The sequence below is a fragment of the Lactuca sativa genome, chromosome 5, assembly GCF_002870075.4.
Source record: "Lactuca sativa cultivar Salinas chromosome 5, Lsat_Salinas_v11, whole genome shotgun sequence".
NCBI classification, from domain to species: Eukaryota; Viridiplantae; Streptophyta; class Magnoliopsida; order Asterales; family Asteraceae; genus Lactuca; species Lactuca sativa.
This window is the reverse complement of record NC_056627.2, coordinates 88,928,750-89,000,838: the sequence shown is the minus strand read 5'-3', so window position 1 is coordinate 89,000,838 and position 72,089 is coordinate 88,928,750. Positions and strand designations below refer to the sequence as shown.

The window sequence follows — 72,089 nt, the reverse complement described above, 5'->3', positions numbered from 1 at the left end:
GTTTATGGTGGGAATGGAAGTAGGGATTGTTTGAGTGGGTGAAGGAATGGGTGAGTTATGGATTTCCATATCTGGGGTAGGAGATCGGGTTGGGGTGTTGCCTCTTGGAGGGGTTTCGCCTCTTTGAGAGTCGTCCGAGTCCGAACTCTCGCCTTCAGAGTCACTCGAAGAAGAGGGAATAACAAGCTTGCGCTTTGGTTGAGTCTTCCTCCTCTTCGGCTGTGGGGACTGAGCAGCTTTTGTCTGTTTCCTCTTCTTAGGAGAAGGACCCTTAGGAGCTTTGGTCGCTTGCTTCCCTTTGTCCGCCTTTTTGCCCCTGGGCACCGGTTTGTCAGCATCATGTATGGACTTTAGCATTTCCGGTGTAAGTTCCCTAGGACCAGATGCCTTGAACTCTTTGATCGTCCGGATGATCCTGCTGTCGGATGGGACGTCGCCATACATTGTCTCCGGAATAGAGCCAATGAAAGAGAACCTGGATGCATCAGAAACGATTATCTTGGTGGTATGAAAAGTACCGACCGAAGACATCACTGCACCAGCAGCAGTGGGTATATCCAACTTATCCATTGCCCATTTGGTGATAAGAATCCAGAACCGGGCAAACGACACCTCAGAATGTCGAGATGAAGAAGAAAGGCTCTGGATGAGTTGTTGCCAGAGGACCAACCCAAAGTCTAGGTTGACTCCGTTGTAAACTGCGTACATAATCGACAAGAACAGTCGACTAGCACCATCAAATCCTGAGCTCCGTTCAGACAAGCCCTTGAAGAGAACTGTGAGCATGCCGTTCCACTGCGGCGGCAAGCAGGACTTCTTGAACTTTGCGACAGAGACGAGCGCCTCCGTGTACCCCATGTTGTAGAACATGTTGTAAAGATGCCCAATCGGAATCGTCTCCGGATTAATTCTCGATGGGTCAGCAGCCAAACCAAGCAAAGTACCAAATCGCTGTCGAGAAATAGAGGTCTTGTGATCAGCAACCTCGAAGAACACCCGCTCGACTGCTTTGTCGTAATAGGCAGTCGCATACACCTGCGAGAGAACCACCATTGGCACAGACTCAATCCTGGAGAGAGCTGGAGCTATTTGGGAGTACTTCAGGCACTCGATGATCGGCGACATGTAAGAGTCGTACGCCAGGGGGTTTAGGTCGATCACCAAGCATTGTTGTGGACGAATAGGAAGGATTTGTGAGGTAGCATGGACGGAAGATGATTCTGCCATTGTTGAAGGTAGGAAGAAGAAGATGAACAGTGAAGCTTTTTCGAGTTTTGGCTCTCTTGTAAATTTTGAAGCAGTAAAGAGGTAAATCGTGGTGAAGATAGCCTTTTATAGTGGGTGAAAGGAGAGAGAAAAATCGTTTCAAATCTTCTATGGAAATACGAAAAGGTTTCCTGAATGACAGATGCGTGACAGTTGAGGCGTGCGATGATCACATAGGAGAGAGAGTGTCAGATTCCTAGGATCACGCCGCCCAACAAGCGCCGTTTCAGAAGAAAACCGTTTCAAATCCTCACGCGCCTTTAAATGCCAGAGAGGAGTCGCTTGAAATTCGCACACGCGTCCACTTTGTAAGTAAAAGAGTGGACGTTTCAAATTCACACGCGCCTCTTTTTACCACCGGTTGAAATTCAATCCTTTTATTTCCCGCCTGAGTCAGCAACCCTTCGTCTTATCTTTTTGAATCGCATCTTTTGAATAAATGGCCCACGTGGATGATTGTTGACCACGTCTTAATAATTAATCACCAATGCAATAAATCAGCCTGAAATTAATTAGTAACGGATTTTTGGAAAATCAAAGATTTTCGTGCTAAGAGTGTAAAAAGAAAAGAAATAAAGCAACTCTTTTTAGGAATGACTGTGATGTCAATAATGACACGAAACAAATGATCCCGGGCACGAATCTCTTCCTTCAAGGTCAAGAGAGACCTTAAAGTGTTAATGTGGATTCCCGTTGAATAACGATCAAACACCTATTAATAAATGTTGAAAGGCTTCTTTTAATTAGGCTACTTAAGGGTGGCTTTCGCTTTGATTCAACAATTCTAATCTTGAAATAAGAAAGAAAGTGAATAAAGTACTTGTGAGACCAGTGTAGTCTGTTGAACAAGTAGGTGGGAATAAATATTAAATTGGCTTGGAAAATATAAAATCTCAAAAAAAATAAAAACTAGATCCCAAGGGAAGAAATGTTATGGTGTTTAACAATTTCATAGGAATCACACAAAATAAAATTTGAGATTTCATGAAGGTACATCCGTCAATTCTTTGGTGAAAACTTGAGCAAATTAATTGATCACCGTCAATTCAGATTTGGCGTTGAATTTTGGGTTTCACTCAGCTCGTAGTGACACGAAACTAAGATCATAAACACAGATGTTGTGTACCCACAAACCTCAGTGGGAATTTCTGAGAGTCTCAAGGGTTACGTTGATGAAATGAATGTAATGGAGAAATGTAATGGAGATGGTGTAAGAAATTAAAGTACCTCTGCTGCGAAAAGAAGGACCAAGCAGAAAACTCTTAACTCATGTGAGAAGAGAGTGAGGTAGCTCACGATTAGAATAAATGTGGTAGCCTTATTGGGAAGACAAGGTTTGTTTATACCAGGTCATGAAGGCTATTATTCAAAATCTTATGAGGCTTGGGACACATACAGCAGCATGCTTCTAGGGACACTTAAGTAATCCAACAATTATACACCCATAAACGAACGAACACACAAAAAAAAATAAAAGAGTAAAATATTTTTGGAGTTTTTTTTTTTTTTTTAGATATATTAAAAAAAATGAAAAATAATAAAAAAAAATATGTAAGAAAAAAAAAATAAGACTAAGAAAGAGTAAAAAAAACTTTGGAAAAAATTTGAAAAACCGAACCCGAACGTTCAGTTGGTTTCGGTTGGGAAAAATTTTGAAAAACCGAACCCGAGCGTTCGGTTGGTTTCGGTTCCAGAAAATTTTGAATAACCGAACCCGAGCGTTCGGTTGGTTTCGGTTCCAGAAAATTTTGAAAAACCGAACCCGAGCGTTCGGTTGGTTTCGGTTCCAGAAAATTTTGAAAAACCGAACCCGAACCTTCGGTAGGTTTCGGTTTTGGAAAATTTTAAGAAATCGAACACGAACCTTCGGTAGGTTTCGGTTTTGGAAAATTTTAAGAAACCGAACCTGAACCTTCGGTAGGTTTCGGTTTTGGAAAATTTTAAGAAACCAAGGAATTTAGACATTCAATTAGAAAATACTTTTAACAATAAGATAAACAGCTTTGTACAATAAAAATACAATCAAGAAAACTACCTTTGTGGTGATGAGCAAGTCAGATTATTTAACCGAACCTGAGCGTTCGGTCAATTTCGCTTCTTACGTCTGAGGTTGAGAGGTAGTGTGAGGTACTGACTCTGATTCCATCATACCTAGCCCTTGCAGTATTCTGTTGAATGATGCTTCAGGAAGAGCTTTGGTAAAGACGTCAACCAGTTGATCAGTGGTTCTTACGAAGTGAACTTCGACGTTTCCATCTTCCACGTGATCTTTGATGAAGTGATACCTCAGTGCTATGTGTTTGGTTTTAGAGTGTTGCACTGGGTTATGACAGATCCTAATTGCACTTTCTGAGTCACAATATAGTGGGATCTTCTTCATATTGAGTCCATAGTCTCGAAGTTGACTCTGGATCCAAATCACTTGAGAGGTGCAGGATGCAGCGACTATGTATTCCGCTTCGGCAGTAGACAACGACATGCACGTTTGTTTCTTGGATTGCCAGCTGACCAACTTCCCGTCAAGGAATTGACAGCCACCAGTGGTGCTTTTTCTGTCGAGTCCACATCCTCCAAGGTCAGCATCTGAATAGGCTTGAACGAAGAAGCCTGAGTTGGAAGGATACCATAGACCTAAGGAGGTGGTTCGCTTGAGATAGCGTAAAATGTTCTTCACTGCAAGCATGTGAGGTTCGCGTGGGTTTGCCTGAAATCGAGCACAATAACACACAGAAAACATGATGTCAGGCCTGCTAGCAGTAAGATACATTAGTAAGCCTATCATTTGACGATAGAGCGTGATATCAACAGCCGGTTTGTCTAGGGATGGAGTTAGCTTGGTGTTGAATGCCATTGGGACTTTGACTTTGGAGTCTCCCATCATACCAAACTTTGCTATGAGAGTCTTCGTGTAAGCTTCCTGATTGATAAAGATGCCTTCGGTTCCCTGTCTAATATTTAAACCAAGGAAAAAGTTAATAGGACCCATTGAGCTCATTTCAAATTTAGTCTCCATCAGCTTTCTGAATTCAGCTGTTAGGTTGGGATTCGTTGAGCCAAAGATGATGTCATCGACATAAATTTGAACTATCATAAGGTGGTTACCTTCCTTTTTGCGAAAGAAGGTTGGGTCAACCGAACCTTGTTTGAATTTAGACATCTTTAAGAATTTAGTTAGCGTTTCATACCAGGATCTCGGAGCTTGTTTGAGGCCATACACAGCTTTATCCAGAATATAGCAATGATTTGGATACTTTTCGTTCACGAACCCAGGAGGTTGCTCCACATACACGGTTTCTTCGAGTTCTCCATTAAGAAATGCACACTTGACGTCCATTTGGAAAACTTCAAAGTTTTTGTGGGCAGCATAAGCAAGAAATATTCTTACAGATTCCAGCCTAGCTACAGGAGCGAAAGTCTCTTCATAATCAATCCCTTCCTCCTGACAGTATCCCTTTACTACCAGACGAGCTTTGTTCCTTATTACATTCCCTTCCTTGTCCATTTTATTCCTAAAGACCCATTTGAGACCAACAACCGAGGCATCTGGAGGAGTTGGAATGAGGCGCCAGACTTTGTTCCTTTCAAATTCATTCAGTTCGTCTTGCATTGCTTGAACCCAATCCGAGTGATCAAGGGCAGTGTTAACTGTCTTCGGTTCAACTTTTGATACGAATCAGTTAAACATACAAAACTCAACCTTTGAAAATAAGGATGTCTGTTTTGCCTTCAGTTGTGATCGGGTCAGAACCTTTTCAGAGACATCACCAACCACTTGAGAGATAGCATGATCTCTGGTCCATTTGGTAAGAGGAGGATAATTTGGATCAAAGGTTGGGTCTAGTTCAGCATTGATCATTTCTTCTGGCTCGGACTGGCTATCGTAGTCAAGCGTCATATCATCATGCTCCCCCTCGATTGATGAGCTTTGAGAAACTTGAGGTTCAGAGGTTTCTTGTGATGCTGGACTTGCAGGCGTTGATGCACCTTCGGTTGGAGAAGCACTTTCGGTTGGAGAAGCACTTTCGGTTGGAGAAGCACTTTCGGTTGCAGTTGTAGAGCTTGGCTCCCCCTCGACATGTGAGCTTGGCTCCCCCTCGACTGAAGCATCGTTGGATGGAGGTTCATCAGAAGTCGATCCTCCTTCATTCATTCTCCTTGTAGCTTCTTCGACAATTTGATTCATGTGGTCAACCTTGTTGTCTGCTGCACCTGCTTCTGAGAGAGAAGCTTTCTCTGGTTTGTCAAAGAGCTCCAGAAATTTCATGTATAGATTAGCGATCGAGACTGTGACTTGGCCAGTTTGAGGAAAAATTTCCCCAGCTGTGTCTTCTTTGGCCTGTAGCTTTTTGACATAGCTATTGTCAAAAGTCACGTAATAGGTCTCTTCAATTTTTCTCGAACGCTTGTTCAGGACTCTGTATGCTTTGGATGTGAGAGAGTAGCCCAGAAAGATTCCCTCGTCGGCTTTGACATCGAACTTGTTGCGGTGTTCTTTAGAGTTAAAGATGAAACACCGTGAGTCGAATACATGGAAAAATTTCACATTGGGCTTTCTGTTGTTTAGTATCTCATAAGGTGTGAGCGTGAATCGCTTGTTGAGATAAGACCTGTTCTGTGTAAAACAAGCAACAGAAATAGCATCAGCCCAAAAATAAAGAGGTAAGGAAGCGAAACTTAGCATAGTTCGGGCAGCTTCACACAAAGATCGGTTTCGTCTTTCGACAATTCCGTTCTGTTGAGGTGTGTAGGGAGCTGAGAAGTTGTGACTTATTCCCTTTTTTGCTAGAAATTCTTCAAATTCCCTGTTCTTGAATTCCAGACCATTGTCGCTCCTGATGTTGCGAACGACCTTCTTGAGCTGTACTTCAATCTGTTTGATGAACACTTTCAGCTTATGAGTCGCTTCAGATTTGAGCTTTAGAAAGAACACCCATGTAAATCGCGAAAAGTCATCAACAATAACAAGAATATACTTGCTACCACCGATGCTTTCGATAGATGAAGGACCACACAAATCAATATGAAGTAATTCGAGTGGTTCAACAACTTTTGTGTTAATTACAGATGGATGACTTTGACGACTCTGCTTCCCCATTTCGCATGCAGCACACTATCAAACTTGAGCAATGGAAGACCCCTAACATGACCTCCAGTGACAAGTCGGTTGATATCTTTAAAGTTGAGATGAGAGAGTCTTCGGTGCCACAACCAGCTTTCGTCAGATTGAGCTTTTGATAACAAGCATATAGTTGGGTTTCCTTTGATGGGTTTAAGGTTTAGAGGAAACATTTCACCCTTTCACTCCGACTTGAGAATTACTTTCTTTGTCTTTTTCTCAATAATTTCAGAACCTTCATCATCGAATGAGACTTTGAGACCTGTACCTCCAACAAGCTGAGATACACTGATGAGGTTGTGTTGGAGTCCTTCCACATAAGCCACCTTCCTTACAGTAAAATCACCATTAGTTATCATTCCGTATCCCTTTATGGTGCCGAAAGAATTGTTTCCAAACTTGACATTGCCACCATTTGAAAGAGATCTGTATTCCCTGAGCTCCTCTTTCCTCCCTGTCATGTGACATGAGCAGCCACTATCGATGTACCATTCTTCGTCAAACTGCTCGTCACTTATAACCTGCAAAAATTAAGCAGATTTAGGAACCCAAAGTTTCTTGGGTCCACGTGAGCTTTTCATGGGAACAGGAACAGTAAGAGAGATGTCAACAAGATATGTTCGTTTTATAAGTGTTGTTTCATCTTTCTTTTTAATGGTAAAAACTTTTATTTTATTAGGATTGGGTGCGGTCGGTTTAGACTCTGGTGTGGATGTAGAAACCTTCTTTTTGCCCTTTTGTTCAGCCGATGAATGAGATTTTTGAGAATGAACAGAATGAGCTTTAGAGCAAAATGGAGATGAATTGGCGGAAGTAGAAGAATTAGATGAACTAGAAGGAGTGGGTTTCGATTGAGAGGACTTCTTGGCTGGAGACTCTAGGTGACCCTTTTGCTTTTGATCATTGGAGGGACTGACCTTAGAGTTTTGATCTCTTTTGACTTCAGAACCGAACCTTTGCTTTCGATTGGAATCGTTCTTTGAACCGAACCTTTGCTTTCGGTTGAAGTCATTCTCAGAACCGAACCTTTGCTTTCGGTTGTTGTGGCTCTCAGGCTTTCCGACAGGATTGTTTTCATACTTCAGATTCTTGTCTTGATGTGAGAAGTATGCATTCTGGGATTGCCATAATTGCCTCCTTTCAGAGAGATTCTTCCTGTATCTTTGGTTCCTTTCACGTTTCTTATTCCTCATCTGCTTCGGTTGATGATGAATATTAGCTTTCATTTTCGGTTTCTCCTTGGCTGGTTCATTTTGAACTGTAGGAGTTTCACTTTGAACTGAGGAAGTAGAGGGAACGTCTTCTTTTGCTGAACTTTCATTCTCCTGAGGAATGTCTTTCGTACCACTGGTGCTTGGCTCATCGAAATTATCTAGCTTGTTCAAGGGTTCAGGTATGTATCTACCTTTACTCATCCAAGAGGTTCTTTCTGATAAGCCTACCGTTTCGTTTGCATTATCTATTGGAGCTGACCAGAAGTACTCATCACAGCCATCAGCATTGTCTTTGTTTACAATAGCTGTGAGTTCAGCCGTCTGATGTTCGGTTACTCCAGTGACCTTGTATACTTGATTTGGAGTGGTCCTGACCTTTTGATACACAACTGCTTTCTCTGCTAAGATCGGGGACTTTTGTTGGGACAATCGAGAAAACTCCACTGAATTTTCAGAAATTAGATTCTTGTGGTTTTCAGGTTCGCTTTTTACAAATTCTGAGCAGTCAACCGTGTCCTCTACAGAAATTTCACTCATGTTGTCGTCCATGTTATGCTCAGATGCATTTTCAACATCAATTTTGTTTTCTGAGCTTACGTTGGCGTTTTTTGTATGGTTTCGGTTCTCAGTTTAAGTCTATCATATTCATCCAAAAGGTTTTTAAGCATGTCCTTGTGGTCCTTGGATTTAATGAAGGACTCAATTTTGTCCAGTCCATACATGTAGGTCGGATTGACATCGTCAGATGATATCACACTCTCACAGTTATAAGCTTCTGCATCAATTTCATCCTCCTTAAACTCAAGGAAGGGCAAAATCATGCGATGGATCTTTTGGCCTATTTCACAGTCCAAGTGAAGCTGAGTAATATTAGAATAAAGACGTTTTGCAATTAAACAAAAAACATTCCGCTGTTTTAACAACCTTAAATTGTCTCTTTGTAAATAAATGTTTTCGTCTTTAATTTTAACTAATTTAGACTCCTTCAACTCGATCCACATGCGCCGCTCCTCACTCTTCGAAGACACCCTGCTTAATTGATCAGTTAGGTTAGAATTGGTGACTCGAGTTTGAGTTAAGCTACTATCTAGATGAGAAATTCTTGTATTAACATTTTTTAGTTCTTTCTCATATGAGGATTGTGGTACTTTAAATGAAATGAAAACCGATTGTACCTTCTTTATCAGTTCATCAAGCTCATTGAACTGCTGGCTGAGTGGTTTGGCCGTAAAGCACATGTCCTCCTGCCCCTTCGGTTCATTGCTTCCACCATCAGTGTTGTATCCCCTCATCTGAGATACATCAGACACCATGAAGCATCTTCCTCCACTGCTCTCCTCCTTTGCCACATAAGCCTTTCCATGAGTAGGCTTCCTCACTTCATCGTCTTCTGAGTCGGTAGACCAAACTTCCACGCTACCGAACTCGTCATCAGCAACCGAACCCTGCACAATAAGAGCATTCATGGAAGGGTTAGCGGTAGACTTCTTCTTTCTCATCTCATCGAGCCTTTTCTGCAGCACAGCTTCCTCATCCTTTTCATCATCCTTTTCAGCCATCTTTTTAAGGACACAATCTTTAGCATAGTGGTTTTTCCCACCACAGTAGTAACAGCTTACTCCAGAATCACCATCCACCTTCGGTTCCTTCTTGGGCTCTTCAACCTTCGGTTCATTGTTAACTTTTTCTGAACTATAACTCCCCTGCCAGTTTCGGTTTTTATTGCTGGGGAATCTCTTCTTTATGAACCTCTTGGGGTTAGACACCATCATAGCATAATCCTCAGACGTGAGGTCATACTCCTCCAAGTTAAGGTCTTCATCCTCCATCACAGCTTTACTTTTTGACAGGAGGGCCAGCGAACCAAGGCTTGAAACAACGTTCTTCTCCTGTAGTACAATCTTCTCCTGGGACTTGAGAATACCCACCAGTTTCGCCAAAGAATATGATTTAAACTGCTCATGGGCTTTGACTGTAGACACCACTGCTCTCCATTCAGACCTCAGACCATTTAAGAACGTAACCTTCTGCTCGATAAGCCTCCTTTCGATGTCATGTTTGATCATCCTGCTGAGAAGATGATTGAAGCGATCGAACGTCTGGGTCACTATTTCTTCGGCTCCTTGCCTGAATTCTCCAAACTCGGATAAGAGCAATGTTTGGATAGAATGTTCAAGATCCTCGTCTGTAGAGTACAGTTCACGAAGTCTATCCCAAACTTCCTTTGCCGTCGTGCATGAGCTGACCAACCTGAAGGTGTCGGACTGAAGGGCGAATCTTATCAATCTTAACGCCTTGATATTGCACTGGAATTTATCCTTTTCATCTTGTGCAATATCTTTAACATCCTTCAGCAGATCATTGTACTCCTTTTGAGTTTTGATAATCCTGGACGTTGCAGAATGAGAAAAAGGTCCATTAATGATAGCTTCCCATATGAGGTATCCATTATCCTCAGATCCTATCACGTAGTCTTCGAAGTGATGCGCCCAGACTTCATAGTCATGGGTATATAGGATTGGAATCTTCATGGTTGAACCGATGCTGTTGGAAATATTGATATGATTTGATTGCGACTCATCCATTATGATCGAAAAACCTGTTCAAAGATCAGACTTGTAATAAAGCAGATTAGGGCAAAACAATAAATATCAAGATACGTCAATAATGAGATGACGGCTCAATAAATATCGGTAGTTGCGGAAAAACCCTAATTGAAATCTCTTCACAGAAAAGATGTGTATCGATTACACAGCCTCCTGCTCTGATACCAATTGATGAGATTAAAACTTTTAATCTATGAAGATCGATTAGATCTTAAACAGGTAAGTAAATATAAAACAGCAATAACACGAAAATAAGAACAAGGCAAGAGTGAATCAAACGTGTCGAATGATTAAAACAAAATCCTCAGAAGAGCTCGATTAAGAACATCAACTGTAGAGGATTGGTAGGTTTACAAGAAGGATCAAAGAAATCTGTAAATTCTATCGTTATGCTCTAGATCAATCCTTAATCGTTAACCTAATATGCATGCAAGCATATACTTATATAATAAACATAATGGGCTCTCGGTTGGACAGGCCCAAACCGGAATACAAATTAAATAAACAAATAGCCGAGCCCAAAGACGCAACCCTTGAACAAATCTTCAACCCAACAATATGGATGATTGGTCAACATGGTATTGGCTTATGGTGTCCATAGGTGACATATGGATGATGTATGGGTCATTGGTCTACATGGTAGTGGATTATGGTGTCCATGGATGACATATGGGTCATTGGTCAACATGGTAGTGACTTATTGTGTCCATGGATTACATATGGTTCTCGTATGGGTCATTAGTGAACATGTTATTGGCTTATGGTGTCCATGGATGACATATGGATGATGTATGGGTCATTGGTCAACATGGTATTGGCTTATGGTGTCCATGGATGACATATGGATGACGTATGGGTCATTAGTCAATATGGTAGTGGCTTATGGTGTCCATGTATGATATATGGGTCATTGGTCAACATGGTATTGGCTTATGGTGTCCATGGATGACATATGGACAACGTATGGGTCACTGGTCAACATGGTAGTGGCTTACGGTGTCCATGGATGACATATGGATGACATATGAGTCATTGGTCAACATGGTAGTGGGTTATGGTGTCCATGGATGACATTTGGGCCATTGGTCAACATAGTAGTGGCTTATGGTGTCCATGGATGACATATAGATGACGTAATGGTCATTGGTCAACATGGTAGTGGCTTATGGTGTCCACGGATGACATATGGATGACGTATGGGCCATTGGTCAACATGGTAATGGCTTATGGTGTCCATGGATGACATATGGATGATTGGTCAACATGGTATTGGCTTATGGTGTCCATGGATGACATATCGATGACGTATGGGTCATTGGTCAATATGGTAGTGGCTTATGGTCTCCATGGATGACATATGGATGACGTATGGGTCATTGGTCAACAAGGTATTGGCTTATGGTGTCCATGGATGACATATGGATGACGTATGGGTCATTAGTCAACAGGGTAGTGGATTATGGTGTCCATGGATGATATATGGATGACGTATCGGTCAATTGTCAACATGGTAGTGGCTTATGGTGTCCAGGGATGACATATGGATGACGTATGGGTTATTGGTCAACATGATAGTGGCTTATGGTTTCCATGGATAACATATGGATGACGTATGGGTCTTTGGTCAACATGGTAGTGGCTTTTGGTGCCCATGGATGACATATGGATCACGAATGGGTCATTGGTCAAAATGGTATTGGCGTATGGTGTCCATGGATGACATGTGGATGACATATGGGTCATTGGTCAACATGGTAGTGGCTTATGGTGTCCATTGATGACATATGGATGATGTATGGGTCATTGGTCAACATAGTAGTGGCTTATGGTGTCCATGGATGGCATATGGATGACATATGGGTCATTAGTCAACATGGTAGTGGCTTATGGTGTCCATGCATGACATATGGATGACGTATGGGTCATTGGTCAACACGGTATTGGCTTATGGTGTCCATGGATGACATATACAGGGGCGGACGTAGGAATTAGTAATAGGGGTTGCACAATTTTTTTCCCGTCACACATAATATAAAACATTAAGAAAAAAATTCCGGTCAAACATAATATAAAACATCTATTCATCTAATACAATTTTTTTCTGGTTAAACATAATATAACAACGATATACTAGAATTTAAATTTTTCCTCTTCGTACAGACATCTTTTGAAACCGCTCCATTACTTTTTCATTCTCAACTTTCGCAAGTGCTTCGGTCTCGACATTACACAGCAATGCGTCGTTCAAAAATTCATCGCCAATTTTGTTACGCAAGTCGGTCTTCAAGAGCTTCATCTTTGAAAAACATCTTTCCACACTTGCGGTCACTACAGGTAGTATCAAAGCCAACTTTAATAGCTTATAAACCAAAGGATAAGGTCGATGCTTCCCCGTACTAACCATCAAACGAGAAAGGTCATAAATTCCTTTCAAACTAGCAAAGCGCTCATCTTTTATGCAAGAGTGATAAAATATCTCAAGTTGTCCTTCAAGGTCTATCATATCTGAATCATCAAAGTCATACTTGTATAACTTACCCAACTTCAATAACTTTGATTTGTCAAATTGTGCAAATGAATCACAAGGGCTCAAAGCACCCATTTATTCTAATAATTGGGTGCTTGTTTCACTAAATCGATCCCGATATTCTGTAAGTTGCATATATACCACCGTGTTGAAGATTTCAACTTCAAAATGAAACCTATTCGTCTTTGAAGTCCTACGGTTTCTTGCACCAATATACAACTCTTCCATCCAAAGTATCAATTTCGTGTGTTTCACAAAAAGAGGATACTTTTGGCAAAATGCTAGCAAACCCTATGTTTCTAAAAGATTGCAATGCCTCGATTATCCCTCTAACCATCGAAGCCGCTTCTAAAATGTCTAGATCTTTTCTTTGAAGTTGCTTTGACAATGTACCCATGAGGTGTAAAATGTCATACATCATATGTAAGTAAAACACGAACTCATATGATTTAAAATATGCTAAGATTCCAGATGCTTGTTGACGGTTTGCCAATGACCCTCCCTCCTCTTTCACAAAATCTAAAACTACAAGAACATCTGCAAATAACTTCATCAAACTTGTGAGTGTGTTGAAATGTGAACCCCATCTTGTTTCTCCCGCTCGAACAAGTGTAGTCTCTTGATTTAACCCTCTTCCGGTTTCAAGTTCACCACTACACAATCCTTTTTGCATCCTTTCTCTTGCTTGCTCTCGTAGTAAGTCTTTTCTTTTACACGATGCACAAACTACATTAACCACCAACGAAATTTGCTCAAAAAAGTCACTAATACCATCATGCTTCTTTGCTACAGCCACAACTACTAATTGAAGTTGGTGTGCAAAGCAATGTACATAAAAAGTCGTGTCATTTTCTTGTAATATCAAAGCTTTCAAACCATTGAATTCCCCTCGCATATTGCTAGCCCCATCATAACCTTGTCCTCTTATCTATTAAAATTTAAAACAATTAATATATATATAAATTAAATTGAAATAACAAAAAAGTAAAGACTAAATTACCTGACTAAAACTCAACTTATTACTTGTAAGTACTTCATTTATGGCGTTTTTGAGTGTCAAAGAAGATGTATCCTTCACGTGCACTAGACCTATGAATCTTTCTTTCACAAAGCCAAGAGTATCGACATAACGTAAAACAATAGCCATTTGTTCCTTTTTTGAAACATCACTAGATTCATCAACTAGTAAAGCAAAAACATCTTGACCAATCTCTTCACGAATACTCAAAAGTACTTCTTGTGCAAAACATTGCACAAGTTCTTTTTGAATTTTAGGGGAAATTAGTTGATTGTTTTTTGGAGCATTTTCTAAAGTATTGTTGAAAATATCTTCACTAGTCTCTCGAATGGCTTTTAACACTTTAATGTATAGCCCTCTATTTTCCGAGTTAACCGACTCGTCATGACCACGAAACGGTAAACCGGTTTTCAATAAAATTCTAAAAACAATCATAGAAACACGTAATCGAGCTTTATATTTATGATTCTCTGCTTCGGTTTGCATCCTCAAGACTACAATGATAGCTTTTTTTTCCTTCATTAAAAACTAACACTTTTCTTTTGCTTTGTTGTGAAAACTATCAATACCACCCACATGAGTCCGAAATGCATCTTTTTTATTCCAAGTATCAAAACCTTGAGAAACAAATGCATCTCTCCCTCCTTTTTGTCCCATGAGGTCCCCACACAAATAACAATATAAACAATATGCACTATCCTTTTTCACACTATATTCCAACCAATCAAAGTCATCAAACCATGAAGGAGCGAATCTTCTAAATCTATCACCTATTATTTTTAAGGAAACTTATGTGCCCTTACTTGACACGGTCCTTGAATTAAATATGCTCTTCTTACATCATCTCTTATATTTGGTTTGTAACTTGTAATCAATGGCCTATCCGCCGGGTCCTTTGGAAGATCCTTCAAGTCAACATTATCATTAGGTTGGTTAGAGCATTGTGTTTGTGGAGTTGCATTAGAAACCGAAGGGAGTGATTGATTGGTGATTGGTGTTTGTGGAGTTGCATTAGGATTAGAAACGAAAGGCATTGATTGATTGGTGATTGGTATTTAGCAACATTCTTCACCACTTTCTTTAAGATTAGGTCTTCGTCTTTTGGTAAAGAAAACCACTTAGTTTAACCTATAAAAACATAACAATGACTTCAATAAAACAACTTGCTTTCACCTAATCAAACAATAAATTCAATAAAAACATAACAATTACACCTAATTAAACAATGACTTCAATAAAACAAGTTGGTTTCACCTAATCAAACAATAAATTAAATAAAACATATCAATTTCACCTAATCAAACAATCAATTCAATAAAACAAGTTGTTTTCACCTAATCAAACAATAAATTCAATAAAACATATCAATTTCACCTAATCAAACAATCAATTCAATAAAAAACATAGCAATATAACCTAAGCAAACAATATAACTTCAACAAAACAAATCAATTTCACCCAAGTCGATCACTAACTTCAAAAACACATATCAATTTCAAATATCTTAATGAATTGGTAATTGGTAAAACTTACTTGCTTCATTATGAAATCGATCAAGACATCAAGTATTGTGAATTGTGATCGATCCTTTTATGAAATCGATCAAGCCTCAGCCCTCAAGGTCGATTGATCGATTGAATTTTGGAGGCAAAGGTCGATAGTCGTGCCTACTGCCTCGTGCGTCACCCCTGTCCCTGTGTAACCTTCGATCGTGTTTTTTTTTTCTTTCAACCGATGGATTAATTACAAGCAATTAGGATTATTGGGCTATCTTTTTTACAAGCAATTAGCCCAATTGCTAATTTATCAAATTAAGTTTCATTTGGGTTTTAGGGCTTTAGACAATTGGACTAACTACAATTGAATAAAACATTTGGCTCGTTATTATTTTTTTTCGTTTGGTAATTCCCGAAAGAGTGAAAATATTTTTTTATGTAGTTGCACAATTTTTTTAGTAGTTGCACGATTTTTTTTACGTAGTGGCACAATAGGTAAAAATTAAAAAAAAAAATTATACTTCGTGCGCGGAAGCTAGGTGTTGTCGGTGCCACACCGGGCACCTAGCTAGGACCGCCCGTGGACATATAGATGACGTATGGGTCATTGGTCAACATGGTAATGGCTTATGGTGTCCATGGATGACATATGGATGATTGGTCAACATGGTATTGGCTTATGGTGTCTATGGATGACATATGGATGACGTATGGGTGATTGGTCAACATGGTAATGGCTTATGGTGTCCATGAATGAGAAATGGATGATTTGACAACATGGTATTTGCTTATGGTTTCCATGGATGACATATGGGCCATTGGTCAACATGGTAATGGCTTATGGTTTATATGGATGACATATGGGCTGCAATATTAATGAACATAATATTATGGTTTTTCAATTAGATGAAACGTAAGTAAATTTAGTTTTACTCGCAAACGCGTCTATTTTCCTACCCGAAGTCGCAGGTTCGAATCCTACTTATGTCAAAAGATTTAATTAAATTTGTCTCTCTGAATTTAATCAATAATTGTATTTAACTTCATCTTTTTAAATTTATAATCTCAATTTGTTTACAAAAATGCCCGTAGGTATTGACAAAAATACCCTAACCATTTATGTAGTAACCTTTGTACGTTAAAGGGTAATTATGTCAATTCATAGTCTAAACACTTAGGCGCCATAATTTGTAGTCAGACTTATCTCGTCGTTTCAGTTTATCGGCGAATGATCATCTACATTCCATTCCCAACAATGAAAATTTCGGCACTTTGATAGATAAACCCTAAAATCATTGTTGTTATATAACATGAATCACACTCGACGTAGTTCAACATAATGGCATCGAGTTGTTCATCAGAAAGAATGCAAACAAGACAACAAGGAACAAAAATTACTGGTTTGTCGTCGCACTTGATCGAAAAAATAGTAACTATGGTTGTAGAAACTTCACCAATCAATGATTTTAAGAGACAGTTAGTGTAAGTATGATGTGCATTACTTATATTATACTTATATACATGCTTAATTTACTGTTTAATAGATTACTTTTGTTGATTTGTGAACTATAGTTGCAAATTATTTAGGGATTCTGTAACATCAGACGCATTATATAAAATCATAGACACAAATCGATTAAGGTTTTGTCGATTTAGTATTCAACAGTATGAAGTCATAATCAAATGCAGAAAGTTGAACAACCCACGCATACCCTTCAACGATGCAATGATACTCTTTTTTAAGCAATCAGATAATTGTGAATTCAATTAGTTTGCTATATTTGTATTTTTAAAATTGTATGATTACTTATTGTTGGTCAGGCGAAGTATTTTATGATAGGGGAAGAAATAGCAGGTAAACAGTTGCTTCAAGATGCAGCTGATCAAGGGTAGTTGGATGCGATCTTCGTTCTGGGAATGACGTTGATGGCCGAAGGCATTGAAAAGAAGCAAGAAGCTCTAATCATGTTAAATAATGCCTACATTAATACTAGAAGAAGTTGGAATCTAAGGCATACCTTTAACAAGGTTCAAAACCACTTGGTAAGGAGATCAAAGCAGATAAAATTCCATAGGTTACATAGAAGTTGTGCAAAGCATCATTCTATGAGTAGTTATGAAACAACTTTTATGTATCAGTACAAATGGTTGTTGAACTGTGAATATGTTTGTGGGATGCATGTTTTGTTAAGTTTGCTAGGATGTTTGACATTAGTTTCAAGTAGTTATATATATGATTGTTGTTTGATTCACACAATTAATGATGCATATTGTATGTTTATTTTGGTGTAATGGGAATATATACTTATAGCTTTATTAAATGTGTATATATATACATATATATATATATGTGTGTGTGTGTGTGTGTGTGTGTTAGTTTTGATATGTATGTTAATTTTGTCTTTTCCATTTTACTAACCAAAAGTTTATTGTGACCTAGTTGGATAGATTTTAAGGGCACTTTGGTCTATTTGCAATCTCTAAAGTGAAGGCACCATTTTTGCTATGGAAATAAAAAAAAATGTTTAATCAAGTCGTTATTAAGGAAAAAACTATATATATATAGAATTTATATTTTAAGTAGATCAATATCTATATTTATTATGAATGTTATTTAAATTTATAATTACCCGTATACTATATGGGTTGTAACCTGATATTGACTAATATCGACCCAATAATACGACCTAGTATCCATCCAGCACATTGAAATCAAGGGTTTTCGAAGGTACCCTAATCGATATACACTTTGTTTGAATATGTGATCTGCAAGTGTCGATCTCAATTAAACCATTCTACTAATATTCTATGCCTTTATCCAATAATAAAAGTTGTTAAACCATTCAAATTAGAAAACTTTGAAGATATGTTCAGCATTCGGTCATTAGCTTTGTGAAATGAGTCGTTGTTAAGGTACCTTTGTGATGTTTGTATGGTAGCTATATATACACTTCAAATGTCATATATGAATTCAAATCAACATTAATGAACATACAATTAACATTGTGTTATTTAAATTTATACTTTACAGATTTAATACAATGAACAATCCAAGTAGAAAATGGATGTATGAAAGAAAAGATAGTAGTAGATGTATATCGCTTGTTTTTGTACAAGGAGTGAAAAAATTTATAGATTTTGCTACCAGCCAACATAGGTTCATGGACAAAGATAAAATCAAATGCCCATTCATAAAATGTCGTAACATACTATATATAAAAGTTGATACTGTTAAGCATCATTTGTACAAGTTTGGTTTTGTTGAGGAATGTTGGTGTTGGGATAAACATGATGAAACATCAATTGATGATGACAATATGTTATTAGGGGTGGATGATTCAAACACAAATTTTAGTGAAGGTGAATGTTCTCATAGAGAAATGGTCATAGATGCAATGGCTCCTAATTTCAATAATAGTGATCCTGAAGAGAAGCCAAATGCACTAGATAAAAAAATTCTTTGATATGCTAGATGCAGCCGATAAAGAATTATGGCCTGGATGTAAAAAAGTGACACAACTATCTGATGTAGCTAGACTATTGAATATAAAATCAGGGTATCGCATACCTGAACAAAGTTATGACGCTATCTGCCAGCTGATAAATGATGTGTTACCGGAGGAGAATAATATGGTAGGTATTTATACGAGAGCAAAAAGTTAATACAAGCACTAGGTTTGCCTATGGAGATGATTGACTATTGCAAGTCTGGATGTATGATATATTGGAGGCAAGACAAAGATCTTTATCGGTACAAATTCTGTAATGCAGATAGGTACAACGGTCAAAAAATTTGGCAAGATGTTCTCGCATATCATTCAAGAAAATGCATTGCTTTCCTTTGACTCCAAGGTTGAAGAGACTGTATGCTTCACAAGCCACAACAGCTTCCATGCGATGGCACTCCGAGAATCATGGACATGATGTTGTAGTAATGTGTCATCCATCTGATTCAGAAGCATGGAAGCACTTTGACAAAAGTCATCCTTCATTTGCAGCAGAAGTACGTAATGTAAGATTAGGCCTCAGTACAGATGGGTTTGCACCACATGGAGAATTTGGAAAACAATATTCATCTTGGCCTATTATTATAACACCTTATAGCTTGCCACCTTCTATGTGCATGAAAGAGCCTTACAGGTTTTTTACCGCACTTGTGCCAGGATCGTCAAACCCTAAGCATAAAATAGATGTATTTTAGCAACCAGTTGTTGCAGAGTTGGAGCAATTATTGGAAGAAGGTGTAGTAACATATGATATATCTTTAAAACAAAATTTCCACCTAAGAGCAGCTTTGATGTGGACAATAAGTGATTTTCCAGCATATGTCATGTTGTCCGGATGGTCTACAGCGGGTAAGCTAGCATGTCCTCATTGTGGGAAACATACACAAGCTTTCAGACTAAAGAGTGGTAATAAGATGTCATGTTTTGACTGCCATAGAAGATTTCTACAGGTAAATCACCCATATAGAAAGGATAAAAATAAGTTCAAGAAGAATCGTGAAGTGATAGAAGGTCCTCCTCCAAGTAAGAATGGTGAACAAACTTTAAGGGAGATTGAACAATTAGGTTTGGTAAAAGTGAATGAACTTAATGCTGATGATGTAAACAAAAGATGTGGTGATCATGGTTGGAAAAATAAAAGCATATTTTGGGATTTACCATATTGGAAAACAAACCTCATTAGACATAATTTTGATGTTATGCATATTGTGAAAAATGTATTTGAAAACTTTTTTTACACTATAATGGATGTCAAAGGGAAGACGAAGGACAATGTAGCAGCCAGAAGATATCTGAAGCTCTATTGTAGGAAGAGAAAAGGAGTCGAAGATAACGAAAGAGCATACTACACTCTGGACAAGAATAAAAAGAAATCCATATGCCAATGGGTGGAGAAATTGCGTTTCCCCGATGGTTATGTTTCTAATTTGGGGAGGTGTGTTGATTTAACAGGGTGTAGACTGTTCGGAATGAAAAGCCATGATTGTCATGTTTTTATGAAAAGATTGATGCCAATTGCATTTCGTGAGATGTTGCCAAAACAAGTGTGGGAAGCATTAAAAGAGTTGAGTATTTTCTTCAAAACATTAACAGCAACATCTATCACAACAAAATACATGGAAAGGATTAAAACCGAGATCCCAATAGTACTATGTAAATTAGAGACCATCTTTGTCCTTGGTATTTTTAACTCCATGGAACATTTACCAATACATTTGTCATACGAAGTGAAGATAGTCGGTCCTATCCAATATCGGTGGATGTATCCTTTTGAAAGGTTTGTATGGTACATCATAATGTATGTTGCTATTTTTGTAAACTGATTTAAATAATCTTCACTATAGGTATCTAAATCAGTTGAAAAAAGATGAGAAAAATAAAGCTCGAGTGGAAGGGTCCGTTGTTAACGCGTACTTGCTACAGAAGCATCTATATTTTGCTCTCATTATTTTGAGACTGGTGTCCCCACACGTAATAAAAAGTTGCCTCGAAATGATGATGGAGGAGGAGATGAGCAAGTGGATGCTAACAACAACATGTTATATATATTTTCATATCATGGGCGTCATTATGGAAGATTCACGAATAGAATGATGTTTAATAAGGAAGTGCATGTTGCCTAAACTTACATACTCCTTAACGAAGATAAGATCAAGCATTACATCAGGTACGTAACATAGGCATCACTTTTAATTATAATAATCACTTGTTGAGTAATTCTTATGAATTAATAACATTAACATGCATGATTTTAATTATTACATTTATAGTAACTTCAAAATGTTATTCAACTAGCGATATAGAATATTTAAAGAAAATTTGAATGAACTTATGGGGGATATGGATGAACAGGTCCTTGCAGCTGAAGTTGAATGAACTTCTGGGGGATATGGATGAACAGGTCCTTGCAGCTGAAGTTGAGAAGAACTTTGCAGTATGGTTTCAAAACTATGTGGGTTTTAATTTTATATTTTTTAAAATTTATTATTTTTTGTTATGGTTATAATTAACTATAATCAAATGTTTTACCATTTTCATATAGGCACGTAAGATCCCGATAAACAACAAGTATATATCTGACCATTCCAAAATGTCATTCAAAAAAGTGAAACTATATAGTGTATACTTTGTCAATGGTTACAAGTTTCACACAGAAGCTCATGGTCTGAACAAATCAACAACCAATAGCGGAATCTGTGTTAGTAGCCAAGGAGGTGATTATTATGGTAAGGTAGATGAAATTTTAGAAATCGAGTACCCTGGTTACCCAATTAAAACCACGGTTTTGTTTAAATGTCATTGGTATGATCCAACACCTAACATAGGAGTTAAGGTTCACAAACAATATAACTTGGTCGAGATAAACGTCAAAAGAAAATACAACAAGTTCGAGCCATTTGTTTTAGCCATTCAATCCACTCAAGTTTGTTACATTCCTTACCCAAGTTCGAAAACAAACAACTCGGACTAGTGGTTTGTATTTAAAGTGAAACCTCGTGGTTGGACCGATGAAAATCATCCTCGGAAAGACGTTGCTTTCCAAGAAGATGAAGTTGAATCAAATGAAATCATTATACCCAGTGAAGCCGATACAGAATATTCTGATGATCACGAAATGTCAAGAAACGGTTCAGATAATGAAAATAATATTGATGAAGAATGTGAAATTCATGAGGACGACAATGATGGTATTCCTGACAGTGAGGGTAGTTATCAGTATAGTACATCGAGCAATGAAGAAGAAGAGGATAAAGAAGAAGAGGAGGAAGAAGATAATGGATAGATATTTTTGGGTTTAATGTTTTTATAAGATGAAGTTAATTTGTAATTTTGTTTAATATCAATACGTAAATGTAAACTAGGAAGAAAGCCCGGGCTTCGCCCCTGGATATTTTTTTGTGTTTTTTATGTCGAAATCTAAAACTATTGACTGTAAAGACCAATAGTATCAAAGTGGCTAAAGAAATGTGGAAAAAACCTAAATGTTTTTCGTGTATATTTTGTCAAATGTATAATTTTTTACAATAAGGAATAAAATTGTCAAAGTTGCTAAAAAATTGTGGCAAAAATCTAAAGTTTTTTTTATGTTTTTTTTTACCAAAATGTAAAAGTATTGTTTCCAAGGGCCAAAGTGTCAAAGTTACCAAAAAATGTGGCAAAAATCTTAATGCCCAAAAAGTTCCTATTGCTAACTCTGTTATGCTTTTATATATATATATATATATATATATATATATATATATATATATATATATATATATATATATATATATATATATATATATATATATATATATATATATATATATATATATATATATATATATATATATATATATATATATATATATATATATATATATTATTTTTGTCTTTTCCATTTCAACAATCAAAATTACCATTCCATTTAAACAATCAAAATTTCACTGTTACCTATAAAAGGTTATAATATTTGAATAATGTGTTTTGACACAAATACCCTTAGTATTCATATATTTGGAATGATTTCAAGGGCACTTTGGTCTTTTTGCACTCTAAAGCATTAAGGCGCCATCATACCTCTAACATCACACCAGCGTTATCAGTTCTACAACCATTCAGAACGTCTCAACTTTTCCAGACGATAAATATCCATACAAGCACTAAAACCCCCCAAATCGTCGTGGGGTAATCATACTTAAAAATCGATTTTCTCCGATAATAAACACTCTTGTAATCCTCGCGACCAGATCATCATAAAGTAAGTTTTTTTTCCATAGCTGTTACACTGTTTTTCATAGTTACGCTTATTTTTTAAAAAGAAATTGAAATCAACTACTCCAATGTCTATTTTGTAAGTAGAATGTCGAATACTAGAAGTCGTCGTTCGTTAGATGATCTCCCATTAGAGATTTTGAGTCGGATATTTGTAGTATTAGGGTCAGAATCTGCGAAAGACATCGTCTTTACAAGGCTTTGGTAATTCTCAATAAACATCAACTAATGAATGTATATTTGAGGAAATACAACTTTATTTATTTGTTATTTATTGTGTATTTAAATTTTTGAAGTTCAAAAAAGATGTATGAAGCGGGGGGTGATCCTCAAGTGTTCAGAACAGCATGCATTGACATGATTAAACGAATGGGTCCCAAAAATCAGAATGCTAATTCATTTATATGCACATGTGCATTGCATAATAACATTGAAGCCATGTTCAGATAAGGAATTCTATGTGTATTTTCATTAATTATATGTAATTTATACCATTTATTAATGTTTTTTGTCATTGATATTATATATTGATATTGTTATTCTGTCAACAGGATGAGTGTTTTTATTATGGCAATTTTGATTTAGGATTGTGTTTGTTGAGACAAGCAGTAAATGAAGATCATCTTGAGGCAATTTATTTGCTTGCAATGATCTACATTTCAAGAGGGCCTCATCAATGTGATGAAGGTATGTATATATGGTATATATATGTATATTAAATTATGTATATAGTTAATTAAGGCATGTTTGTAGTTTGTGGTTAGTGTTTAGTTGTGTTATGTTGTATATTATTTATTGTTGTATTGAAAAGGATACATTGGATTAATTGATGCATATGTTAATCTGTAGGTTTACAATTACTTGATGCCGATTTTGGCTGGGCAGTTCCGGATGATGGGGAGTACACGGGTGTTGTTGATAGTGCCAAAGTGTTGTTGCGGGTTGTTGATGTTGTTCATAGACTTACAATGAACAACATCACATTCCAATGTGAAGACCTACGTCATTCTGTTAAAGGTGCATTTGTAATAGGACATGAAGAGGATGAGGATCGACAAAGATATTGCATGGTTTGTCGTTGGTATGTAGAGTATGGTAGGTTTTGTATATTTCTTAAAAATAGTAATGGTTGATAATAGCTAGATTAGACATTGATTATTAGTGTTCTTATTGTATTGTATATGAAGTTGTATAGTACTACTATAATTTTATTTTTGTTATTTGTTTAAATCATTCTGTTAAAAGGCATTTTAGTCATTTTTGCTTGCTATGTTGCTTGAGTAGGATGAAGTATACGTAAAACCCATGTTATTTTTGTGATAAAGTATAGTTAACATAATTAAAAATAAGTTTGTAATGAATTCGTTATTAAGGAAAATAATCTACATAGATTATATACTTTAACATACCCGGTGAATGTAATTAAAAATAAGTTTGTAATGAATTTGTTGTTAATTATTCATTATATACTATGTTTTCAAGAAACTATACACAACTTGATTAGCACAACTGGCTTAACCGCGCCCTTTTCTAGCATAAGCTTAAGTTCGAGTCCGCATGCCAGCAATATCAACTTTATAATTCATTTTTTCATTATTTAGCCATTAGTTTATGACACATATTATCAATTCAAAAACATTTCATTCAAACAATATCTTACAAATTCCATTGATCATAATAATTATCCATCCATAGTATAAGAAGATTAATTAAGCATGCAACATCCCAACAAATATCATCACAAATTAGCTACGCGTTTTGTTCCATAGCAAAACAAGCAAACGAAATCATATTCCATAGCAGAATTCCCTAGCAAATACCTACGAATGGTACTGATGGAACATCAGCCTCCAGCGAGTCTTCTGGTCTTCTGCTACAGCAGAGATCTGACATCACAATCAGAGAGACACATTAGAGCCGCCCCAGGGACTGTGCCCCGGGAGCGGGCTCCGACGGTCAAGTTAGATCAGCTAGAATATCTGAGATGGTCCTCCATAGCTGGAGAGAAACATCTTGGTGCTGGTGGTGGCTGGCGGTGGCGGGTAGCGGCTGAGCCACCCGGCCGGAGTATAGTGGCGGCTGAGCCATGGGGAAGTCTAGTGGTGGCTGGACCACTTGGGGGAGAGTCTAGGGAAAATTCCCTCTCCATGGAGGAGATACTATTCATTATATAGGGGACAATTAGGTCAGGCCTTGGGCCAAGCCCCATTCAGGCCCAACTAGCAAGGAGTTGGGCAAGGCCGCCCGGAGGCACCAGACGGGGCTGACGGACGCGCCCCAGGCAGGGCTGGCGGGCGTGCACAGGAGAGGATGGCAAGGGAGTGCCAGGCGAGGGAGAGTCCCCAGCAAGGCTAGCGAGGGAGTCCCCAGCAAGGCTGGAAAGGGAGCGCCAGGCGAGGGAGCGCCTGGCCGAGCCGGCAGGAGAGTCCCCAGCAGGGGTTGGCAAGGGAATGCCAGGCAGGGCTGGCAGGAGCGCGCAAGGCCAAGTTGGCGCGCTAGAGCAGTCTAGGCCACGCTAGTGGACCATTCCTCATTAAGTCCCCCCAGTCTGTTGTTATTCGTATGCGGCCAATGACATCGGACTGGAACTAGTCATATAAACTGACAGGAGAGTCCCTAGCGAGGCTGGCAAGGGAGTCCCCGGCAAGGCTGGCAGGAGCGCGCCAGGCCAGGCTGGCGCACTAGAGCAGTCTGGGCCACGCCAGTGGACCATATCTCATCAAGTCCCCCCGGTCTGGTGTTATTGGTATGCGACCAATGACATCGGACTGGACTTAGTCAAATAAACTGTGCGTCGTCAAGTCCCCCTAGTCTGATGCGATTGGGTTGCTGACAATCGGATCGGACTAGATAAAGCACCAATACAATAAACAATAAAGAGAATGACCGAACCTCTCCCACGGGAGCCGTGGGGTTATGCGATGAGCCAAACGCTGCTTGAGCTGACTTCATACCCCTTCATTGAGAGGAGTGCGAGCCAATTTGTGCGATGCAACGTAGTTGTTGCTGCGATAATGCAGGTCGAGGCTGCTAAAGAGTGTTACGCGACACTGATGTCGGTGGCATGTCGGACTGGGGTAGTTAAGAAGCATAAGCTTGCCATTCAGTCCCTGAGACTGTTATCCGACGTGACTGTTGAGGTAGCCATGTGAGATGGGATGTCACCAGTAACCATCTACATAGTCTGCATTGCGGCGTACCAACCCTATTCCCCCCCCCCCCTTTCTTAGAGGAGGCGCGAAATAGATTCCGAGAGCTGGGCGACTAGGTTGCTAGCGAGGGTCATGTAGTAAGACTATTGTCGATAGCCAGGCAGCAGAGATGCTGCGGGGTACACGACGAGGCTGTAGGTAGGGTTACACAGCGAGACTGTTTCCAAGAGCCAGGAAACAGAGATGCTGTGGGGTACGTGACGAGGCTACAGGTGGGGTTATACAGCGAGACTGTTTCCAAGAGCTAGGAAACAGAGATACTGCAGGGTACGCGACGAGGCTACAGGTAGGGTTACACAGTGAGACTGTTTCCAAGAGCCAAGAAACAGAGATACTGCGGGGTATGCGACGAGGCTACAGGTAGGGTTTCACAGCGGGACTATTTTCGAGAGCCAGGAGACAGAGGTGTCGTGGGGTCGTAGGTAGTAGGGCCGCTGTCGGGATAACCTTCTTGTTGGAGAGTAACCTCACCATAGCAGGTTGTAATGTGGATAACACTTCATCGATCGTCCAAGCACAAGAGAACCATGATGACTGTGAGAGAGGAAGCGCCAAGATCATGGTGTGGAAGAAGCTTGTGATGCGCGACTTATGAGAATAGCTTGGGCTTAGTAGCCAATGATCACGGAGGTGTTACGCGGGAAAGCCTCACGTATAACAGATCGGGTTTGGCTGCTAACGATCATAGATAAATCACGCGTAAGAGCATCGCGTGGAATGGATTGGGCTAAGCTGCCAGTGATCGTAGATAAATCACGTGGAAGAGCGTCGCGTGGAATGACCGGAGTGAGTTGCTATAATGGAGTCGGGCTGAGAAGCTAGGCGACTCGAGGCCAAGGTATTGAACCTCGTATGCGGAGCGTGCCGCTATAATGGAGTTGGGCTGAGAAGTCAGGCGATTCGAGGCGAGGGTACTGAACCTCGCATGCGGAGCCTGCCACTATAATGGAGTCGGGCTGGGAAGCCAGGCAACTCGAGGCGAGGGTAATGAACCTCGCATGCGGAGCGTGCCGCTATAATGGAGTCGGGCTGAGAACCAGGTGACTTGAGGCGAGGGTACTGAACCTCGCATGCGGAGCTTGCCGCTATAATGGAGTCGGGCTGAGAAGCCAAGCGACTCGAGGCGAGGGTATTGAACCTCGCATGCAGAGCGTGCCACTATAATGGAGTCGGGTTGAGAAGTCAGGCGACTCGAGGCGAGGGTACTTAACCTCTCGTGTGGAGCTAGCCGTTGTAATGGAGTCGGGTTGAGAAGCCAGGAGACTCGAGGCGAGGGTACTAAACCTCGCATGCGGAGCTTGCCGCTATAATGGAGTCGGGTTGAGAAGCCAGGCGACTCGAGCGAGGGTACTGAACCTCGCATGACTGGGCGTAGCACCCTACAATCTATGTGTCTTGCTCGTGTGACCAGTTTGAGTTAAAGCGGAATGGTACCTGATGCTTTGCTGCATCGCTAGTCGTACTAATAAATGATGCCTCGTTGTCTTGGTTGTTTGCGGAGAGCTATGTGGCGGTGCTACTTAGAGCTTGATAGTGTAGCTACTGTCAGGTGGTGCGTAGCGAGACCACCGTCAAAAACTGGTTAGCAAGGCCGTTGAGGCCCGAGAATCGAGCTGCTAGCGATAGGTGAGTAGCACGACTATTGAGAGTTTGGCAACACCGAGAGCTGGACCCCACAACTACTCTTTCAATCTGGAACACCAACGTCACCTCGGGAATACATCCTCACTCATGGTGTCAGCTCCTTGTGTACTTTAACTCTTTCCTTTGGGAATACAATCACTTCTGCATAGTGTCGTACCAACCCCATTCTCCCCCCCCCCCCCCCCCCCTTTTTTTTATTAGAGGAGACGAAGAAAGGGAAATATGGATGTATAGCTGCTGAAAGCTGAGATACATAGCTGCTGGGAAGAGCTAGGCGACCCAAATACTAATAAACTGGGTAGCATAGCTGGCGAAAGCTAAGCAGTGCGACTGCTGGGAGTTAGAAAAAGTAGCTGCTGATGGCTGGATTTGCAGCTGCTGAGCTAGGTCGTGTCGCTACTGAAGGTCGAGCAGTGCGACTACTAAGAGCTGGGCAGTAAGACTAGCGGGGTTCGGTCAACATGAATGTGAGAGTTGATTATCGAGACTTCCCTGGATTAGTCAACACGGCTACTGATGACCGCGCAACGCAGTTACTGGTGGTTATTTCGAAACGCTTCACGAGTAGTAGTAGTAATGTACTACTCTTCTCCCCCCTCCTTTTTTTTCTTTCTTTCTTTCTTTCTTTTTTTGAAAATACCAAGCGTATTCTAAAATCTATTTGCTGAGCGGAGCTTACGTCGTGCGGATGGCTGATTTTGGTTCCACAAAATTGTGACATAATCATGAAATTAATTTGGAAGAAAACCCAAATTAAAATGTTGCAGACCACTTATGTTATAAGTCCAAGATTAACTTATACGAGGCCCAATTTTAGGAATGAAGCCAAAATCACGTATAACAAGCCCAATTTCTTTTTTATATATGTATATTTTCATTGTTAAACGTGTGTGCAAGCCCAAAAATAGATATATGAGTCCCAAATGTCAGCCCATTTAGCTATTAATCGGTTAGTTCAGCCCATTTGTAACATATGAGCCCAAGTACCACCTGGGGGCCCATCCCTTTTTCGTTGTGTACGTGTGTTTGAACGTCCATAGGTATAAAAAGTGTGTTTGACTTTTATCTTACAGCCGCTCTTCCCCCTTAGTCTCACAATCTGTTCCAAGAATTCCACAAAGAAGAAAGGAAACGACAGTGATCTAGCCATCGGCGCTAATCAGTTGAGTCGCCGGCTGGATGTGATTTGACGATGATGGAAGAGAAGCTTTTAGCGGGGTGGCAATCGGAAATGATATGACTCCAGTCGGTGGTTATGTTTGAAGCAAGTCCAACAGATCAGTCAGTACCACCGGTGACTACTGGAGGCGTTAAAGATGACCGGTGACCGCTGCTGGTGTCGGCACTGCTGTAAAGCGATGGTTGCTCAGGGTCGATGGTGTTGAAGAGGATGTCAACCAGAGGTGATACATTGATGATGGTGGCGATGGTCAGCAGCCTTGGTGATAGGGTAGCGGGTGCAGTCGATTTGGTGGTGCCCTGGCTCTGGTGAGCGGGGATTGATTGAACACAGGAGATGGTGATTGGCGGTCTATGTAGGCGCTAGGTAGCGTTGATCAGAGGAAATGAATGGCCAACAACCGCTACTGGTGGCGGCGCTGTTGAGGTTACTATGGTCGATGGGTGGCACGCGGCGGCTTCTAGATGTGATTCGATGATGGGGTTGTTCTGGTTCGTTGTTGGATCAAGAAACATATCCGGCGGCGTTGCTGAGTGCTTTGCCGGTCGCCGGTTGGAAGGGACCGGCTGGGTGGTGACGGAACGTCAGGGAGAGATCGACTGGGTGCTCTAAGACACGGTCGACCGTTGGTTGATTGCGATGTTTTGCTGGATCGCGTGCTGGAGGTGATTTGGTTCCAGGTCCGATGGAGATAATGATGGTCGGTGGTGCTGTAAATCTGGCTGTCGGCGATTGTGTGTGAAGAACATTGGTCGACGAATGGTCCTGGTTTCAACCTCGGGTAAGTGGTCTCGACTCTCGAGGATTGTTGCCGGAAGGTCAAGCAAGGTGGTCGCCAGGTGGTCTGATCACGAGGGACCACAATTTCTGAGAAGAGAGGTGCCCTGATGGGTCCCAACTTTCTCTTTTATGTATATAGGTGATTGGATCGGGAGAGTGGGAGTAGTCTATTGATGTTATTGTCGGAGGCTTCTCAGCGAGGTCCATAACCATTGGCGGTACTCGGGTGACAACCGCCAGCAGGATAACAGTCCTGGGATTTCTCGCAACAGGACAACTGGAGGAGGTATGGACAATGGGAAGCTCGGGTTTCGGGAAGTCTTTGGCTGCCCAGGAAGACGTGCTGATCCAGTGGGTCCCGGCTCTTTTGTTTTTTCTGTACATAAGGGATTGGGCCAGGTGGGGTCCAGCTTTGCTTTTGACTTTTGTAGACAACTCTTATCATTTGTCTTGTCATTAGTCTGGTGCACTGCACCTTTACCCCTCTTTTTTTTTTACATGTACGCAAAGAAATGGACCAGCTGGGTCCACATCCACATTTGTAATTTAGCTTGTATACAGTACCCAGTTACCCTCTTTTTTTCTATATTTGTAAGACCATTTACTGAAATGGTAATTAGAACATAAGCGTAACTTTGACATAAGTTAAAAATAAAGCATACAAAAATACTTAGATGAGACTTCTGGAAGTTTAAGAAGATAAAAGGTTTATTTATTTTTACTTCAAGTTTTTACACAACTTGAATGAGTTTGGAGATCTTCAGTAAAATGCATGATCTGAAAGTGGGTTAAGACTCATCAAAACTTCTCCTCCCTTCTATATTTTTTTTTGAAGGTTTTGTAAAATGTACAAGCCAAATGGCTGTATGTACAAATAAGTGTTGCATGGATTGAATTTTATACATGAAATCTAGATAAAAAAAACGTTTTTCTATAATATATAAACCAAAAATAAGGTAAGAACTTCTTTTCCTCTCAAGTTTACTGAAGAACACCAACATGTGAACAAAAAACGGGTCTGGTTTTCTTCTCATGAAACTTTCATTTCTTTTTAGCTTGTTTAACAAGCTATCAAGAGAAGAACAAGCAACAGATCTGGAAAAAGTTTCCGTTTCTCTTCTCTAAACTTTTGAAGAGAACATCATAAACACAAACAATGGTGGGTAAGAACTCGATTTTTTGAGATGTACAAGCATCCCAGCTTTGTTTACAAACAAATGTTGCTGGGAGTAAGGTTATACACAAAAAAATCTATACTGAGAAATGATTTTCTAATAATATGAACTTGATAAAAGGATAAACTTGTAAAAAATTTCTATTCTCCCCAACTTACTGAATGGGTCATTGAAAAGAAAAACGAAACAGATCTGAAATGCTTTTGCAAACTCAAAAAATCTTTAAATGAACCAAAACTAGAACAGATCCAAAGATCTGGTCTAAGAAACAAAGCAAATCCATAGATCTGAACAAAAACACTAAGTAGATCAGGAGATCTGAGCTAAAAACGAAGTAGATCTATGGATCTGAATGAAAACACACTAGATTAAGAGTTCTAAAAGATAGCTAATCAGATCTGAACGGATCTGATCAATGAGGGATAAGGATGGACAGATCTGAGAAAACCTGATGTGGAACTGAACAGATCTGGGAAGAATGAGCTTGAAACCGAGGCTTTTGCAACTTGCTCGGGTCCGGGATGGCGCCAAATGATGGGACATCAGCCTCCGGCGAGTCTTCTGGTCTTTTGCTGCGGCGGAGATCTGACATCACAATCACAGAGACGCGTTGGAGCCGCCCCAGGGACTGTGCCCCGGGAGCGGGCTCCGACGGTCAAGTTAGATCAGCTAGAAGATCTGAGATGGTCCTCCATAGCTGGAGAGAACCATCTTGGTGCTGGTGGTGGCTAGCGGCGGCGGGTGGCGGCTGAGCCACCCGGCCGAAGTATAGTGGCGGCTGAACCATGGGGAAGTCTAGTGGTGGCTGGACCACTTGGGGGAGAGTCTAGGGAAAAGTATTGGATTAGTGTCTAAGTCCATAACTATTTTGGTATGTACTTGACCCGATGGTGCATGGTCCTTTTGGGTTGCCTTCACCAAAGCAACTTGAATGGAGAAATAAATAAAGAGAGAGAGGTTATTATGATTTATTAATATGTTATAAGAATAATATATTAAAGGACAAATCATATTTGTTTAATTAATATTGGTCAATAATTAATTAAGAATTAATTTTGTGATCGAGTGTAATTAATTAAACTAGAGGGGCTGAATTGTAATTATGTGATAGTTACAAAATAAGGTAAGAATTATCTTATATATATGGTGGATGAATTTGAAGTGATAATCACTTAGAATTCGACTATGATAAGGATCCAAGGATTATCTTATGGGTTGCTTGGTGGATAAGCAACTAGATAAGGATAATGATTGAAACTCTATCTTTACACCTATATAAACCCCCTAGGGCTTAGGAATTCGTCTAACCCTTCCCAAGAGGTCCTAAGGACGAATTCCTACCTCCCTCCTCTCTCTTTATACCTTCTCCACTTGCTTATGGTGTTTGTAAGCCATTAGAGGAGTGACACTTGTGACTCTCAGCTTTCCAAGGTCAATTCAAGGAGGAATTGGATTGTTATTGCTATATAACAATCAAGGTATGTTCTTAAACCTAATTACATCTGAATTCTGATTTCCATATGCTAGAAGTAGGGTTTATAGTCTTGGATTCAAAGTATGTACAATAGAGAAACCTAGATCTGAGCATTAGGGTTTGTATGAGCACATAAGATGTCTTATGACCAAAACCCATCAGTGGTATCAGAGCCATGATTGATTTCTATTGTAGTGATGCTTGATGTAACTGAAAATCGTGTTTTGGCCTCACTGTTCGACCTGACTCGGCGAGTCACTCTTGGACTCGACGAGTCAGCCCTACTCGGCGAGTTCCAGAGGGTGACTCGGCGAGTAGGTGCGTCAGACAGTGCTTATCTCGGGATTTCTTGCTGTTTTTGCATTGGGATAATTACCTTATCATGTTAGATTAATATTAATCCGATTATATGATATATTTGACTATATTTTTAATCTAATTGAAGATATTTATCAACTAATAAGATAATTGTTTCCTTATAAGATAATTGATTAATTATTTTAAATAAATCGATAAATTATTTTGCAAGAAATCATCAAATATGGATAATTATGTAATTAAATGTTAATTTGAATTATTTGTTATTTGATCCTTGTTGTTGTGAAAAGTTTCATATTTGGCCCTTTAGGTTTTATAGTTTAAATTTGAACCCCAAAAGTTTTGTTGTTTTGAAATTTAAATAGTTGAAACCCTAATGTTTTGAAAAAGGTTTCAAAACTTGCCCTCAAGTTTTGGAATTTAAATTTTGATTAAATAGTATAATTTTGATGCATATTTAAATTCTAAACCCTTATGGTTTGAAATGTTTCAAAACTTGCCCTCAAGTTTTGGAATTTAAAAGTTGATTAAAAGTTTAATTAGGAATGTTAAATTCTAAAACCCTAGTATAGTTTTGAAAAAGTTCAAATCACACCCTTATGGTTTTGTTAATTAATTAAGGTGTATAATTAAAAGAAGTTTAATAAATCCATAAAAGTTTAGGTTTACAATTTAATTGAATAAATAGTATAATTGTTAAATTAAACCACCTAGTATTTTGAAAGTATAAAATACACCCTATACTATATATAACATTAAAAGTCTAACATTATATATATATATATATGTATGAGTAAAAGTCAGTCTTACCGTTAGTAGGCCTCATTCACGAAGCTAGTCTATAAGGGGTGTTTAAGGAAATTGCCTATAAAATGGCGATTGAATGGGTATCCACTCTTACCCACCGCACTCTTGACTAGTGGAGGGTCGTTAGCCGAACGGGTAGGATAGGACAAAACCTTCCATTATAAGTATAATGAATTATAAAAGTAACTAAATGTTTTCATAAAATTCCCAATCTTAGTTACTTAGGCAAAAGTGAATTGATGCAATTCCATGAAATTACACTTTGTGCCCTTGCGAAGACGTTAGTGGAGCGTGTGTGGTTTACCGGCACACTAAATGGTTCTAAGCAAAGGTAGCAAAGGGTGACGCAATGTTTGTCATAGTTCGGTGGAGCGTGTGTGGTTTACCGGCACATCGAATAGGTGACTGTAACATGTGAGGGCACCATGTAAGTTTGCATGGTTATTCACACCTGCTTTGTGATCCTTGGCATCCCAGTCACAAACAAGAGGGGCATATCGAGATTTAAACATGCCATTGAAAGTTCAATGTATCTCAAAGGATCTAGGAGTTTTCATAGATTTAAAACTTAAATTTCTTGTTCGTTATTCATGGTGGAAATTAGTGAATCGTCATTCACTTACCTTCAAATATTCTGCAACTAGATTACGGCATCCCTTTTCTAGGTTGTAGCGTATTGTGTTGGGTCCTAGCCTTAATATCTCATTTGGGTGATTTACTAAGGACTCAATCGATCAACTAACTTGAATTCGTTTTCTCCCGTTTTGAAGATGTCAAAGTTTGACAACTATGGTCTTCTCAAATCCCGTGGAACAAGCATTCCACATGAAGATGATATTCCACGATTTGATCAAGGAACAAGAGATCATACTTCACTTCCTCCTCCTCCTCCAATTATTCTCCCTAACCCACAAGTACGAAGGCTTGAAAAGTTCAAGATCACTCAAACCCTTTTGGCAAGTAAACATAAAGAAGGAAAGTCGGTGTGTGCACACGTCCTAGGGATGAAGTCACACATTGATAGGTTAAGAATGTTGGGATCCGTTGTTTGTGAGGAAATGGTTGTTGGTTGGGTTCTTCAGTCACTTCCTAACTCATATAGTGAGTTCGTAAGAGAGTACTATATGATGAACTACGACGTGACCCTTATAGATCTCACCTATATGCTTATTGTTGTTGAATCAGAAATGATTTGGCGCAATAGAAAAGCAAAGTTGATTGGTGAATCTGCCTTCGAGACCTCTATGGATACAGACAATGGCAACGAAAGACATGCTATGATCGAAAAGTTTGATCACAAGAGAAAGGCAATGTCTGAAGTAGTTCCACGTCATGTTCCAAAAGAGTCAATTTGTTTTTATTACCAAGAGAAAGGGCATTGGAGACGAAGCTGCCCTATTTACCTAAGAGATCTAAGAGATGGGAGAGTCGAAACATATGGCTCTAATTTAGGTAAAATCCATTGACTAACTCTTTTAAGCTCCTATTCTAGATTCTCAATACATAATGTGATAAGATTACAATTGATGTTTTGTAGGATCGAAGAAAAGAAAGGAAGCTTAAGGGAAGAAGTGAGCAGAATCTAACCGTGAAGGAATGGATTTCGATCGTATTTCTCAAAGATTAGATTCTTAAGCTACTACTTAGAGTTAGAGTTAGATTGCTAAGAAAGATATATTAGCATAAGTTTTTCAATGAATTGCATTGTAAGGACAAATTTTTCCGCAATAAAATAAATTTTGATTTTAAACTTTATTTATTTATCCTTGCAATGGCGTGTATGAAAAATTGATGTTAAAATGTTTCTATTATTAGTAATAATGGATTTGGTTCTTATTATGTTATTTATGGAAAGTCGAGAATTTACCAAATAGGGAGAGTTTTCTCATCGCCCAAGTTTCAATTGGACAGAAATTTGGAATCATGCAACTTGGTTGCACGATGAATGAGAAATTTCATATATGGAAATTAGACTAATTTGTTGACAAGGTGTCAAGTGAAGGACTAAGAGATCGAGCACACAATGTTGTGTGTTGATCAAGTCCACCATAAGAGTAACAATGATATTCGTCATGATTTACTAAAGGATTAGTAAATATGATTATACTTACATGATTAGGTGTAATTCTGAAATGATTAAAGGGTTTAAATCAATAGTAGAACGAATAAGAAGAATCAAGTAGGCAGAAAGATAAAAGTTTCTCCATTCTAAGATGAAGGGAGAGTACCTTTTATGCTTTATGATAGGTCTTAATGATTAAGAACCATATCTCAATTGATCCTCTAAGTGAGTCTTAGTATAATTGTATGTCTAAGAAGAGGAATCAAGAATTGAAGAAATGGTTAAATCAATAAGTCAATCATACTTCGTTCCAATAACAAATCTTAAAGTTAAGATTGTGACATTGAGTGAAAGGTATTAAGAAGGTTTGTAACTTTCATTAAATGTGGAAAGTTGTGATGTCTTGGATAAGACAAAGACCAACCAAGACCAATTTATGAAGTGTTTTGATAAAAACTACACTAACTCTTGAATATTTGTTTGTCAAGAAATGTTTATTGACAAGAGAATCTTATATGTCAAGGAGTCGGTGGGAGTCTTAATGGTCTTGAAAGGTTTCAAGAACAAATCAAATAAACCTTATCGATCATCACTAGCACACGAGTTGAGGTTTACAACCTATCGTGTTGACATTATTTTGATTATGTGCCAATCCAATCGAGTTAATTATGCATGTGAGTTCTATGAGTTCTCATTTTGAACGCATAAAAGGCAAAGCACCTTAATCAATGAAAGGTACATTGATAGGAAAGGGTGAGCTGCTTAACTACTTGGAAGACATGGTGGGCAGCTATGCTACCATAAAGGCAAGAAATCGAGATCAAGAAAGTTCGATCCATAAGAGTTTGAATTTGTCGTAAACTTTGGTTTTGACAAATTCACATGGATAGGAACACATACACCGCTCAAATCTAAGTGTCATAAGATTTCCTCCTTCATGAAAATGATTGTGAGGAAATGCTTTCACTAAGAAAGATTTAAGAAGATAGTGATTGTAAAATTGCATTCTCGAATTCGATTATGGTTACGGTATCCCTTTCCATAATTTGAATTGTGAGGTTTGGCAATTAGTCTTAATTGTTTAGAAACACATATAAACTATCGAAGGCAAAGGTGTATAAGTTCAAGAAGCCTTGATAAAAGATTATCAAAGCACTAAGTATTAGAAACATGAACTTAAGAAATTCAATAAGTATTGTCTTTCTGGAAGTTAAGATGTTTATGAATACATGTCGAAGCTAGTGGGAGCATAAGTGTTATGTTTTATAATAGTCATCATGATAGTGGGAGCATAAATGTTATGATTGTATGATTATTAAGGAAAGTATTGCAAGGTTAGCAATATTAATTATAGAAAACATGAGTCATACTTTGCAAAGTCGCAATAGTTGAAGAGTTGTTTTGCTATAATTAAGGGAGAGAATATTATGCTTCATTTCAAATCTAAAGGTTTAGGTTGAGAAATGTTAATAAAATTTAGTCAAAGGTACAAAGTGTGTTCTTAAAATTTCGATTATGATTACGGCATCCCTCTTCACAATTCGAATTTTGAGAACATAGCAAATAAAACATTATGCGTCGTGTCCCATACGCTTCGGGTATAGGATCGATTGCAAATGCTTTAATCTTTGACCATTCTAAAATTTTCCCAATGTCGAGCACATTTAGAGGGAAAAGGGACTAGAATTGGTTTTGACTAAAATAATTAAACAACTATCAAAGGACAATCCAAGTTCGACGAGGATTGGTCGCTTGTGAGTAGTTGTAAGTATAGTATTAGAAAATATGGAAATGTTTCCATATTGGATGGACCATATCGACATCATTACGAATAGATAAGATTCTATTAAGAATGAGTTGTCATATGGAACATATGGAAGTGTCACTGTTTTGAAAACCGGACCGGACCGGCCGGTCGGACCGGTTCAACCGGGAACCGGTGTTGTGGCTGGTTTTATAAAGCCCAAAAACCGTTTGTAACTTAAACCGTAAAAAACCGGCGGTTTTAATGTAAACCGGGTTGAACCGGCCTGGTTCAACCGGATAAAACCGGTGCTTTTAACTAAAATTTAACTTTGGCAAAAAATCACTTTGAATTTTCATAAAAAATATGAAAGCTCATAATATATTCTCAACTTTGGTTTGAAACTTAAGAAACCGTATTGGGATTGATTTGGTACACCGGCTCTAAAAATGCATTTATAGAACCATTTGCTATTCCAAATTTGAATAGGCTAGCGATGTGGGATTCATTGAGACACTGTTAAGCCTTAACCCTTCAATTTTTTAATGCCAACAACCAAATACTTTCTTCCTAACTTTCGATGTGGGAATCAATTCTTTTTATTTACAACTTTTATATATATATATATATATATATATATATATATATATATATATATATATATATATATATATTTATATATATATATACACACACACAAACGGTTCATCCGGTTTTTGGGACCGGTTCAACCGGTTAGACCAGTTGAACCATCGAACCACTATGACGACCGGTTCGATGTCCGGTCCGGTTTTCAAAACATTGGGAAGTGTGTTCATATTGGGAATTGAATATTGAGAAATCTATGATTAGATTAGAAACTTCTATGCAAAAGGATGTTCAAAGAATGTACTTTGAGTGAGAGACAACACGTCTATGGAATTGTCTTGTAACAATCTCCGATAGAGGACTTTGTAATATCATTGACAATAGTCTTTGTGACTTTGGTGCAGTGACATTACGAAAGGATAAGTTGCATAGAATGTTAGAATCTAGCATATTCTATAAGTAGCAAGAATTTGATATTCTTTAACTTATGGAAAAAGGATTTGGAGTTGAGAAATGAGAATGATTGGAAATGTGTTCAATATGATCTATTTCACAAAGTAAGAACCATAGGTAAACATTGTGTGCATGCTAGGAGCATGGGACAAGTGTTGTAATTCAAGTAAGAAGTTGATTACCCGAAACTACAAATAATGAGTAATCAATATGGTGATAAATAATAGGTGTTTTATTTATGCTCAAAGGGTTGAGGCCATATGGGATTAGTATTATTCTTGTGTTTCATATTTGCATGTTTTGACTTCCAAAATAATTGAGTTTATTAAGAATAATCGAGTTATTCAAATGGGCCACAGTTGTTCATATGTTGGAAGTAGATATGAATGAAGACTGTCATGAATTGGTGTGTGGATTGTCTAGAAGAGTATTAGACATAAGCAAATGTTTGCTGCAACGTTCATGAGTGCTTATGAATTTGAATTTGAGCATTGGATCAAACCCACGCTCACTTGGATCACTCCATGAATTGTATCACGAGTGATTGGTGAGACGATAACATCTTATATTCTTGGAACCGAGATGTGTGAGTTGTATCTTGCGAATCGGTTGCACATTGATAATATGTAAACGCACTAGTAACTTGGTGTTATAAAACATATTGTTGTGTGTAATTCGGTGCGTGAGTGCAAGCAAGCATTGTATCAAAGTTTATCCATTCCTTTTATTCAAAGTAGAATAAAAGCGATATCTTTGGGCCCCTCGATGGTTAAGTGATGACAAACGTAAATGCTCGGCCAGGCTAGGGCTAATTTGATTTGTTCAATTAGTCAGTCGTCATAGATCAGAAATCGAGATATAGTACAAAGAGAATGATTTGAAATCATATCTCATACGATATCTAGAATGGAGGAATATATGATCCCTTATCTAAGGACACGCATATTTGATATGATCAGAGTTGACAGCGGCTTTGGAAAGCTACGATTACAGATCGGGATCCGAAGTCATATGCATAATAGTTGTTAGACTTATCCAAGTGGGAGACTGTTGGATTAGTGTCTAAGTCCATAACTATTTTGGTATGTACTTGACCCGATGGTGCATGGTCCTTTTGGGTTGCCTTCACCAAAGCAACTTGAATCGAGAAATTAATAAAGAGAGAGAGGTTATTATGATTTATTAATATGTTATAAGAATAATATATTAAAGGAGAAATCATATTTGTTTAATTAATATTGGTCAATAATTAATTAAGAATTAATTTTGTGATCGAGTGTAATTAATTAAACTAGAGGGGCTGAATTGTAATTATGTGATAGTTACAAAATAAGGTAAGAATTATCTTATATATATGGTGGACGAATTTGAAGTGATAATCACTTAGAATTAGACTATGATAAGGATTCAAGGATTATCTTATGGGTTGCTTGGTGGATAAGCAACTAGATAAGGATAATGACTGAAACTCTATCTTTACACCTATATAAACCCCCTAGGGCTTAGGAATTCGTCTAACCCTTCCCAAGAGGTCCTAAGGACGAATTCCTACCTCCCTCCTCTCTCTTTATACCTTCTCCACTTGCTTATGGTGTTTGTAAGCCATTAGAGGAGTGACACTTGTGACTCTCAGCTTTCCAAGGTCAATTCAAGGAGGAATTGGATTGTTATTGCTATATAACAATCAAGGTATGTTCTTAAACCTAATTACATCTGAATTCTGATTTCCATATGCTAGAATTAGGGTTTATAGTCTTGGATTCAATGTATGTACAATAGAGAAACCTAGATCCGAGCATTAGGGTTTGTATGAGCACATAGGATGTCTTATGACCAAAACCCATCAAAAAGTCCCTCTCCATGGAGGAGATACTATTCATTATATAGGGGACAATTAGGTCAGGCCTTGGGCCAAGCCCCATTCAGGCCCAACTAGCAAGGAGTTGGGCAAGGCCGCCCAGAGGCGCCGGACGGGGCTGGCGGACGCGCCCCACGCAGGCCTGGCGGGCGTGCACAGGAGAGGATGGCAAGGGAGTGCCAAGCGAGGGAGAGTCCCCAGCAGGGCTTGCGAGGGAGTCCCCAGCAAGGCTGGAAAGGGAGCGCCAGGCGAGGGAGCGCCTGGCCGAGCCGGCAGGAGAGTCCCCAGCAGGGGCTGGCAAGGGAACGCCAGGCAGGGCTGGCAGGAGCGCGCCAGGCCAAGATGGCGCGCTAGATCAGTCTAGGCCACGCTAGTGGACCATTCCTCATTAAGTCCCACCAGTCTGGTGTTATTGGTACGCGGGCAATGACATCGGACTGGAACTAGTCATATAAACTGACAGGAGAGTCCCTAGCGAGGCTGGCAAGGGAGTCCCCGGCAAGGCTGGCGCGCTAGAGTAGTCTGGGCCACGCCAGTGGACCATATCTCATCAGGTACTTTCCTAGCAATTAAACTATGGAATTGGTTTCCATCACAAACTCTGCTGCATAGTAACCACGATAATGAATTCCATAGCAACAGTACAACAGAAAGTGATTTCGTAACAAATGTCGTTGGAAAATTGCTACGAATTTTTGTCCCATAGAACTATCGGTAGAATAATACCAACGGATATGGAATCGGAAGCATTTTCCCTAGCAAGTCACATTCTCGCTACCAGAAATAAAATTCGTAGACAATGTGGTAGCAACATTGCTATGGAACGACATTCCATAGCACGAGCCATTGCAGATTATCAACGAAAATACGTTCCATAGCGACATTCCCTAGCAAAATCGCATTTTTCTTGTAGTGCATGTCATGACAGCAAACCCAAACTGATCAACTCAGTCAAAGAAACCACCTGAACTGGCATCACAACGTGAGAACCCATTCTCACGTTGGGACCTCCAAGGGTCCTAACGTGAAACAGGTTTGCTCCGCTTCTCACATCATGGGATCTCATACCCCACATCGTGAGTGCTTTCTGAGGCTAAAAATCACCATTTTAAGTCCTTATTCCATTAAGTCTTCAATTCCACTTCTTCCAGAAGCTAAAGGGTACCCCTAAGGTCCATAAAAATGTTTCCTTTAAGGTTATGCATGAACCAAACGTGATCATCCATTTTATAGATCAAAAAGGGATTAAATGAGCTTCAAACTTGCATGCATGCCTCAAATCTATACCAACTTCCAAATCTTAACACTATGAGGTTCTTGGGACTCTTAGAATCCATAAAGTTGCCAACTTTATGGATCTACTCCACTCAATCAAGCAATGACATCAATAAAATGGACATAACTCAAGATCTACCCATGCTAAGCAATAAAATTGGAGCCTTTGATACTTACAAGGGTCCAAAAGCAAGAAAACATGATGATGATGATTCTTTGCCTACACCAACACTATAGTACTTCCTTCTTCTTCTTTTCTTTATCCGACAAGCTAGAAATGCACCTAAATGACAAAAGATCTTAAGGAGAGGTAAGATTAGGGTTTCTGGAGGCTTAGAGGGTGATAGAGGTTGACGGTGAGAAACCCTAGCCCTTTCATTCCCTTAAATACTGAAAACTAAGGGTTTTTGGTCATTAGCCTCCTTCACATCATGAGCACTATACTGCTCATGTCGTGGACTTTTAAATAATGCATGCATACGGATCAATTCTCATGACGTGAAAAGGCAATCTTCACGTCGTGACCAGGTCAATTACTAAAACTTATAACTTTGCACTATTAAAGATAATACATACCTAATATCGATGTTACAGTCTTACTTCATGTAATCACACTCCTTAACTCTCTAATGAAAACAAGATCTTATTTACATTCTCATGTTCTTCTTGATTATGTCATTTTGGTCAACATGATTTCATTCTTTTGAATCTTTCGATATATCACCGGACTACCTATAATAGTCAGTGGTCGTTATTTATTGTAATGCCTGTGTTTCTGGGCTTTTCATTAATATCAATTTATTAGTCTACGTTAACCTTTGTAACCCATTTTGAAATAATAAGAATGTATTATTCGAGTATTATATGTTTTGTGCTTAGTTGTGTGGCTTAAATGAATTAAGAATTAAAATAAGCGTCAAAATAAAATAGTAGATAAAGCCGATATCTTTGGATAATATTGTAGTAGTTAAAACGAGGTTTCCGAATATATAAAGAATGTCGAAATCCGAGTTATAACGAAGAAGTTATGATCTGTCGAAGTTTCGCGACAGAATCGGCACGACGCCGAATGACGTAAAATACGAATTTAAGATAGAGAAATATCTAGCCTTAGTAATCTAAATGAAAGTTGAAGAGTTTGTTAAACCGAGAGTGTGCATAAAAAGAACGCCCAAATCTGACTTCGTATGAGGAAGTTATGATTTTCTGAAGTTTCAACTTAGCAGTATGCAGCCCAAATACTCGATTTGAGATCGAGCGATTTTTAGCCAAAACTAACTAAACGGAAATCGAATATCTCGTTAATAGTAGTGAAACGATAAAAAGATAGGCAAAAACGGACGTCGGATGAAGAAGTTATGAATTTATAACGGAGTTTTCCTGTCCCGGCCTACTAAAAATAATATATAAGTAATATATTTATAATATATTAAAAATAAATTCAAAATTAACCAACGTAGTCTAAACGAGATTTGTAGATCATAATCTCACCTACGTGTCGATATAAAGAACGTCCAAAATGGAGTTCGTATGCGAAAGTTATGAATTTCTGTAGTTCGGGGCGCGAAACCCCAAAACTGTCAGATACCACAACGTGGCAAGCAGTGCCACGACGTGGCAAGTCTTCTGACACCTCCTGGAGTCCCCCAGACGCAGCTTGCGATGACGCATGCAGTGAGGACCAAGCCCACGACGTGGAAAAAGGTGTCACGACGTGGCAAGGGCAAATTTTGCCCTATAAATAGATTTGAAGGGCAAGCCATTTAGGGTTGCTATTTTCTTTCCTCACTCTCCCGTTTTACCTCGATTTACGTGCAAGAAATATCCCAAAGCCCCGGTATCATCCCAAGACCCGAAGCGAGTCCCAAAGCCCGAAGATCCCGAGAAGAAAAGAGTTTCCGAGCCGAAGCTCTGCCCACGAGGAGCCCGGTTTGTGTGAAGATCTTCCAGATCTACCGAAGAATACTGCTTCTACAAGTCGTAGTGCTGTCCGATCATCTTCTGATCAAGTGAGTGTGTAGTTACTTTCTTCTAATGCATAATTATGAAGTATTTTATACGAAATACGTGTTATGTGTATAATTTGTTGTTATATGTGTGAATGTATATTCACTTTCTTCAATCTCATAGATATGATTTATTCTCTATGAAATATGTGTTATGTGTATGTGTCTCATCTGTTGTTTGGAATATGTATTGAATGAGAATGCTATACAGGTTTTAAACTATGTATAAAAATATATATTTTTATCTACTAATATGTTGGGTAGAACATGGGTAGATAGTTGATGTGTGATAAACAGATGAGAGACCTCGATGTTGTTTTTGATTCAGTCATCTAGTGGAGTTTAGATGACGACCATAGACTTTTCTAGACAGTCCTGTGGAACGCTAGCAGGCTCGCCACCTGTAGGTGTTAATGAACTTGGGTTTTCATTCGTTGTACTCCATCCCCCTCATGGTTGCCTTATTTGACATATATTGTTGGGAAACCCCCGAAGCATGTGTTGTCGCCCCGATGAAATATTCTTAGACTAGGTCCCTTGTGTTAGTTATTTTAGGGATGTAAAGTGAGAATAACGGGAATGGGTAATTGGGTTATTGTTGGTTGATGAAAATTAACTTAATTATTTATTGTGGGTTGAAAACCCTATATGCTCACCAGGCTCCCAAGCCTGACCCACTCAGTTTATTTGTATTACAGGAAGTGGCGCAAGGGCATAAGATGGATGAATCATCAAGTTGTTTTGTTTACAAGTCTGTATATGTATATATTTGTTGAATGACTTGTAATGTTATCGTTTATGCTTTATGGTCTGTATCGGAACATGACATCCCGAGTTTTGATTATATAATGAAAATACATTTCTTTATTAAATGTTTTGGTAAATATTATTTTATCACGTTTTGTTTTTGGGAACAAATTCCGCAACTCTTTTAAATCAAATGGATTTACTCTGAAATTATTCCAAAAGCATAAATGAAACCGGTATTTTCTGGCCGTGATTTTAGGGATGTCACATTTATATTGAGTTAGATGACTGGTCCCGGTAATATGGATAGACAATACATGGCCTCCCACCATTATTTTATTCCCTAAAACCCTTACTACCCCTAATGAAATTAAAATATGATAAATTAATTTATACAAGTAAAATCATATTACTTTATCGCATATAACACACATGTCAAAAACACGGATATAAGCACATATAGAATTTAAGAATACTTCATATCTATGTGTAAGCCGAAAGTAACTATGTGCTCACCTGACTTAGATGGGTAACTGGTGATCTAGGTAGAGTTTCGCTTAACACCTTAGATACTCCCTTAACGTGACCTAAGTATGATTAATACAAAGTCTTAGTCTAAAGATCCTGGTGACTAATAGTAATCTCGATTCCTCACTAATCATAATGTCTACATCAAAATCTATCAAGTAAGGATCAGCTAGGCAGGACAGTTGGGAGGCAGGATCATTTCGGCGTAATATCTTTTCTTAAATCCAACAACCAAGCCAATGTGACCATTCTAGACGCATCTCCAGTAAGTAGATCAATAAGTATGATAACATGGAATTACTGATAAATCTTATTTATAAATTCATAATAATGACTTATTACTATAATTATAAGTTACACTGAAAACAAAAGTGTGTAGCTTAACTTACAGAGGTTTTAGCAAAAATCAAGAAAAATACACGGACAAAATCCCAACCCAAAAGATCTATTTTATCGGGCCTTATGGAGCTTTAGAGTCTCTCCACTAGTTTCTAAAAACTCCTAAACTGAGCTCTCAAGAATGTTGCGGAAAGTTTGAGAGAAAGAGGAATATGTATAAGGAAGTTGTGAGAAATGAGGTAAAAAATGTGGGTATATATAGGGAAAAAGGGTGTGCACCATGCACAGCAAGGAGGCTTGTCGCACCCAAGCGCCTTGCTAGCTCCTAGCCAACTTTGGTAGTCCAAAGAATAATTGCACATGATCCTCGCCAATCCAATATGCCAGCCCAACCCAAACTTTTGGACAGCATGCACAAGTTTTTTTAATATTGGCCTAAATAATAAAGAACATAGCAAGCAAGTTTTTAATACCGACCCAAATGAAAATGACACCACCAATCTCCAACAATTGTTCAATACAATTTCGTTAAATGACTTTGTAACATCCGGTTTCCCAAGTATTATATTTTGTTCTTTTATTTTTGGGTGTTGAGGGGAGACTCAACGAGTTGGCGTCTAGACTCGCCGAGTATGGTCGCGAATTCGTATGCGAGTTCACAGCTGGACTCGGCGAGTTCATGATTGGACTCGGCGAGTCCACGCTGTTTAATGAAACCCTAATTTCCAGGGTTTGAGACCTATTTAAAGGGTCTTAGGGCCGTTATTTGCGGCCACCAACCCCCAGAGAGAAACCCTAAGAGATCTAGAGTGTTTGTGAGGAAGGAGATGCTATTCTTGAACCTTTTGTGGGTGTTTTTGCAAGAAGGAAGTGTTCAAAGCAAGAGGAGGCTGAAGGAGGTGCGATTTTGGTGGTTTTCGAGCTTATAGATATTGTTTTGAGGTATTATTCTCGGACCTTCTTCAGTTTTTGGTGTTGATTCTTAGTGTTAGGGTTTTCTAACCCTTTTAGAGGTTGATTATGCGGAGCATTTGGTCCCTTCTCGAGTTTATGTTCTGGATCTGGACCCAAAGAGGTCCAGAGGCCTTAACCCTTGGAGCTTTATGAGTCCTTTTGGCAGCCATGAGCTAGGAATATCATTTTTGGGGCTAAATCACCACTTTGGGCCATTTAGATGTTATATTAGTGCCAAGGTCCGAACTTTACATGATTATCATGTTAGGGGAGGCCAGATCTATGATTGTATGGAACAGATCTGACCTCATGAGTTGTATAGAGTGTGTGCATGGCATGAACTCGCCGAGTCTGAAAAACAGACTCGGCGAGTAGTATGAAGGTTTCCCGTTAATCACTCAGTGAGTGGACTTGCTGAGTTGGGGAATAACTCGGTGATTCAGGGAGAGTCAGGGGAGTCTGAGTTCAAGTTGGAACTCGCCGAGTTGTTCTTGAGACTCGGTGAGTTGAGTCGGGGTGGCCCCGCGATTCATGCCAGGTGGAACTTGTCGAGTCATGGGAAGTACTCGACGTGCCAAGAGAAGGACTAAGAGAGTAAGTGGACACGTGTGTACTCGCCGAGTCGCCCTAGTGCACTCGACGAGTCGGGTCAAAGTTTGACTGTTGGCTTGTTGGCTTTTAGGGTTGAGTACATTGAATTTTTGAGAGTATTTACCTTATGTGATTAGGCGGAGGCTAGATCACATTTCTACCGAGTCAGATACTTACCAAGACATCGAGGTGAGTCTTCTCACTATACGTTACCTAGAGTGGTATTATGTGTTGACCAGAGGGTCTTATGTGTTACTTATGAGTTTATGTGCTATGTGATATATGTATGTGTATGATGTTATGGACCGGACCGGAGGGTCCAACGAGCTATGACCGGACCAGAGGGTCCAACGAGCTACGGGACTGGAGGGTCCCGCTGAGACACATCGACCGTAAGGTCATATTATAGCCTCGAGTGGCGTATATGTTGTATACGGTATTTTGGGGAACTCACTAAGCATTCTTGCTTACAGTTGTTGTGTTATGTGTTTCAGGTACTAGTGATGAGCGCGGGAAGGCGCCGACATGATTCGTACACACTTATGGAGTTTATGTTTGAGATTCTGGGGAGATGTTTTGTGATGATAACAATTGACACAAAATGTTTTGACAATATTTTATGAGTATGTGTATGTTTTAAAAATGAAAAATTGTTTTGAAAATTTAAGTTGTTACAAGTTGGTATCATAGCCTTGGTTTGAGGGATTCGGATGCATCTTCGGGCGTATCTGAACTCAAAGATTTGAGGAAAATTTTGATAATGAAGTAAAATTTTTTAAAAGAATAAAAAGAGTTTTGAGACAAACAGAGCAGAGTCGTGTGTACGATCAGCCAGCGCTCGAACGGTGAATCCCCAAAAGTACCCTTAAATTATATGTTATGAGATATATTATATTACATTATGCATGCTAGAGTAGGCTAGGTATACATATTAGGACTAGAGTGGCCTGATTTGTGATGCCTTAGCCTAGGAGATTTCTGCTGCTGAGATGCTTCGAGAGCGAGTAGATAGCAGTTAGGAGCTCATGAAGATAGAGTACTTGTAATCCAAGATCCAAGGAGGAGGACTTGGAGTGAATGTTGATGCGGTGTGGTCAGTAGTATTGGGCCCGTACTACTGAAGACACCGGATCAGTGGGCATTCCAAGTAAGAATCTTTTGGACAACGGAGGATAAGTAGGGTTGCGTCATCGAGTATGTGTATGCTCGATCGAGTCTCTGATAATTTCTTTGTTGTATTTCAGAGGCATCATGGTTGGGACTCGACACACACCTGAGAGCAGTGGTGTCAGCGACGAGGAGATCCGTCGATTGATTCATGAGGAGGTGGTTGCTACCATTCGGGCTGAGATTCCCGAGATGTTTGGGGACATCAAGACCACGTTGATTGAGACTTTTGATGAGCGGTGCGCAGCATTGACTGAGACTGCTGCAGCTGCAGCTACTGCTGTTGTTGCTGCTGCCAGACCTCAGGGAGGTGACTCGTTGTTGTTCCGGGAGTTCAGCAACACGAAGCCACCAGAGTTCGACGGCACGTAGGACCCGATTGCTGCTATGAGGTGGATCTCTGACATTGAGGGATGTTTCTATACATGTTCTTGTCCAGAGCACTTGAGGGTTCGGTTCGCCTTGAACCAGCTCCGCCTGGGAGCGAAGGATTGGTGGAAGTTCGTGACGGCGAACTTCACTTTGGCTGAGATTTCCGAGGTGACCTGGGAGAGGTTCACCGCTATGTTCAGAGAGGAGTATGTTCCCCCGGTGAAGAGGGAACGGTTGATTCAGAAGTTCTTGACCCTCAAGTAGGGTATTGATTCTGTGGCAGTGATCACCAGGAAGTTTCATGAGAGGGCGATGTTTTGCCCTGAGCAGGTGTCATCTGAGCAGGCTCGTATGAGCCATTATCTGAGTGTTGTGAGGAGAGATATTCGGGAGTTCATGGCAAACTCGACTTACCATACATTTTTTGAGCTCCATGAAAATGCCCGGAAGAGGGAGATCGAGTTGGAGACTCAGGCCAGGGAGGAGGCCGAGTCACAAAGGGTGGATAAGCGGCCGACTCAGTCTCAGCCGGCAGCCAAGCGGGCTAGACCCGCTGATTCGAGATCTGGGGGCGCGAAGGGCCGCACTTGTGGGAAGTGCGGTAAGAGTTACGAGGGGTCGTGCAGGGTGGGGGTATGTTACAAGTGTGGGAAGGAGGGGCATATCGCGAGGGATTGCCCCAAAGGATTTTCGGTTTGCTTTCATTACAACCAGACCGGCCATCGGAGGGCCGAGTGCCCACAGCTTGTTTAGGGATCAGCACAGGGATCTTCGTCTGCTGCTAGGACTACCGAGGATCGGCCAGTGAAGGTCGAGGCCCTAAAGGCTCGTGGGAGAGCATTTCAGTTGACCGCGGAGGAGGTCTGTGCGGCGCCCGATGTTGTGGCTGGTATGTATCCTTTTTCCATCTTTTATTTGAGTTGAGTTTTTTTTATGCTTATATGATGGTATGCGTAGGTACTTTTTTTATGAGTTTTGTGCCTGCGTTGGTATTATTTGACTCGGGTGCGAGTCGGTCGTTTGTTTCCATAGCATTTAGTCAGCATATTAGTATCCGTAGAGAGGCATTGGATCGGCCTCTGCGAGTTTCCATAACTGATGAGCGAGCAGTGTATGCTTCGGATGTGATTCGAGGATGTGTCCTTGAGATCTTCGGTGTGGAGTTTCCGATAGATCTGGTTCCTATCGCGATGGGGGACGTGTGTGTTATAGTCGGTATGGATTGGTTGAGACGATATGGAGCTGTGATAGATTGTGAGCGTCAATTGGTGATGATTCGAGACCCTAGTGGGGGAGTTCTTACGGTGTACGGCGAGGGTACACGCTCGGGGTCAGCATTTTGTTCGGCCGCCAGAGCGAGACAGAGTCTACAGCAGGGCTATAGGGGATTTGTGGCATATGTGATAGATGTGAGGGTTGATTCAGAGAGACCGAAGTCAATTGATGAGGTCCCGATAGTGCGTGAGTATCTGGATGTGTTTCCAGAGGAGTTGTCGGGTGTGCCTCCGGAGAGGCAGGTAGAGTTCGGTATTAAATTGGTTCCGGGAGTTGCGCCTATCGCCAAGGCGCCATATCGCCTTGCGCCTCCAGAGATGCAGGAGTTATCCTCGCAGCTTCAGGAGCTGCTGGGGAAGGGGTTTATCAGGCCGAGCAGTTTGCCATGGGGGGGCGCCTATCCTTTTTGTCAAGAAGAAGGATGGCTCACTCCGGATGTGCATTGATTATCGTGAGCTGAATAAGCTAACGGTCAAGAACCGTTACCCATTGCTGAGGATCGATGATTTGTTCGATCAGTTGCAGGGAGCATCTTTGAGGTCTGGTTATCATCAGGTGAGGGTGCGGGAGGAGGACATCCAGAAGACAGCATTTCGGACTCGTTATGGGCATTACGAGTTCGTGGTGATGCCTTTCGGACTCACCAACGCACCGGCGGTGTTCATGGATCTCATGAATAGGGTGTGCAGACCGATTTTAGATCGCTCGGTGATCGTGTTCATCGATGACATATTGGTGTATTCAAGATCTAGAGAGCAGCATGAGGAGCATTTGACGGAGATCCTCGGACTTCTGAGATTGGAGAGGCTTTATGCCAAGTTCTCCAAATATGAGTTCTGGCTACGAGAGGTTCAGTTTCTGGGGCACCTTGTTAACCAGAATGGGATATTGGTCGATCCGGCCAAGATTGAGGCGGTCATGAGGTGGGAGGTGCCGAGATCACCCACCGAGATCAGGAGTTTTCTGGGTTTGGTCGGCTATTATCGGAGATTTATTAAGGATTTCTCCAAGATCGGCGTGCCACTTACCAAGTTGACCCGGAAGGGTGTTGCGTTTTCTTGGGGTCCGGAGCAGCAGACCTCGTTCGAGACACTTTGCCAGAAATTATGCGAAGCCCCAGTGTTAGCCATTCCGGAAGGGATGGAAGATTTTGTGGTATATTGTGATGCATCGAGGCAGCTTAAGCCTCATGAGTCGAGATATCCCACTCATGATTTGGAGCTAGGAGCGGTAGTGTTCGCTCTCAAGATCTGGCGACATTATGTGTATGGGGTTCGGTGTACGATATACACGGACCCCAAGAGATTGAAGTATTTGATGGATCAGCCCAACCTGAATATGCGCCAGAGGAGGTGGTTGGACGTGGTCAAGGATTATGATTGTGAGATCCTGTACCACCTGGGCAAGGCTAATGTTGTAGCCGATGCTTTGAGTCGTAGGGCGGAGGGCGCCCCATTTCGAGATGTCTGTTTGAGATTGACAATGATGACCCCGGTGTTGGATGCTATTCGTGGGGCCCAGGCTGAGGCTGTGAAACCAGAAAGCTAGAAGAGAGAGCGAGTTGTCGGGCTGGTATCGGAATTAGTTACCGATAGCCGGGGGCTTATGACATTTCAGGGTCGGATATGGGTACCATCTGTGGGCGGAACGCGTACCATTTTGATGGAAGAGGCTCATCGATCGAAATTTTCGATCCATCCCGGGGCCACTAAGATGTATTTGGACCTGGAAAAGGATTATTGGTGGCCCTGTATGAAGAGGGATGTCGCATGGTTTGTAGAGAGCTACTTGACATGTCGTAGGGTGAAGGTCGAGCACCAGCGTCCACATGGTAAGCTGCAGCCATTAGAGATTCCCGAGTGGAAATGGGAACAGATTACCATGGATTTCATCACCAAATTGCCAAGGACCGCGAGGGATGTCGATGCAATTTGGGTGATTGTGGACAGGTTGACGAAGAGTGATTACTTCCTGGCCATCAGTGAGAGCTCTTCTGCGGAGAAGTTGGCAGAGATGTATGTGAGAGAGGTGGTATCGCGGCATGGAGTGCCGATCTCGATTGTCTCAGATCGAGATGTACGTTTCACTTCCAGATTCTGGAAGAATTTTCATGAGGAATTGGGTACGAAACTGCATTTTAGTACCGCATACCACCCACAGACTGATGGGCAGAGTGAGCGGACTATTCAGACGCTCAAGGACATGCTCCGGGCATGTGTGTTGGATTTCGGCGGGAGTTGGGACATGTATTTGCCCTTGGCGGAGTTTTCTTATAACAACAGCCATCATTCGAGCATTGGCATGCCGCCCTTTGAGCTGTTGTATGGAAGGAGGTGTCGAACCCCTATTTGCTGGGGAGAAGTAGGGCAACGTGTGATGGGCAGCACTGAGATTGTGCTTCAGGCGACAGAGCAGATCCAGCAGGTCAGACAAAGGTTGTTGACCGCTCAGAGTCGTTAGAAGAGTTATGCGGACAGACGCCGGTCCGAGCTCGAGTTTCAGGTCGGCGACTTTGTGCTCCTGAAGGTCTCTCCTTGGAAAGGAGTGATCCGATTCAGGAAGAAGGGCAAGTTGGGGCCCCGATATATTGGTCCTTTCAGGGTGATCACGAGGGTAGGCAGGGTAGCCTGTCGTTTGGAGTTGCCAGCAGAGTTGGGTTAGATTCATGACACTTTCCACATGTCACAGTTGCGAAAGTGTATAGCCGATGAGTCGGCAGTGGTGCCATTAGAAGATATTCAGGTGGATGCAAACCTGAATTATGCTGAGAGACCGGTGGCGATCAGGGATCGGAAGATCAAGGTTTTGAGGAACAAGGAAGTGCCTCTGGTGCAGGTCCAGTGGCAGCATCGGAAAGGGTCAGAGTTGACTTGGGAACCAGAGCGTGAGATGCGGGAGCAGCATCCGGAGTTTTCTGCAGAGTGAGACTTCGAGGGCGAAGTCTGATTCTAGTGGGGGAGAATTGTAACATCCGGTTTCCCGGGTATTATATTTTGTTCTTTTATTTTTGGGTGTTGAGGGGAGACTCGGCGAGTTGGCGTCTAGACTCGCCGAGTATGGTCGCGAATTCGTATGCGAGTTCACAGCTGGACTCGGCGAGTTCATGAGTGGACTCGGCGAGTCCATGCTGTTTAATGAAACCCTAATTTCCAGGGTTTAAGACCTATTTAAAGGGTCTTAGGGCCGTCATTTGCGGCCACCAACCCCCAGAGAGAAACCCTAAGAGATCTAGAGCGTTTGTGAGGAAGGAGATGCTATTCTTGAACCTTTTGTGGGTGTTTTTGCAAGAAGGAAGTGTTCAAGGAAAGAGGAGGATGAAGGAGGTGCGATTTTGGTGGTTTTGAGCTCATAGAGATTGTATTGAGGTATTATTCTCGGACCTTCTTCAGTTTTTGGTGTTGATTCTTAGTATTAGGGTTTTCTAACCCTTTTAGAGGTTGATTATGCGGAGCATTTGGTCCCTTCTTGAGTTTGTGTTCTGGATCTGGACCCAAAGCGGTCCATAGGCCTTAACCCTTGGAGCTTTATGAGTCCTTTTGGGAGCCATGAGCTAGGAATGTCATTTTTGGGGCTAAATCACCATTTTGGACCATTTAGATGTTATATGAGTGCCAAGGTCCGAACTTTACGTGATTATCATGCTTGGGGAGGCCAGATCTATGATTGTATGGAACAGATCTGACCTCAGGAGTTGTATAGAGTTTGTGCATGGCATGAACTCGCCGAGTCCGAAGAACAGACTCGGCGAGTAGTATGAAGGTTACCCGTTAATCACTCAGTGAGTGGACTTGCCGAGTTGGGGAATAACTCGGTGAGTCAGGGGAGTCTGAGTTCAAGTTAGAACTCACCGAGTTGTTCTTGAGACTCGGTGAGTTGAGTCGGGGTGGCCCCGCGATTCATGCCAGGTGGAACTCGTCGAGTCAGGGGAAGTACTCGACGTGCCAAGAGAAGGACTAAGAGAGTCAGTGGACACGTGTGGACTTGCCGAGTCGCCCTAGTGCACTCGACGAGTCGGGTCAAAGTTTGATTGTTGACTTGTTGGCTTTTAGGGTTGAGTACAGTGTATTTATGAGAGTATTTACCTTATGTGATTAGGTGGAGGCTAGATCACATTTCTACCGAGTCAGATACTTACCGAGACATCGAGGTGAGTCTTCTCACTATACGTTACCTAGAGTGGTATTATGTGTTGACCAGAGGGTCTTATGTGTTACGTATGAGTTTATGTGCTATGTGATATATTTATGTGTATGATGTTATGGACCGGACCGGAGGGTCCAATGAGCTATGACCGGACCAGAGGGTCCAACGAGCTACGGGACTGGAGGGTCCCGCTGAGACACATCGACCGTAAGGTCGTATTATAGCCTGAGTGGCGTATATGTTGTATGCGGTATTTTGGGGAACTCACTAAGCATTCTTGCTTACAGTTGTTGTGTTATGTGTTTCAGGTACTAGTGATGAGCGCGGGAAGGCGCCGGCATGATTCGTACACACTTATGGAGTTTATGTTTGAGATTCTGGGGAGATGTTTTGTGATGATAACAATTGACACAATATGTTTTGACAATATTTTATGAGTATGTGTATGTTTTAAAAATGAAAAATTGTTTTGAAAATTTACGTTGTTACAAACTTGATTAACGGTGGTTTGTACATGGATTCTGGATCCACCTCTCATCTCCATTCCATTTCAAGTGTTCTCAATACTAGTAGTCCTATGTGTAACTCATTATCTATATTTTTCGATGATGGATCCAAAAACCTGTTACTCAAACGGGACACTCCAATCTTACTTCTGATTCCTACCGTTCTCTCCATTTAAATCATGTTCTCATCACTCTTCAAATTGTCAAAAATCTTATTTTAATACATCATTTTACTTGTGATAACCAATGAATTATAGAATTTGATAAGTTTGGTTTTTCTGTGAAATATTATCGAACTAACCAATTCCTCCTTCAATGTGACAGCACTGGAGGTCTTTACCTCATCACTCTTTCTACTCCTCAAGCACTTATGTCCATTGGTCCATCTCTTCTAAAAATCCCGGTCATCTTGGAAATCAAGTTTTTCATCATTTGTTATAAACTAACTTAATTTATTGAAAAAAATAAAGTGTCTAGCATTCTATGTCAAGCCTGTCGGTTAGGCAAACATATTAGACTTTTATTTTCCTTTTCTTAGTCAGTTGCAAACTATCATTTCCAAATTGTTCATTCTGATGTTTGGACTTCATCAATTCAAGGTCATAGTGGCATAAAATATGATGTTCTCTTTTTAGACCGATTTTCATATTTCGTGAGTATGTACCCTTTACGCTTAAAATCTAAAGTCTATTCAAAGTTTCTTTTTTTTGTGCATATGTTAAAAATCAATTCAAATGGGATATCAAATCATTTCATAGTGATAATTGGGGGAGTTAATAACACCTCCTTTCACAATATTTGTAACACCAATGAAATTCATATCTATTTCTCATGTCATATACATCCCAACAAAACGGGAAATATGATATGCATCATTAACAACACCATCTGTTCTATTTCAAGCTCATGTTCCACCCACATTTTGGTTGAGGCTCTTCACATGGTTGCCCATCTCATAAGTATCATTCCTTTCACCACCTTTTAAAACAATTCCCCATACTCTAAACGTTTTTTTTTTGCCAAATTTCATCATACATAGATCTTCGTGTCTCTTGGTGCTTATGTTATCCCCACATGAACACTCCTCACAAATTATTATCCCCTTGTATCTTCCTCAGTTTCACATGTCACCATAGAGGCTACAAATTTTTAGACCTCTCCACTAAAAATATTCTTAGTTTTACTCTATTTCGTTTTCAATGAAAACGTTTTTCTATTTGCTCCCATGAGACCATCCTCTCCTCCATCGTATACATTTTTGGACAACAGTGCCAACCCATCTCCTCATACTCGTCACTTTGTATTCTCAAAACCCACTCCTCCAACCATTATCAACCCGACATGACAAAACATAAACCTTAACCCGAAACCCAACATGAAAAATAAACGGGCTGAAACGACATGATAAAATAATTAAACAGGTCGGGTTAGGATCAAACCCTCTTAATCTGTTTAATGTCTTGACACAACACCACCCTGAAACGACTCGACACGTTTGCCAGATCTACATAGGGGTAGTGAATCTTTTTCCATATTCCTTAAATGAGAGATACCTGAGGAAGAGATGACATTAGAGCATAGTTATTGGAAAATGTCAAGCCGATTGGTCCCATAATAACGATTGTATACCATCACAAGGAGAGGAGCGATAAGTTGAAACATGTAGTTGGTGCCCATTAAAAAGGGCATACTCATCTAAGTTCTCGACCTCTATTATCAGTTGATATGTCAAAGCATGTTTATTCAAGTAAGGATACATGTATCCAAACATGGGGTTATTTTCCCACATTTGATTTAAATGAATAAAATGTTGTTTGCATTATTGATTTGTAGTTTGACTTCAATATAATAAACATAATATGTTTACCATAAATAAACCAAACATGATTAAACTGAACAGAAAAGATACAAATTTAAGGCATGCGATTGTTGAAGTACTTGTCGAGCTTCCATCATATTGGCATCCTACTGAAGATTAAACAGCTTGATGAAGCTTACATTTAAGTTCATAGGTACTTTTCATAAACTGTCTTAAATCATTAGAAATGGTAATCCATACTTGTAACCAACATACATGACTGATTGTTGAAGGTCTTTGGCTTCCAAGGCACAATTGCATGAACCATATTGTGTTGTCTGGCCTCCTAGCATTTCACTTTAGTTTCCAACGAAGGTTGCGACAAAGAATTAAAATAGAGGATTAGGTTATGAAATAAAATAGAGGATTTTGGAAAATATGCCTTGTGAAATCACAATAACTAACTATATCATGATATTTTGTTATATCTTTACATTGTGTGGTTATTGAAAATGAGAAAAGATTAGTAAATGGTCATTTTAGTGAATAACTATATACAAACACTTATTCTCCATGTTAACATTATTGAAAACAACTACATTTGTCAAAGGCCACTTACACTCTAAACAAAAGGCCAAGCCATCTTTATAAAAGATTAAATAAAAGATATCAATATCCCCTCCAAGCTTTAAAAATAATTGCTTTCACAAAATCTAACTACTCACCATATCACCAACCTCTTCCTCTTTCCAATGTATCCTAACGGGTCGAAACACATCACAAAAAAAAAAAAAAAAAAAAAAAAAAAAAAAGCAAAACCATGTGCTCCTTTTTTCAACTTTATACATTCTGTATCCAATCACAAGACTCGCTTTATCGCGATTTTGGTTTTCTCGGTTTACTCAAAAGCTTCAACATGTTATCAGTCAAATCAAGAGGCGAATCACCATCTTCATCTTTTTTTAAACCGGAAGTGTGAGTCAACCACCCTAACGCCTCAACAGCCGCATCTCTTTCCGCAAGTTGTTTGTTTTTCTTTGGTTTTCCTACAAATTGCATTCCTTTGAATTCCACCAACGCCCTAAATTCGTTTGTTTTCAAATGCTTTGTTTTGTATTTCGGAGGCGAGTGGCCAGCTCTCATTAACAAGGTTTGGAGTAAGCTTTTAGGGTTTGCTCCATCTCTTGTGAAGCTATCGTTGTCATTTGACTCTTTTACCCTTTTGGTTTCGCGCCCGAATACAAATCGCCCTTCGCATTGGTCTCCCGACACCAGCTCTTGGACTGCAAGCATGAGATATTTTCCTTCTTTGTGGATGTCAAGATCCGGATCTTTAAGCTACATAACATGATTAAATTATATTATATTATATATAAACCAATTTTATATAAGTCCAATGATTAATGTATTTATTGTAAAGATTGTAATGGTTAGTATTAATAACTGACCTTGTTTTGTAGGAGCTGATCGAATTCCTTCTTTAGGATGACATAGGTATCAGCCAAATTAGGATCCATGAAGAAATCAATATACCCACCAAGCATTTTCAAGTGTCCAGGCTATTAATTAAAAGAAAAAAAAAAAAAAGGCATAAGCTAAAAGAAAGACACATTTAATAACACCAAAGAGGATCAAAATTACCGAAACGCCATTGACTACACCACCACCAAAGAGGATCAAAATGGAATCAGAGACACCAGTAGAATCCCGGATAAATACAGTGTTGACTTTGACTTTTTCCCCAAAGACCAGCCATGGATATGGAATTGTCTGGTATCGTGTGTTCACAGAATTCTGAACAGATATCATATAAATTATATACTATAGATATCCAAATATATGATAAGAAAAATAGCAAGTTACATTTTCGTCCACAAGTATAGCTGATTTTTTGCAATTTTGGTCCCTAAACATATTATTTTACACTATTGGTCCTTATTTGAGGTTCTTTTAGCATTTTTCATCCTTGCTCTAAGTAATATGGCTACTTTAAGTCCTAGAGTATAGCTGATTTTTGCAATTTTGGTCCCTATATGTATTATTTTGCACTATTGGTCCTTATTTGAGGTTCTTATAACGTTTTCGGTCCTCTTTCTAAGTAATATGACTACTTTTGGTCCCAAAGTATAGCTGAATTTTGCAATTTTGGTCCCTAAACATATTGTTTTACAATATTGGTCCTTATTTGAGGTTCTTATATCGTTTTCGGTCCTCTTTCTAAGTAATATGACTACTTTTGGTCCCAAAGTATAGCTGAATTTTGCAATTTTGGTCCCTAATCGTATTGTTTTACAATATTGGTCCTTATTTGAGGTTCTTATTACGTTTTTCGTCCTTGTTCTAAGTAATATGACTATTTTTGGTCCCAAAGTATAGCTGAATTTTTCAATTTTGGTCCCTAAACGTATTGTTTTAAAATATTGGTCCTTATTTGAGGTTCTTATTACATTTTTCATCCTTGCTCTAAGCAATATGACTATTTTTGGTCCCAAAGTATAGCTGAATTTTTCAATTTTGGTCCCTAAACGTATTGTTTTACAATATTGGCCCTTATTTGAGGTTCTTATTACGTTTTTCATCCTTGTTCTAAGTAATATGACTAACTCAGGTCCCAAAGTATAGCTGATTTTTGCAAATTTTACCTAAAAAATATAGTCATTTTACTTTGAAGAGAGGCCAAAAAAAATTACAAAAACAATAGATAAGAACCAAACATGCAAGTGAAAACTGTTTGGGACCAAAACTGTAAAATCATATGCTATATTGAGTGACCAAAAATGAAACTTACTTTAAGAAAAATAAAATTATACTTATACTGTTGTAATAAAAAAAAATATATATATGAAACAAATAAATGAAACTGCATTGCTATTTCTTTAATACTTACTGCATAGAGTAAGACTTGGCCATCATCCATAGTTTTGAAGGACATTGATGTCTCCCTATGCTGATGCACATAATAAAAATAAAAAAGAATAAAATTGAGTAACATATGGATTCATCTATCTATCAATTCTATTGTAATTTGTAATTTGTAATTTGTAAATTAAATAAATAAGCATAAGCATTAAGCATACATACCACTACAGATGCAATGCCAGGAAAGAGGCCTGAGCATATAATGGCTCTAACCAATGATTGATTATGACTCAATCTGTTGTTAATCCCTGATTCAGTCTCAAGTATCTGAGCATCTTTCAAAATATGGATAAACTGATTCCTTAAAGAATGTATAGCTTGAAGAGTTTGAGCAGAAAGGAAATTCCTCCAACAATATTCATAAGCAGATCCTTCTCTTTCAGCTTCTTTCCATCCTTCATATGCACGAACAAGCGCCATATGATCACTGTAATCCTTTGCAGAAAATCTTGATTTTGCTGTACTAGCTTGCTGTAATAGACATGTAAAAGATATCAGGAAAAGACCAAAATGCCCTTGTGTGAAAGTAGTTGGATTACTCACGTCTTTCTTCTCTTGAGGCAAAAGAAAAGGATCCCTGACACTAAGTCCAGCAACAATTGTAAGAATAGGATCAAAGCAACGAAAAAAAGCACCCATTATCAGCATTTTCCCTAATTTCGGATCCAATGGAAGCATTGCCAGATATTTACCTATAAAAAAAATGAGAAAAGATAATCTTAGGAAATAAATTTTCATATATATATTAATATAAAGTTTATAAACTAACCAAGATGTGTAAGATTTTCATTTTCATCTAATGCTCCAATCATCTTCAAAAAATCCACAGCATTTTGGACCTAGAATAAATTACAGTTTTATCATTTAGCAATTCAAAATCATTCATTAAGATTCAATTCATCAAGAACATTAACAACACTTACAGCTAATGGCTCTGGAGGCTGCAAAGCAGCTGATAAAAACTCTCCAATACTTCCAACTTCCAAACTTTTTATTTGCAAACAAAGAGAATTTAAAGGAGTTCTTAAAAGCTCGGGTAGTTGATATTCAGAAAAAGCATCATAAACACATCGAGGGTAAAGATGGAAACATTCCCCTGGTTGTACACGCCCTGCCCTACCCCTTCTCTAAACCAACCAAAAACATAGAAATTAGTCAATTACCTTGACCAACAAAGTCAAAGGGTAAAAAGGTAACTTACTTGGCGAGCAGATGCTTGTGATATCCATGAAGGCAACAAACAAGGAGTGTTGTTAAGAGCATCATATGTAGTCTCTTTAGCTTTTCCACAATCAACCACAAAAACCACATCATTAATTGTAATACTTGCTTCTGCCATATTTGTAGCAAGAACTATTTTACGCACATTTGGAGGTGGTTTTTCAAATATAAGTTTCTGCATAATCAAAAAAATATAAAAATCAAAAGTTATCAAATACATTAATTTAAGTTGCCATGGAAACCATGACATGTCAGCAGTACCTGTTCAGATGTGGCCATGGAACCATGACATGTCAGCAGTTGAACTCTATTGGGATCTCCAAGTAAAGGATGAGCTTTGAGTTGACTTTTCAAACAACTAATATCATCCCACCCTGTCATAAATACTAAAACAGCACCTTGTCTTTCTTTACGTGAAATATGACATAAAACTGCTTCAATAAGATTGAATCCAATGTTATCTGGATTCCAACAAGATAGAGAATCACGAGCTTTTGAGCTATAATTCTCAAAGTTTGATTGAGTCAATGCATCCTAACATATTCACATCCAAATTCAAACTTGTTTTAGTCTCTTTCAGAATCAAAAGTTATATTAGAGTAGAGTTGACTTAATTTGACCGGAATCCAGATAAAGATTACCTCAACAAGTGATGTAATTTGGTTTTTCCTTTTGCGTGGGACTAATTGTCTTTGTGTTTTCCATAACTTTTCTTGACCATAATCATCAATTTGGTTGAAAGAAGTTAATTTATAACCAGTTATCTCCAGTATATCTTCTAAGAAATGTGCCCTCACTGGGTGAGTGAAACCCTGTATTCAAAAACATGAAATTAGATTATTGCAGAAGATAACAAGATAATAAAAGCACTTACAGGTATATGAATCATTGGTGCTTCTTGAAAATAATTGGAAAAAAGCTCAGCATTCAATGTAGCACTCATGAGTATCAATCTCAAGTCCCTACGACGTGGGAGAAGGTCCTTCAATACAATCAATAAGAAGTCTGAAAATTAAGAACAAATGATTAAAAGATAATGAAATGAAAATATGAAATCAATCATAAAAGGTGAAATAAAGTTAACATATTAAAAAACTGACCTTCATTCATGCCTCTTTCATGTATCTCATCAACAAAAACATGTGTTACACCATGCAAGTTGTGGTCACTTAGCAACCTTCTTAGCAAAATACCACTTGTACAAAAAAGAAGATGAGTGTTTTTTCCTTTCATACCCTCTAATCGAACTTTATAACCAACCTGTCAAAAAGACAAAAATTTATTGCTTATAAAGCCTTTCTTTAAGCAATAAAAAGTAAGTGAAGAATGAAGATTAAAGAAAAGCATTACTGATTCACCAAGAGGCTCTCCCCTTTCAGAAGAAACTCTTTCTGCAACAGCCATGGCAGAGATTCTCCGTGGTTGGGTACACAGTATGTTACAGAATGCCCCACGACCAGATTCTATCTCAGATTCCAAAATGTATTGTGGAAGTTGAGTGGTTTTCCCACATCCAGTCTCTCCAGATATGATAATAACTTGATTCTGTGCAATTGCTTGAAGGAGTCTTTCTTTCTCTTTAAATGCAGGAAGAGACATACGAGCTTGTAGCATTTTCTTTCCTTCTGGTGACTCCTGAAGATGACAATAACAATTCAAGATTCAAATTGTGTTTTCTTTTGTTTGAAAACTTGAAAATGTATTGATAATTCAAGGCTTGTTGTGAAGTTATGAAGTTATTTTCAATATATACCTCCCAAGATCTTTGCATGTTTCTCATCTGTAAACTACGTCTTTGAAGAACCTTTTCCATAAGAGATCCATCTACTAAAGAGTCTGGATTACCATTACTACCCCTGTTTGCCAGCTCAGCATGATGACTAGATTCACCCGTGACATCTCCAGAATTCAATTGCATTCGGTCAAGATGTTCTTGGAGTAAACCTTCTACTCTTCTTTGCAAGCTTAATGGGATAACTACCTACATTCAGTGGACCATAAAGACTAAAATACCCATCACCAGTTTCATGTAAGAGAATTTCCTGAAAGAAACTGGAAAAAAGTTTTACCTCTCTTTGGGGGCGTTTATCATCAAGATCTGGGCGATAGTTGGGAAGAGGGACCTTGCTTGCAACCACTACTTTTCCATATATTTCACTGAGCATGTGATGATTAGTGTGAGAGGAGGGAAAACAAAAAATATGTGCATAATCAAGATTCATGAATATAATTTGAATGGGAAAGAGACAAAAGAATGTAGATATCAAGTCAACTACCAGTAAAGGCCCATTTTCTTGGCGAGATTAGATATTTGTTCATAGTCTCTCTTGTCTCTTTTGTCTCTGGTTATGATCTCTTGCTCTGTGTTGCTATGTAAAAGCATGCTAAGTTTCCATTTCCATTCGTCAATATTTGCCACTGATGATGATGCCTACAAGAACAAGTTTGTGAATTCCAATTTCAAACTTCAAATTAGGTTGCTGAATTGATGCTAGAACACGGATGGAAGGATGTTAAATAACAATCCAGGGAAAAACAACCAAATGAGCTGCACCAGGTCTTCAGAGTCACTGGGATTATATGCAACTTTGAAATTGATTTAAATGCAATAAGTTAATTAGAAAATGACATCAAATTGGTTGATAACAATTTGCAAATAGGGAGATTTTGATGTTAATACTTGTATTTGTATGCAACAAAATCCAAATAAAAAACAAAAGTGCAGCCCTTTTATGAAATGTAATGAATACTGTGTATACAATCATATGATTCAACAGGAAAGAGTCGAAAAAGTACCGGGTTATTCTCGTAATCGCATTCGTACTCATCGTCCGAGAACTGATCAACTGCGTAGCTGCTAAGATAACGTGCCCCTCCATAGTGCAAAATCGATGAAAGGAACCGGGAAAAGGGAGCTCCATTATTAATGTTAGAAGAACGCCGATATAATACCCGAGAAGAATCAAGCAGGATACTTTTTGAGGAAGTATCGTGTATGAAGAAAGTAGAAAGTGGAGATTTCCTTCTGAAACTGGATGTCAACAGAAACCCTAACCTGGAATGCATATTGCCGACCAAGATTGGGGCATGGCTCAGTGTTAACTTCGAGCCGTGGCGGGAGGAAAAGCAACAGCCCTATAAAGTGTATTTCTTTTCTTTTTATTTAAATACTTAGAACTTTAAATTGATTTTTTATGAGAATTTTCCAAGTATAACCATTTTACTAGCATTTGTGTCAAAAAGTAAATAAAAAGAAAATTAAAATAATCATGGAGTCTTATGGAGTCTTAAAAAGGGTTTATACGTTTTGCGCGAGAATATAATTATAGAGTTAAAATAATAATTTTTACCAAATTATTATTTTATATTTCTACTTTCAAACAAAATGTTAGTAGTAAAACAAATATATAGTTAACATATTAGTTTTATTAAACATTATAGTTTAACTTTTAAGTCATTGTGATATATACAGTTATTTGATAATTTTATAAACCGTTTAAAATTGTGTAAATTATATATCAAATGAATGATAATATAACGGTTAACAAAACGTATGAACAAAAATATGAACTGCAACTTTTAATAACATAAAAATAGAAAAATATTTATTATAACATTTGTATTAAAAAAGATATATATACAACGAATAATAAAAAATATGAAAAATAAACACTATAACTTTTAATAACATAAAAACACTAAAACATCTATTATAACATTTATATTAACTCTTCATATTTAAATCATAAATCTCTTCAAATACATTAATGTTTTTAATGAGCAAAACTTTACAGCCTTATAAAACAAAGGAAAATAAAAAGTTATTAGTGATTACTAATTAATAATCATAAGTTAAAAGCTCTTGAGTTTTTGTAACAACCCGTTATTTCAGGTCAATGTAATGTCTAAAAGTTGAGTCTTGTAACCTCTTTGTGAAGTAATAAGAATATCATTGAAAATGAAATGTTCAAAAAGCTCCGTTTGAGTACACTATGTGGTAGATATCGTGATAAGGTTTCCAAAAATATAAAAAATACTAAAATCCGAGTTATAACGAAAGAGTTATGACCAATCAAAGATTCGTAACACTACCGGTAAAGCGTTGTTAAGCATAAAACGAGGAATTTCAATAAAATACTTTTTAGCCTTAGGTATCTAAATGAAAGTCGTAAATATCATTAAACCGCGAACACACATAAAAAGAACGCCCAAATCTGACTTCGTATGAGGAAGTTATGATTTTACGAAGTTTTTGACCTAGCAGTAGACAGCTAAAAACTCGAATTAGAGATCGAGCGATCTTTAGCAAACACAACCTAAACAAAAGTTGAAGACCCTAACTATAGGAATACAACGGTAAAAAGACATATAAAATTGGACGTCGGATGAAGAAGTTATGGATTTTTAATGGACTTTTCTAGTCTCGGCCTGCTAAAAATGTATTATTAAATATAAAGTCAAAACTAGCCAACGAAGTCTAAATGAGAGTTGTAGAGTATAGTCTCACCTTCGCGTGGATATAAAAAATGCCAGAAACGGAGCTCGTAAGCGAGAATTACGAAATTTAGAAGTTCTGGAAATCGATTTACGCCCTGTGTAAAGGGGTATGCCCAGCGTAGCAGGTGATAAGGGCGTAGTCCCTTCGGCAGCAGACATCTTGTCGTCTGTCAGGAGGCTGGCGTAAGCGCTGACGTACGCTACGCCCCGCGTAAGAGCGTACGCCCAGCGTACGGAGGCGGTTCAGCCTCCTATAAAAGGGAGGCTAGGGTTTCGAGTTTCTGGTTCAATTCTTCTCTTTTCCCGCGCTTTTGCTCTGTGTTTTTCCACTCGAAGGCATCCCGACACCCGGTTTTCATACTCAAGACTAGAAGGAAGTTCTACACTCCCGAGATTCCCGAGAATTCAACTCTCACTAGTCGAAGTTCTGCTCGATTCTTCTATCGACTACTTCAAAACAACCACTTCAATCAAGTGAGTTCATACCCCCTTTTATACACTTTCAAATACTTTATAATGTACTTTTAATACATTTCGGGGGAGAATACAAGTAAACACACGGTTGATCCCGAGTGAAAACGTGAAAACTCTTATTATACTTTGCATGCATTAGATTTATACAAAATGCATAGTATCCAGGGTAGCCATCCTTGTTAAACCATTTTTATGCATTCAAAGAACTTATGATTTATGCTTTGTCAAACATTGTGAAAGAGGATAAACATTGCATACAAAACTATTATTTTAATACAGACTTAGTTGAGAATCCGTGATACGATTACATCTTCAATGCTACCTTTTTGTTAAAAGGTACTACCTAAAGTCCTGTCTATTATAACCAGAGTCTCCCATTTGGAGAGCGTATCAAATGTGTATAGATCTATACGGGAAGTCATGATCCCGCGCCCTGAATGTTAGCTACAGTCCTTTGGGTGACAGTTTGTCATAACGTTTCGACGCCTGAAGACCGTCGCCACATGCATATTATGTTTAGTATGGTTATAAAACTCATCGGATAGACAATTATTATGGTATTCTGATTTTATGAATGAGTAGTTGTTAAAACTATTCTTCATCTAACAAGTGCGATCTTCTTATAGCTTTATTATATAAAACTATGCCTCAACCTTTTAAGCATTTTAGTTGCTTGCGATTTTCGGTCTTGGACATTAGAGACTGCCTGTTACTTTAGGAAAAGAAGGGATTTTCCTGTATCCAAAACAATCAGCTAATAGGAAAATAAGGGATTTTCCTAGTACAACTATTTACAATTCACAACACGAACATTCATATGCATCTCATACTTTTATAAGAAAATAAGGGATTTTCTTGGAAAACGCACGAACTTTGGAATGACATACATTTTCTCAAAACCGCTTATGAACTCACCAACTTAATTGTTGACACTTTTCCTTGAAATAACTTGTATTCTCAGGGAACCGCTAAGCAAATTTAGAAACCAACTTTTGGGGATTAACGCGCTGGCGTTAATTACTTCTTTTGAAAGATGTTTATGTATTTATCTTTTGAACATGTAACAAATACAATTATGTAAACATTTTGAAACTTTTATATATATGGTGGTGTGTACTTTCCTTACTATGAACTGTTATGATACTGAATATGACGTCCTCCGCCCCCGAACGTTTCCGCCGTTCTGGTTTGGGGGTGTGACAGATTGGTATCAGAGCATTGTTTATAGTGAATTAAGTATATCAAAACCATTTTTGGTATACAACTATAAACACAACTGGGCGAAAACACTTTGAGTAAGAGTCATACTTTTAAAATTAAATTTCTTTAATTTTTGTAAAGTAGGCATGCATTCATTTCATATTAATAACAATGTCATAAATAGATCAATATAGAAGTATTATAAATAAATTGTGCAGTGCAGGTGTGCCTTGGGACATGTAATTGGAACTGGGATGAATATAGCCTGATCAATTATATTTGTCCGAGAGCCGACTAACGTATGCCAGGGAGTATCTGCAGTGGACAACAAATTTAAAACTTACCAAGAGCATATCATTAAGATTACTATGGGAGTATTTGGGTATCTTCAACCGTCAAACTTAAGGGTAAATTTTACGTGCTTTAGCTTATAGTCAATTCTTAACCCTATTCTCGTATAGACTCAATGGTTGGATTCCATCACCCCGGCGACCCCTACTACCCCAACCAAGGTAATGTGGGATGGATTGAAGATGACCCCAATGAGGAACCCATGGAAGACGAGGAGGAGGATGGTTCAGATAGCAAATCCTCAAAGCCTGAGGTAATCAATCCGCCAGCCGTCCGACCTCCATCCGTCCGACCTCCTTTCAGGATGGGATTTCAAGGACCAACTCCCATCTGGGGAAGCCACATCCACCATTGGAGCCAGCAGCAAGGACTGCGTCCTCCTTATGGTATGTGTCAGGACTTCTACGATGTCAGCGGATGAAGTTCAGCTGATCGAGCACTCCCAGTTGTGGTAGGCAAACTTGCCAATCAGGCTTATCAATCCGGAGTCCAAGCAAACCGGATTCGCGAGGTTGACATAAGGATGGAAGCTAACGCAGCTGATATCCGTCGCCTAGACATGCTACAAGGGAATGCTCAACTCCACACCAACTCCCTCCAGGAGAAAATGACTGGAGCTCTCTCCGAAATGAGGGATTTGAGGGAGCAACAAGCTACCTTTGACAGGCGTCTCATGGGAGCCAAGCAATCGAATGCGGATTCAAGCTCCAAGCGCAATCCGCGCCGCAAGTAGTGCTCGCCTAACTCCCAAATTTTGATATAGAATAGGACCATCATCTAAAAGTCTTACTTTCTTTAACTTTCTGTAATCGAAGACCTTTAGAAAGGTCAATTTTTTTTCTAACTTCGGATGTAACGCAACCATATGTTTAATATATATAGGGCATATCTCTTTCGTGTGTTAATTCTGTGCATTTCATTCGAGTTCATGAGTTTATCTATTGCTATTCAAACTCCATTTGTGAATCAAACTCAAAGCCCTGTGTAGGTCAAACCAAATTCTTGAACTATTAAAGATAGTTATCTCATTATCATTCAATCCTCAACCACCAAAACTTATAATCTTTCATTTTTATTTCTTGGCAGCGCGATGCCTCCTCGTCCAAACCTAAGACCCAGACCAGGCACGATACCAACACCACCTCCACCACCAGCTTATGATCCGGCCATGGTCCAGGATGCTATCACAACAGCAGTAACTGCCTCCTTCTCACAAATAAACTCCAACAGAAATAGAGGGGCAGGAAGCAGCACGAATCATTCCAACCATGGCACTGTTCATGGTCACGTAAAGGAATGTACTTACAAGGAGTTCTCCAACACAAAGCCAAAAACTTTTAATGGCACTGGGGGAGTCATTACGCTGATGAAATGGTTCGAAAAGACCGAAACAATCTTTGAGATCTGCTCTTGCCAAGAAGTGAGCAAAGTCAAGTTCGCCGCTTGCACCCTCACTGATTGAGCCCTCACCTGGTGGAAAAGCCATGTGAAGTCTGTGACTCTCACCGTCGCCAACGCCATAAGTTGGGAGGACTTGAAGGTCCTACTACTGGAGGAATACTGCCCAAGGGGAGAGATACAAAAGCTTGAGCAGGAGCTCTGGAATCTGAAGATGACTGGATCTGACATAGTCGCCTACACGGCCAGGTTCAGCGACCTTGCTGCCTTGTGCCTTGCCATGGTCAACCCAGAACCGAAAAAGGTTGAGAGGTACATTTGGGGGTTGTCACCCCAGATTCAAGGTCATGTCTTGGCCTCCAACCCTATCACTTTCAACAACGCTAAGCGCCTGGCTCAGCGACTCATCGACCACAGGGTCAAACAGGGTACTGTTACAGCTACTCCCGATCCATCAAAGGAGGTATAGGGCCAGGGAAGTCCTTAGAACAAGAGAAGGGCACAAACCCTACAGGGGAACCCCAAGAAACAACAAGTGGTAGCAGCTCACGATGTTACTGTTCCAACCACCACTGCACCCACAAGTTCATACAGTGGGAGATTCCCGAAGTGCAACCAATGTAACTTCCACCACCACGATCCTTGCCATGACTTCCAATGCACCAGGTGCAATAAGAAGGGGCATACGGTCCGCTTCTGCAAGGAGTCAAACCAACAAGTCGCTCCCACTGCTAATGCGGAGTAAGCCACGCCTGCTTTGAGTGCGGAGCCACGGGGCACTACCGCAGGGACTGCTCGAAGGCAAACAACAACAATATCGGCGGAAGGGGCCGAATGTTCGCAATGGGACAGGATGAAGCCATTGCAGACCCCACTGTTGTTACAGGTACGTTTCTTCTCGATAACTCATATGCATGCATTTTATTTGATAGTGGAGCGGACAGGAGTTTTGTGAGTTATAGTTTTAAAGGCCTGATGAAACAAACACCCCAATCATTAAGTGAACCATTTATAGTAGAAATGGCTAACGGTAAAACAGAAGGCACTAAAGATATATACTTAAAATGTACCCTAACTCTAAACGATAATCCCTTTCCAATCAACCTCATGTCAGTCTCGATTAAGAGTTTCAATGTCATCATAGGCATGGACTCACTGAGTTCTCATCGTCCGGACATTTTATGTTACAATAAGGTCGTTCGCCTTAATCTGTTAATCGGCGAAACCCTCATTATCTATGGCGACAAACCCAGTACCACTCTTCGTATCATCTCGTGTATCCAAGCTCAGAAGTGCCTACACAAGGAATGCCACACGTTTTTAGCACATGTCGTGGATGTGAAACGCAAAGTCCAGGACATCAAGAGCGTGCCTGACGTATGCGATTTTCTTGATGTTTTTCCCGAGGATCTTCCAGGAATACCACCCGCGAGACAAGTCGAATTCAGAATCGATCTGATTCCCGGAGCTACCCCGGTAGCCAAAGCACCCTATCGATTAGCCCCAGCGGAGATGTAGGAGCTATCCAGCCAACTGAATGAGCTACTCAGCAAAGGATTCATCAGGCCAAGCTTCTCGCCTTGGGGAGCACCAGTGTTGTTTGTGAAAATGAAGGATGGATCATTTAGGATGTGCATCGAATACCGAGATCTCAACAAACTTACCATCAAGAACCGATATCCCCTACCACGAATCAACGACTTATTCGACCAACTCCAAGGAGCCAACTACTTCTCCATGATCGATCTGAGATCGGGATATCACCAGCTGTGAGTCCTGGAGAGTGATATTCCCAAGACGGCCTTCCGAACAAGATACGGGCATTACGAGTTTGCAGTGATGCCGTTCGGACTAACCAACGCCCTTGTCGTGTTCATGGACTTAATGAATCGGGTATGTCGTCCATTCTTGGATAAATTTGTGATAGTATTCATAGATGACATACTCATTTATTCAAAGAGTAAAGAAGAGCATGGTCAACATCTGAGACAAGTCTTAGAGACATTACGAGCTGAGAAACTTTATGCGAAGTTCTCAAAATGTGAGTTTTGGATTAGGAAGGTGGAATTCCAAGGTCACGTGGTCAGCGAAGAAGGAATCCATGTGGACCCATCTAAAATCAAGGCTATCGAAAATTGGCCTGCACCAACTACACCAACAGAGATTTGCCAATTTCTAGGCCTTGCTGGTTATTATCGAAGGTTCATTCAGAACTTCTCCAGCATTGCAAAGCCTGTTACCTCCCTAACTTAGAAAGGTGTGACCTACAACTGGGGATAAAAGCAAGATGATACATTTCAGACTCTGAAATAGGCCCTATGCAGTGCACCCATTCTTTCTCTTCCAGAGGGGATCGAAGATTTTGTGGTGTATTGCGATGCTTCGAATCAAGGGTTGGGTTGTGTGCTAATGCAGGGAGGAAAGGTTATTACGTATGCCTCACGACAACTGAAAACACATGAAGTTAACTACACCACTCATGACTTAGAACTTGGAGTTGTGGTCTTCGCTCTGAAAATCTGGAGGCACTACCTATACGGTACCAAGTGCACCATCTTCACAGACCACAAGAGCCTTTAACACATATTCGACTAGAAGGATTTAAACATGAGACAACGACGTTGGGTCGAATTGCTCAACGACTATAAATGTGAGATTCTTTACCATCCGGGAAAGGCGAATGTGGTGGCTGATACCCTTAGTCGTAAGGAGTACTCTGGTCGAAGAGTTAAGTCATTAACCATGTCGATCCATTCGCATCTGTCAACACAAATCAAGGAAGCTCAAATAGAAGCCTTGAAACCCGAAAACGTGACAGGTGAAACCCTTAGAGGGATGGACAAGAATATAGAGATCAAGAGTGACAGAGTACGCTACCTCATGAACCAAATCTGGACACCAAAGTTTGGTGGGTTCAGAGAGATAGTTATGAATGAAGCACACAAGACTCCATACTCCGTACACCCAGGTTCAGATAAGATGTATCTGGATCTCAAACAACACTACTGGTGGACAAACATGAAAGCAGAAATTGCTACCTATGTGAGCAAGTGCTTGACTTGCGCCAAGATAAAAGTAGAACACCAGAAGCCCTCAGGTCTACTCCATCAACCCGAAATACCTGAATGGAAATGGGAACATATTTCCATGGACTTCATAACAAAACTACCCAAGACTTAGGGTGGTCACGATACCATTTGGGTGATCGTCGACAGACTAACCTAGTATGCTCATTTCTTACCGATCAAGGAAACTGATAAAAATGAAAAAGCTAACGAGAACCTACATCCGAGAGATCGTGCGACTTCATAGAGTGTCGATGTCTATCATCTCGGACAGAGACAGTAGATTCACTTCCAGATTCTGGCAATCGTTTCAAAAATCCATGGGAACAAGGTTGGATATGAGTACAGCCTATCACCCACAAACTGACGGATAGAGTGAGAGAATGATCCAAACTCTAGAAGACATGTTGCGAGCATGTGTGATCGACTTTGGTAAAGCGTGGGATGTTCAATTACCATTAGTCGAGTTCTCTTAAAACAATAGTTATCATACTAGTATCAAGACTGCTCCATTTGAAGCCCTTTTACGGCCGTCAGTGCAGATCACCTCTGTGCTGGGCAGAAGTGGGCGACACGCAGTTGGCAAAAGGTCTAGTCCCTGATAGCACTCTCATTGGTCCGGAGATCATTAGGAAAACAACTAAAAAGATCGTTCAAATTCGAGAGCGTCTGAAAACCTCTAGGGATAGGCAAAAGAGCTATGCCAGCAAAAGACGAAAACCCTTGGAATTTCAGGTTGGTGACCGTGTTCTACTGAAGGTCTTACCCTAGAAGGGCATGATACGCTTTGGGAAGCGTGGAAAACGAAATCCAAGGTACATTGGACCCTTCGAAATTACTTCAAGGATTGGTCCAGTGGCTTATAGACTTCAACTTCCAATCGAGCTTAACAAAGTACATCCAGTGTTCCACGTATCGAACCTGAAAAAGTGTTTGTTCAACGAAACTCTTGTGATTCCACTCAA

At 39.6% G+C, this 72,089-nt stretch overlaps 2 protein-coding genes across 2 annotated transcripts; both read right to left on the bottom strand.

Annotated features, from left to right (window-relative positions):
• Positions 1–12,922: 12,922 nt before the first annotated feature.
• LOC111898343 (uncharacterized) lies at positions 12,923–14,781 on the bottom strand. Its single transcript, XM_023894270.2, has 4 exons — positions 14,587–14,781; positions 14,283–14,446; positions 13,730–14,168; positions 12,923–13,657 (listed from the first exon to the last, which is right to left on the bottom strand). Exons 1-4 carry the CDS (start codon positions 14,779–14,781, stop codon positions 12,923–12,925), a joined length of 1,533 nt encoding a protein of 510 aa, XP_023750038.2.
• A 41,841-nt stretch (positions 14,782–56,622) lies between these two features.
• On the bottom strand, positions 56,623–63,269 carry LOC111898337 (DExH-box ATP-dependent RNA helicase DExH3). Its single transcript, XM_023894265.3, has 18 exons — positions 62,936–63,269; positions 62,416–62,570; positions 62,209–62,296; positions 61,893–62,120; positions 61,490–61,774; positions 61,240–61,399; positions 61,014–61,144; positions 60,781–60,951; positions 60,401–60,673; positions 60,120–60,314; positions 59,842–60,045; positions 59,688–59,757; positions 59,462–59,610; positions 59,081–59,389; positions 58,887–58,946; positions 57,641–57,793; positions 57,448–57,558; positions 56,623–57,337 (listed from the first exon to the last, which is right to left on the bottom strand). The coding sequence occupies exons 1-18, from the start codon at positions 63,203–63,205 to the stop codon at positions 56,873–56,875; spliced, it is 3,477 nt and encodes a 1,158-aa protein (XP_023750033.1). The 5' UTR covers positions 63,206–63,269; the 3' UTR covers positions 56,623–56,872.
• Positions 63,270–72,089: the final 8,820 nt, after the last annotated feature.

Coding starts and splice junctions, on each gene's coding strand:
- LOC111898343 (XM_023894270.2), bottom strand. CDS start 14,781: ATGCCTTTCGTTTCTAATCCTAATGCAACTCCACAAACACCAATCACC. Junction 14,447..14,586: donor AACCAAATATAAGAGATGAT/GTAAGAAGAGCA, acceptor AGTGTGAAAAAG/GATAGTGCATATTGTTTATA. Junction 13,658..13,729: donor ATAAGTTGAGTTTTAGTCAG/GTAATTTAGTCT, acceptor AAATTTTAATAG/ATAAGAGGACAAGGTTATGA.
- LOC111898337 (XM_023894265.3), bottom strand. CDS start 63,205: ATGCATTCCAGGTTAGGGTTTCTGTTGACATCCAGTTTCAGAAGGAAA. Junction 60,952..61,013: donor CACCAATGATTCATATACCT/GTAAGTGCTTTT, acceptor TTTTGAATACAG/GGTTTCACTCACCCAGTGAG. Junction 57,794..58,886: donor GCCAAGTCTTACTCTATGCA/GTAAGTATTAAA, acceptor ATATCTGTTCAG/AATTCTGTGAACACACGATA.